Source organism: Hypanus sabinus, unplaced genomic scaffold, assembly GCF_030144855.1.
Source record: "Hypanus sabinus isolate sHypSab1 unplaced genomic scaffold, sHypSab1.hap1 scaffold_259, whole genome shotgun sequence".
NCBI lineage: Eukaryota > Metazoa > Chordata > Chondrichthyes > Myliobatiformes > Dasyatidae > Hypanus > Hypanus sabinus.
In genome coordinates, this window is record NW_026780717.1 from 311,940 (window position 1) to 384,028 (window position 72,089).

At 43.0% G+C, this 72,089-nt stretch overlaps 1 protein-coding gene and 1 non-coding gene across 4 annotated transcripts; both read left to right on the forward strand.

The window, feature by feature from the left end:
* The first annotated feature begins 14,105 nt into the window (after positions 1-14,105).
* trnay-gua (transfer RNA tyrosine (anticodon GUA)) lies at positions 14,106-14,191 on the forward strand. Its single transcript is given in 2 exon segments — positions 14,106-14,142; positions 14,156-14,191. It is a non-coding gene; the product is annotated as a tRNA-Tyr (tRNA).
* Positions 14,192-20,658: 6,467 nt separating this feature from the next.
* LOC132388058 (gastrula zinc finger protein XlCGF7.1-like) lies at positions 20,659-26,720 on the forward strand. 3 transcript variants are annotated; one of them, XM_059960418.1, is made up of 2 exons: positions 20,659-20,707; positions 24,855-26,720. In XM_059960418.1, exon 2 carries the CDS (start codon positions 25,535-25,537, stop codon positions 26,057-26,059), a length of 525 nt encoding a protein of 174 aa, XP_059816401.1. In that variant the 5' UTR covers positions 20,659-20,707; positions 24,855-25,534; the 3' UTR covers positions 26,060-26,720. The 3 variants fall into 3 exon arrangements, with proteins under 3 accessions (XP_059816401.1, XP_059816403.1, XP_059816402.1); XM_059960420.1 differs by having other exon boundaries at positions 20,679-20,707; positions 25,036-26,720; XM_059960419.1 differs by having other exon boundaries at positions 20,692-20,707; positions 20,827-26,720.
* The last annotated feature ends 45,369 nt before the right edge of the window (positions 26,721-72,089 follow it).

The window sequence follows — 72,089 nt, forward strand, 5'->3', positions numbered from 1 at the left end:
TTTTGTTCACACCTCGAAACAATCTTCGCTCTGCTGTTTCTTGCGTCGCATATTATGGGCGGCATCATAATGGACCGCCTTAATGCAGTCAATTGCTGTTTGCATGTGTCCTTTCCAATGTATCATACTCGGTCTGTGATAAATGTAGCCAAGCAGGAAGACTAACCAAACAGAACTCACCAGACTTCCAGCTCCCTTCCGGGGAAGTCTGTAAATGTGCTTTACCTTTTCGTTTAATCCACAAGTGCTTCCACTTCCCTTCTCAAATATTTACTTCAACTTGGGAGCTGATGGTACAGGTTTGCCATTTTTGAGATATAACCTCTAGCTTCCCATAACGGTAAATATTCAGCCAAGGCACATGACTATGCAGTGAATGAAGGGGCATGCGTCATGTGCAGTCATCAGAGTTTAATCTCATTCGGTATCTTGTTCAGCGCAGTAGTAGAGAGTCAAAGGACTCTACTGTTCCCGGAATCCCAACATCTTCAGCTGACGTGTTCACATTGTAATATCAATCTATTAATCGTCCACTGTCCATTCTCCTCCATTCATCTCGTTCTTCTGCACTGGTGAGTGTAATATATGAGACGGTGTATTGCAACACAGCGATAAAGTACGAAAAGGATTAACACGATCAGTTAAACATAGCAGCTTAAATCTAACAGGAGCAAACTGTTCCATCCACCATGTCTCTGACATGCCGAACATTCCCAGCAGAGCTGTGACGTAAACAGTGACGCCAGATTCCAGGAGTTCATCAAAGAACTGAATGCTGCAAATTGGAAATTTGGATTATTCCAAATGTGACACTGGAGCTTCCATCGCAGTCCTATTCACAAACTGTCTCAGTGCTGCACAGAACAACGTAGACAGAATTTTATCAATGGAAAATGCAAGGCGTATTGCAGACAAGTCTGAAGCTATCGTACGTTTTTTTCAAGCAGAGAATGGTGAGTGCGTGGAATAGACTGCTGGCAACGATGGTGGTTATGATAGGGTTTTTAAGCGACTATTGGATAGGTACGTGGAGCTCAGAAAAACAGAGCTATGGGTAACCTTACTAATATTTAATTTCGGGACATGTTCGATACAAACTTGTGGGCCGAAGGCTCTCCATTGTGTTGTAGGTTTTCTGTGTTTATCTTTTCTATAAGAAATTCGAAATGAATATTTAATGATTTATGAGTGGGACATTACTCGAGTAGATCGATGGTCTAGTGCACATTGAGGAATATGTGACAGAATTGGCAAACATAACAGAGCAGATACATGGTGAAGAGGGTATGCTTAGAATTGCTGAGAGGGTATGTATTCATATAAATGATGCTGGCACATGAAACGCTCTGCTTCGGTTGGTCTTATTTCGAACAAACTATTAATATAATGACGCACTTATTTATATAAACTAATGAATTTATTTAATCAGATTTTTTTTCATTCAACATTTAAGAAGTTGTTATGACAACCGCAGAAAATTACAGATCACGTGCTAATCAATTGTCCTGCTCGATGCAACTGTCATAATTCATCAGAGAACTGCCAATCCCATAATTTTAACATAAACCAACTGTGGGAGACTCTTATTCTAGAATAGCTCAGATAATACAGAATCCATGTTAAGAGTATTTACTGGGCTTGAGGAACAGCGGAGAAGAAGAAGAAAATACACTCGCCCACATTGAATGAGAGTCTCACAGGTACTGGACTGAGATGACAAACTTAACGTTGGAACGTCAGATGACAAGTACAGAATGAAAACCACACCCTCACACTGTAACAGAGACTGACAGATACAGAAGGAAACCCACAGTCTCACACTGTAACAAAGACTGACAGATACAAAATGAAACCCACACTCTCACACTATAGCAGAGACTGACAGATAAAAAATGAAACCCGCACTCTCACACTGCAACAGAGACTGACAGATACAGAATGAAACCCACACTCTCACACTGTAGCAGAGACTGACAGATACTGAATGAAACCCACACTTTCCCACTGTAGCAGAGACTCATAGATACAGAATGAAATGCATTTTCTCATACTGAACCAGTTTAGCAATCCGGAACTCGTATCTGCTTCTGGGTGCAATCATTGTTTGATGATTGCTTTCAAATTCAGACATTTGAGTTTGCGTATTTGGACCCTAACGTGAGAATCCGTCTCTGACGGACAAAGACGTATCTCACACGTATATTGCTGTGGCTTCTGGAAGCTGCTGACTCTCCCGCTGCTCCTTTTACATTGCTCCTTCTGTGATCAACCCGTATAATGCGCAGAGCACGATCTGTAATGGTGCTGCGTAATGGCCCAATGGAGCTAAATGTCATTTAGCCATGAATGCTCATTTAATATTAAACTATGTTATCAAAAGAACTGTCGGAGGTAATGCAGACCCTCTCTCAGAGTTTACCAGCGGAAGTAGTGTTTGAAGATAGCGAGTATCAGTGTGATGCCAACAAACGTAAACCCATTACATGACTGTTTACCGCGATTAAAACTGATAGCAAACCTGAAGAATGTATCACAATCATATTGGCACTGGCGATCTGACCTCTAATCCGGTATTGAAGACGAAATCAATTAAACTCAGATTTTCCCGGGTTTTTTGGTCTCCCGCATTTACTTTTCCGGTTCCTTGCACTGCAAAGCCGTTGATCCATATCTCCCGTCACGGGGTGCGGTATCCCTGAGCGGGTCGGCAGCGATCACAGAGCCTAATTACAAATGCACTGAGTAAACAGTTTGTACTTGTCAGTAGGCAGTGAACGTCTTTATGTTTTCTAAGGTCTGGAACAAGCCGGACCGTAGGTTTACACAGCTGAACCTCCCTAGTGACCCAACTGATATATACAGCCACATATGCGTGTGGATCTAACTTTCCCAACTGTGTGTGTGTGTGTTGGAGGGGGGGGGGTATTCTATTGGTTTACTTAGTTTAATTCAAATTGCCGGAAACGCTGTTGAGTTATGAACAGATTCCCCGATACTCAAACATATTAACAACATGACGGAATAAAAACAAATTTCCACCATTATCCGTGAATAAGACGGCCAACATGGATTTATAAATGTTTCTATTCCACAGTGTCAAAGATACAGCAGGAAGTTCTGCAGCTGATCCACTTATTCTACGATTGTAGCTGTTGCCGGTCTGCTGAAGGAAATGAATTGGAAGCGCGAGCATGAGCCCGTCACCCGTGAGCACATTGGACGAGTGGGACAAGCGATACTCCAACTATTCCGGAAGGCGGTAGTCATGAGTCATTCATTGTTATGAGGATGAATGATTTTTGGGGTACTTCATGTTATCTTCAGCGGATCTAACGGAAACCACTCAATTTTGTCTTACTAAGGTATATCACAGTATTAAGTTTTACTACTCATGTTAAACCTTCTTTTCTTGCCAATTAAACAAAATTTTCCAATACAATTGCTAAACTCACTTGACTTTCATTTATATGAGAGGTTTGGAGGGGTAGGGATTAGATTATCCTTGAAAGATGGAAGACGTGAGGGATCTGTCAGTGAATATATAAAAATGAAGCGCAGGAACAATGGACTGTTTCCGATCGCACTGTGAACGGTCAGTCTCGGGTAATACAATTAACGCGTCTCGATTCAGAACAGCATTCGAAACAGAGGAATGAAATGCCGCGAATGGAGTCCATCGGTCGTCACTTCGACAATTTGCATTTCTAAAGTGAAATCCCTTCCAAAAATAAAAACAAAACGGGACAGAATCCTCTAATGATACAGCGGATGAATAAGCAAGTGGGATAGGTCCTGATTTCCAAAAGGTATATAACAGGATGCAAGTTAATTGGGTGTCAGAAAGATTAAATATCTTGGAATAATAGAAACTGTTTCTGTACAGAAACAAAACAGAACACTATTATGTTTCCCTTTTCCTGGACTGGTGGAAGAGTTACAATCGATTTCCTCAGAGATCAGTTGCAGCAGAGCATTGTTGTTCTTAAGATTAATATAGAGCTGAGTAAGTCTGGAGTTGAATAACCAAGTGATGCAGTACGAGTAATAGAGTAACAGGAAATATTGCATCTAAAATTCAACACTGATGATTAAGCAGTGTTTTATAATGAATCCCGATAAGAAACCACGCCTCTTGCACCACATTCTTGCACTGACGAATTATGTTTTCAACTAGACACATAGACCTCGGCATCAGCTAACAATACCGACACCACATCTCCTCCACAAGCCTCTTCCAATCCCCCAACGCCTTGCACCCTACCGGTACCCATTGATCCGGAAATTTCAACAAGCCTCCATCACTGACCCACGCTCGCACACTGAACATACCCATCCTCCACCAACTCCCAATGACCACACGTCACTGCAAGATCTCTTCCCAGTGAGACGCAACCGAATCCATTCCATTACCACGGGTCCTTGCCATTGAACTTCCGGACTCCAAAAGTTTTAAACAAGCCCAATTATCACACCGCCTCCCTTAAAATACCTTCAAAACCCACTTCTTCATGATCGACGTATGACAATGGCTCTACTCCTCCCCATCAGATTTTCCCTCTGACCCCAATATTCCAACAGTTACGCCGCCACATTAACCCCTGATTGGGCAATTAAACATCGGCCACTCCATTGATCGATATTCTACCAGCTCCTCTGCGAACCGCACACCTCCAAATATACTTCCTACTGACCCAATCTTCGACAAAATGTTACGTTCTGAATCCTCCTCTCCAACAGCTTCCTCCAACACAGCACATTCGCCATAGTTCCGTTGAAACCATACCTCCACACTGGACCGCAGCCCCAACAGATCCCACTGACCCCACTCATACCGACTTTTCCCAATGACTCTACACCTCGCCACCAAACTGAACTGGTTGCCCACTTCCCCGCAGGTTATCCACGATACGGTAAACCTTCCACCTTCCAATGAACACGATATTTCTTCCAGCAGCTGCCACTGACTTCACACATTCCCATGTACTCAGCAGCTCTCCGGTCCGTCATCTGATTTACACCCGTTCAAATGCTTCTTGTTCTGTTTGTATGATCTGTCCTGGACTGACTCTGCACTAAGTGAACTCCGTTTCTCAGGAATCCCTGGAAGTTACAGTCCGATAACTTCCTTGTATTTCCTGAGGTACTATGCCTGCTATCGGACGCAATACCTCGGTCAAGGTCAAGATTTCCATGGCAGCATACAACCTCAAGGAGGACTCAGATTGAGCATGATCTGTAGGTTAAAGTAATTGTCGACGTTTCAAATCGAAACCGTGTATCAGCGCCAATGTTCTATCTAATATTCTGTATTTCACGGGGATGTATCTTCCTCTTTGAGGACCTTTCAAAATCTGTTGCTTTCTGGGCCTGATGAATGCGGGAGGGGCGTTGGCGGTGAGTTGAACGTCCCGATGTGTTTTACAAAATATAACTGCTTGTGAATTGGAGGGCGCTAGCCCGATACTGTAATGGAGTCAGGTTCACCAGGAGGCTTTAAAGGCAATGCAGAGACAGGGAGCCGAGTTTTCGAGATGAATCCTATAATTGTCGGCGAAAAGAATATGGAGCGGATGACATCCTTGTGTACAGTTCACGGGGTAAATTCCATAGCGGACAGCCATTCTCACCCCCCCCCCAAATCTGACCCTTTTCCTTGCTCACCTTTGTTCTCACACTGATTTAAATGATCATCACTCTTATCCCCTTGGCAACACCGGCTATCGCTCATCCAGTCAAAGTCGGTTGATATTGCTGGTCGCAGGAATGTCGTGCGGAGCAGCCCCCATTCCTCTACCCTGTCCTTCACTCTCCGGTCTAACCTTTCTGAAGAGTTTATTACCAGTCTCACTCCGTCACCTCCCTGTCCACTATTTCACTTGTGCCCCATAGGTTTTCCAAGGCTTGCTGATTCATTGCTCTAAACAATCTCCCATCAGCCGGACAAACCGCAGAACATCTCATGCGCCAGGGTTTCCGTCTACACGGTTTCCCACTGATAGTGTATTTGACAGAGGTGCTCGATTCACCTCCCAGCTCTGCTCAGTGGAACTGGCTTTGAGATAATTATCTTCCACTCAAAGTAGTATCACGTAGACTAACAACTCGGCTTTATCAGTCTCCTCAAATACATTAGGAAAATTAACCCGTTAGCATACGGATTACAGCTTCCCGGTTCTATGAGATTTCATCCCACCTTTCTTGCATCCAAATTGAAGCGATTAATTTGACCCGGAATCCCAAGCCACACACTCCACCTAGGAGCTCAGACGGTGAGACAGTTCACACAATCCATAGACTGTTTAACTCACGAAATTAAAGGGACACCTAAAATACTTTCTAGTTTGTGACGGATAGGGTCCGGAGGAACCAGGAATATTTCGGATCTTGGGTTCACTTCAGAATTCCGTTGTACATTCTGGATCGCGGTGGGCCGTCAGGTGCCGGTCACATGGGGGCGGGTACTGTCACAAACCCGGGCCGCCGATGGAGTATTCTGGAGTTCTCAGCCTTCCTTACTGTTTTTGGTGTGTGTGCGTGTTCCCTGAGATTTAGTAATTGTAGTTACAATGTATTGTTGCGTTTCTGGTGTTGATGTGTTACAGTTGAGTCTTCTCCCATTCCCATGTGAGCAGCCATTGCCCCTGGATAGTTCCAATTAACTTTCCTTGAGACTTTGCCGGTGTCCAATTAAGTACCCTTGGACTTTTGCCTCTTATCACAATGGTTACCAGTAAGCTGCTCACGAATCGGGGGTTTGATTAGCTGGACAAGTATTCCTCCGTACCCTAGAGTGTATTTTCAAGTTGAAGGGCTAAACCCCCGGGGCTCTGTCGACCTGGACCTTGCGTAATGAAATTACGGCCGTGTTATTTAAAATTGTACAAGAATGTGCAATTTCTACTGCTTTTGGCGCTTTTTTCAGTTTGATTAATAGAGTTTCAAGTTTTGTTGAATCTTCCTGTGTGCAGCGTGACGATACAATTCACAAATTCCAAAACTCGAGCAGTTCGCAGTTAAGCCTCCTCTGTTAGGATATGAAACAGCTTCATACGTTTAAACCGCCAGAAATCCCACAGACAGTATTTTTGATTTTTGTTTTATGACCCTGGAACCATATGCAAGGCATGGTTCCCTGGTGTTGATGCCGGACCAATAATTAAGGACCTGTATAGTGATTTATCAAAGACCCAACATTGATCGCTGCGACGCATCACTGGTCCCAGGCCTGTACTCCTAAATAAGCACATCCCCCATCCCTCTAGCACATTGTGCCACCTATCACGATGTCAATATCAATGTTCCGGTAGTGAGTGCCTTGCACTGCACATTTTTCTAACTTTTTGTTGACATGCTCATAAACTCAGTTCAATTCGCGAAACATTATCGCCCAATCCGGCTCTTCAGAATCCCTTCTCTGCATTTCTCACCAATAATATGAGGCTCACTGGCCCTCAGTTCCCCAGCTCCTCCTTTGAGCCCTTCGGATGAAACGGCAATGCTCTCGTCCGCTGGTACCTGATTGATCTCAGTCGAACGTGAAACTAACTTTGCCAGAGGCATTGCTTCTCAGAAGTGCCTGTGAAAGGATGTGAACGCCCAGAGGTTTGTCCATCCATGTGTTCGTCAGGTACGACACACCTCTTGTGCTCAGCCCCTGTTCCTGTGCAGCCATGAGCAGCGCAGCCCTGTCTGCCCGTCAGCCCTGCCGTTTCGCCGTTGATAAGACATTATTGTGACAACCACCTCTGATATCTGGCAATGGTACATCACACGTGCCGTGGCTTGTCCTTCCATGGCCTCTGGTCCTCTGGTCCTGGTTCACCCTCTTCTGTTTCCACATCCACTGCCTGCTCTGTGACGTATTCCCTTAAGTGACGTAGGGGCCATCTTCTTGACATATTCATTGGTGTTTCTCATTTCATCCAGCACTGTGGCCTTGAGACTTCCTAGTCCCCGTCGTCCTTTATTCCAGCCAGTGAGTGTATTGTCGCTGGACGATGGACTTTGGATAGAATCCTCCGTGTCTTGCTAGAAGTCTCCGGGTATTGATATTGTTTTTAGAGGATAAATTAATATATTTCGACCAAGATTACACACCCCGCGGTCCTCCAGAAGCGCAAAGAATACTCGGAAGTAAAACGAACATTAAAGAAAAATAAGATTAGATTTCAAACTCGTACGCTGTTAAACTTCGAGTGTTTTATGACAATGGGATGCAGTTGTACCAGACAGTGGAAGAGGCGACTGCAGACATGAGGGCCAGAGGGTTGCCCGTCAGCATGACCAAAACGAAAGAAAGCCTGGCTGAGGAATTGTCCCGCTTGGCTTGGGAAATAGTGCGAGAAACGAGAAGGCAGGAAACGGGAGGAAGCCGAGGGAAACATATCAGGAAGAGACCGGGAGTTTCCCAAAGACAGTCCTCACCTCCTCACCCCCTTCAGAAGAACCATAAGATTTGGCTAACTTTAAAAATATTGAGAAGCTAAACAGAAGCAAAATTACCCAGTGATATACCTATCTCGAGAAATACATTATAATGTGGATTTTATATTACTTAGCAAACTCGCGGAAATCGGCAGAAGCTGGAAATTCAAACAGCAACACACACAAAATGCTGGTGGAACACAGCAGGCCAGAAACGTCGACAGCGCATCTCCCGACAGATGCTGCCTGGCCTGTTGTGTTCCACCAGCATTTCGTGTGTGTTGTTCTTTATATTACTTAGTTGTTATTCTCTATTCCTCACTAACTCCTTTTTTCCCAGCAAAATGAGAATATATATATATATGTATGTATGTATGTGTGTGTGTGTGTGTGTGCGTGTGTGTGTGTGTGTGGGTGTGTGTGTGTGTGCGCGCGCGTGTGTATTTGCGTGCGTATATATATATACAGAGGAGTACACAGGGAAATCTTTTCAGTGTAATGGATTTGTTCACTGAACATTTATGAATACTGCAATGGGAGCCCTCAACGCACAAATTGGAGGGGTTATCCCCAACAGCTGGACATTTCCTCTAGCTCAACGCAGGGTCATCTCCTCGAGACCTCAGCCTTGGACCCACACGTTTGTTGCCATTTTTGTTATTATTTGAGTTTCCTGGTTCTTATTTGTTCAGGGAGCAGATCTATTAAGTTTTATTGTAATTTCAATGATACATTGACAGATAAATACAGATGGTTAAGGACAAGGCTAAATTCATTTATTTTAATGTAAACGGGCTATTAAATCCAATCAGACTTAAGAGAATTTTATCCAAAATGAAAAAAAGAACAAGCCCATGTGGTATATTTAGAGGAAAATCATTTAAGTGATAATGTTGATTTTGACCTACAAACAAAGAATACTATTTGGAAACTAAATTCAAGTCTACTAAATGATCCGTACTTTTAGGAACAAATTAAAAAAGAAATTGGTCTCTACTTAGAATTTAATGATACTGGAGAGGTTTCACCTCCCATTTTATGGGATGCTCTGAAGCGGTCTTAAGAGTGAAAATTATAACGATATCTTCAAATAAGAAAAAAAGGAATAAAACATTAGGGGATTTAGAAAATAAGCTGAAGGTACTAGAGAAAAAATACAAATTGAATTTGGCACAGGATACATTAGGGGAAATTAAGAGAATGAGGAGTGAAATAAATAATTTGGCTACGAAAGAAATCAGGGAAAACTAAATGTTTCTGAAACAGAGACATTATGGAAGTGGATCGAAATCTATGAAAATAATGACGTGGAAGCTGAGGGAAAAAAAGATAGCAGAAAATACAATTCATATAATTAGGGACCCAAGAACGAAAATGATAAAAAAACTAAGCTAAATGAAGTTCAAGAAGCTTTTGAAGTGTTTTACAAAACGCTATATTCCAAAGTTCCAGGGAGAAGCATAACCCAAATTGACACCTTCTTGAATTCTCCAGAGTTACCCACTTTAAGCGAAGAACAAAATAAAAGGATGACTGATGACATAACTGAAGTTGATTAAAATGCTTCATTTAGTCGGCTTAAATTAAGCAAGTCACCAGGATCAGATGGGTATACGGCAGAGTGGTACAAATAATTTAAAAATGAGTTAATTCCTGTTTTACTTCCCACACTGATCTGGGCTCTAAAAAAGGTAGAATTGCCACCCAGTTGGAAGGAAGCGATAATCTCAGCTATACCGAGAGAAGGCAAGGCTAAAATGGAATGCGGGTCATTTAGAACAATATCCGTTCTTAATGTAGTTTATAGGTTATTTACCTCCATCGTGGCCAGACGATTAGAGGAGTTTCTACCCATACTGATAGGTAATGATCAGATTGGTTTTATACGACAACGCCAGACACAAGACAGTATACGAAGGACACTTCACATTATGGATCATATACAAAAATAAAATCGAAGCAATAGTGGTAAGCGTGGACGCTGAAAAAGCATTTGATTCGGTTAATTGGAATTTTCTCTGCAGAGCTTTACATACATTTGGTTTCCAAGACGCAATTATTAAAACTATAGAGACACTATATGACAATCCTGCTGCTGGGATTAAAGTTAATGGATGTTTATCAAATAGTCTTACCCTAGAAAGGGGCAAGAGACAGGGTTGTGCATGACCACCACTACTCTTCGCACTATATCTGGAACCATTAGCTCAATACATCAGACAAAATGAAATATCAGGGGAATTCCTATTAAAGGGACAGAGCGTAAATTGGCTTGTTATGCGGATGACATTTTGATCTATCTCGGGCAACCAACATACCCTTTACCTAAATTGATGCAATCCTTTGAACAATATGGTCAATTATCAAGATACAAGATCAACAAAGATAAAACCCAATTACTTTCATATTACTATAGGCCATCAAGAGAAATTGAAAGTCGATACCCCTGGGCATGACACACAGAGTCTTTCAAATATTTGGGCATCTATGCCAAAAGATCTGGCAAAATTATCACAATGTAGTTATCAGCCTTTAAATAAAAAAAATTAAGCAATATGTGGCATGATGGAGCCTGATTCCTGTTTTCAGTCTCAGTTCAAGGATTGAGTCTACTAAAATGCATATACTGCCCAGACTGTTATATCTCCTTCAGACCTTACCAATAGAGGTTAATCAAAATCAATTCAATCAATGGAACAAGATGCTATCAAAGTATATTCAGCAAGTTAAAGGCCTAGAGTTCGTCTCAAAACTTTGCAATTAGTAAAGGAAAAGGGGGGATGGGGCTTGCCTTCTCTTGGAGATTATTTTGTAGCACAGTTGAGAGCTGTGGTACGTTGGTGCAACCCATCATATGATGCGCAATGGAAAAACAGTGAGGAGCGAGTACTTCTCATCCCCATACAAGCAATTTTGGCTGATAACAACCGCAAAGCTACATAAATACTATTGATTACCCATGGGTGAAATTGAATCTTAAAATATGGAAAACTACTATAAAAGAATATAATCTAGAGGGAGATATTGCAATTATTAAATGGTGTGCATATGACTCTGATTTTACACCAAATAAATTGGATGCTAGATTTAAGGACTGGACAGCTAAAGGAATAACAGTTCTTTGCAACATAATGAAAGAAGGAACACTGTTCGGTTTTGAAATGCTTAAAGAGAAGCACTTATTAGAAAAACAAGATTTTTATCGGTATTTAAAGATGCGACAATATGATAATAAGACGCTTAAAAATGTAACCAAGGCAAATACATGCTTGACAGAGCTCTTTAGAAAAGCATATAATTCAGATAATGGTAGTAGAATCATTTCAAGCATGTATAAGGGATTGACAAATCTAAAACACATTCGACTTCATACATTAAAACAAAATGGGAGAAGGAAGGAGGGATAATTATATCTGAGGAAGAATGGACATCAATATGGAGATATCAATGGCAGTGCACCAATTCACAGAAATGGAGGGAGTTCGGATGGAAAAACTTAATAAGATATTTTATTACACCTTCTCAGAAATCCCATTATGATGGAAACCTCCCTGTTTCTGGAGAGATTGTGGAAATCAAAATGCAAATCATTATCATATTTTTTGGGACTGCCCTGTTATCAAAAACTATTGGGGTGGGATACGTAATGCCCTAACAAGACATTTTTAAATGTGAAATACCCTTGGAGAGTAAAACCATATATGTTGGATATATACCTCAAGAATGGGTGAAAAGAGATAAATATTTGATGAATATACTGTTGGCGGCTGGTAAAAAGACTCTTACCAGGAAATAGTTATCACAGGAGAGCCCAACTTTAAATACATGGATGGAAATTACAATGGATATTTGCAAAATGGAGAAGATAACAGCATCTGTTAATCATAAGCTGGAACAATTTGATTCATACTGGGAAAAATGGTTTAACTACATAATGCCTCATAGGCCTGATTTTAATCTCACAAATCAATGAATCTGTTGTAAAAAAATCACTCCCTACTTGTAAATAGTTCTTTCCTTTTGCTTGTTTTTATCTTTCCACTGTTTTCTATAAGTGTATATCCCAGATAAATACTTTGTGATTCTGTGATATATATGATTATATGATATATATGTACAATGTCTGAAATACATCTTATGGAACTGTTTGTTTGATGAACTTGTTTCATATCCCGTAGCTGGGTGTCTGATCAGCAGAGAAACAAGAATCCGTTGGAGACTGGTAGTACCAACCTAAAGGCGTTTGTTAGGAAACAATACAATATCAAAATGCAAATATACATATAAAACAGGTTAGCAGTAATAAACCTAAAAGTGTAGGAATAAGAATAAGCAATGATAAGCAATCCCTATCGATGTCTAGGGGTAAATGAATTGTCATAAGAAAGTATAGAGTTCAGTTCATAAATGCTGAGGTTGTTATAGTTGTTGTGTTGAAAACGTTGGAGAGAGAGCGAGAGCGACAAAGAGCGAGCGAGCGAGATGTAACAGCAACAGCTGTGTCAGGAAAACCTTTTGTGGCTTTCTTAATCCGTCGTGTCACTGTGTTCATTCAGTTATGACCCCTCTGCTCTTCAGCTAGACCGTTCTCTTGTGGTGGATTCATCACTCTGGCATGAGTGGACACACACACAATTCCCCACCGTCCCTGCTGTAACACTGTGAGCTTTACTGACCGATCTCCTGGTTCGGTCTCCGAAGCCCCCACCTTTCTGTGGGTTCCCAACACTCAGTCAGTGTCCACTGGTGTGTCTGAATGGTGTCTCTCCAGACCTGTCTTTTATCCCTACTCACGGGGTCTCAGCTATCCATAGAGGGAAATTTAGAAATTGACAACATTCCAAACAGAACATCCTTGGATTAACAATGTTTCCAGACAGGGATATTTGTTACACAGTCATTATAATTGTCGGTATCCCGGGTAAGTACCTTTCGATTACTTATACGGAAGCAGAGACCACACGCCGCTCTCAGCTACTGATGAGTGAGTGAGTGTGTGTGCCTGTCTGTCAGCTGCTGATTATGCATCGGTGAACAGTGGCAGACATGCAATGATGTTTGTCCAACGGAGCAAATTATAGGTGGTTAGGCGATGTGCTGGGGAATTAGCTCAAATGGTAGAGCGCTCGCTTTGCATGCGAGAGGTAGCGAGATCGATGCTCGCATTCTCTATCGACATTTTGTATTCAGAGGATTCGTTCAATCAAATCCCTGAACTTGGAATGCACAAAAGATGTGGTTGGCGCAGAGCGAGCGGAAAGTGTCTCAGTCAAATTGCCGGGAGAAGATGTCGTAGGTTTGCTGATTGAAAGCAGATAGTAGGAAAAGCCGGCAGGCAGCTGGTGTTTGAGTTATGCATGAGCTGAATGGCGACGATTCCGGCATAAATCAGGTGAGTGGTTAGAAGGACATTGCCCTGGTTACTGGGTGAAAAGTGAAAGCTGAGTAACCTTTGATTTGAACGGGCGAGGACGATCAAAGAGCTGTGTTGGAATCGTAGTGTCCCTAGAATTGTCAGAAGCGCGGTGATAGGCGTCATCCCGTGGCCTGTGGCCCCCAGTGCTGGAAGGACGAGATCGTTGCCAAAGGCAGGCTTTTGCCATCGGTCGACAGATGCCAGGCTGAAATCTGCATAATGATTGTCGGTAGGAGCCAAGGTGGAGAAACTTGGTGTCGCTTTTCCTTCGATAGCTCAGTTGGTAGAGCGGAGGACTGTAGAGGAAATGGAGTCATCCTTAGGTCGCTGGTTCGATTCCGGCTCGAAGGATCAGGAATTCTTTTACTGTGCCCATCATCAATTCCATACCACAGCCTCGCCATGATTGAAACTCCCCCGCGAACGTGGCATTTGTGGACAAGCAGTTGGAATTCCTTTTATACCATGTTAACATCATTTTGAAATGATGCTAAAATCTTTCGACATCTTTGGTAATATAATGATGAATTTAACGGTATTAATGAATATAATTCATAAATGGCTAAACGCTAAACGTACCACATTTACATTGAATTTTTTTTAGCTTCAGCGTACGTGCATTGTCATGGTTTCAAGTTACAACAGTGTCACAGATGGTCACAATGAAGACAGAATGGAAGTCGGTCGTTCACTGTTCAGAAGCCACCATCGCTGTCCCGTCAGAACATTTTACTTTTGCATACTCCCTGTCAATTGTGACTGTCTGACAGTGTTTACGTGTTGTGTGTTATGTTTTGTCATCGTTTGACTTGCATATTATAGATTAAAAAAACATTACAAGTGCCGAGCACTTTTTGAAAACTTTTTTTATTGCATTTTAAGTAGTTACAAAATGAAGTATGAAAAAAATGTATATAACCCTTCCCCCTCCCCTTAACCACTCCCCCCTAACTGCCCTATAGAAAAAAAAGAGAAAGAGAAAAAAAAGAAAGAAAGAAAGAATGCCTGGTTGTGGGAAGATCTCCACATGCTCCATGGAATTCGTAATAACTTTAATATGTATATTTATTTCTTTCCCCAAATCACCAATTGTTTCATCTTCAGAGCATCTATAGATTTAATCCTGTCTTTTGTAAATAAGGGCTCCAAATTTTCAGAAATGTTTCGTATTTATCTCTTAAATTATAAGTAATTTTTTCTAATGGAATACAGCCATAGATTTCTTTCTTCCAAGAGTCTATACTTAAATGTGTATCCGATTTCCAAGTAACTGCAATAGCTTTTTTGGCTACTGCCAGTGCAATTTTTATAAATTCTTTCTGGTGTTTATTTAGTTTGAGTTTCGGTTTTATCCCTCAAAGCATATTTGAGAGGCCAGATAATGTTATACTTCTAAAATTAAGAAGGAATATATGATAGAAATAGATCAATTGGAAAAAGAGATTATAAAATTAGAAAAAGAATCTCAAGGAAATATGACAGAAGAAAAACGATGACAACTTAGTAATAAGAAGTTAAAATATAATACACTCCAGACATACCGAACAAAAAAAAGGAATTATGAGAAATAAACAGAGATATTATGAACTAGGTGAAAGATCACATAAAGTTTTTGCACGACAGTTAAAAACAGATCAGATTTCCAAAACAATAAATGCAATTCGAACAAAAGTGAATGAAATTACTTATACGCCTCTAAAAATTAATGAGGCTTTTAAGAATTTTTATTCTGAGTTGTATAAATCAGAATCAAAGAATGATGACGTTAAGATAGAAGAATTTTTATCACAAATAACTCTTCCAAAATTAAATATAGAAGAACAGAAGGGATTAGATACGCCTTTTATATTGAAGGAAGTTGAAGAAGCTTTGGGATCACTTTCGAGCACTTTTAAGACCGGGTAACAATGTTCTGCTCAGAGCAATGGCTTGTCCCCGAAGCAGTAAAATAAAACAGAGAGAAGGTTGCTGCGGTGCAAGATCTTGTTTTCAGAATCTGACCTTGCAATCGAATTGTAAATCTGACTTTCGGAAAGAAGAGTAGATGCGCACTTCAATTACACTAACCCTCTCCTTGGAGATACCGCGCTTGTAGTTCTGTGAACAGTCTTGGTCGCCCTGTTATGGGAAAGGCAGAAGCCCGCTGAAAAGAGTGCAGGCAGTATTCACAAAGATGCTACAGGGAATCTCTGGATTGAGTTACAGGGAGAGGTTCGGCCGAGTGGCATTTTATTGAGGGCAGAAATGTAGCTGGATTACGAGCGACGTTTCCTCACATAGAAGTTGCTCTGTGTATTGAACAGCCTGACAAAGGAAATGGGCGTACAGAGTCGTTAACAAAATTTAAAGTACACATGGACAGTTTCACAATGTGACCCAATCACGAACAACTGTATCAGGTGGCCATGTCGGTCGGCATGGAGACATTGGGCCGAATTACCCGTTTCTGTATTCCATCATTCTTGTACTCTGCTCATCACAGCTGCATCCGTGAACGTGAAGCGATTAATGTGAGCATGCGCTACTGTAAAGCGCTTTCTGCTGCGGTTACGTGTTGAAACAAAGTATCTTTTTACTTCCACTGATAATGTCCAGCAGAGATGAACGATGAATTTTATTTCAAGAGAACAATTGACGGCTGCATTTCTGCAAAAAAAAGCTTTTGAATGTCTTTATTGTTATTTTTGGTCCTTTTTTGTCTCACTGCAGTTAACTTTGTTGCAATCCTCATTCTCAGCTGAGGAAACTGCGGTCTTTTCAAATGTGTCACGCGGTACCTGGTGGCGATGGCTGCGGCGGATCTAATGGTGGTGATTATCGAAGTCCTGTTCTACCAGATGGGTCGAACATACGGATTTCATTCCGGAATCCTGAACAACGCTCCGTCCTGCCTTGTCCACTACGTCCTGTGTCACGTGGCCGTTGACTGTTCCGTGTGGTTTACTGTCGCTTTCACTTTCGATCACTTTGTGGCCATTTGCTCCGCTAACTTGAAAACGAAATACTGCATCCCCAAAATTGCTGGACTGGTGATTGGCGCAATATCTGTCGGTTTATGTTTAAAAAAACATCCCATTTTATTTCCTGTATATGAATGGAGCAGCTTGGTTGGTGAGTGGTAACTGGGTCTGTACCAATAGGCCCGCACTTCCTTTCTCGGGATCGTTTGAGGGGTTTTATTGGGTGGACCGTCTGTTGAATCCGTTACTTCCTTTCTTCCTCAGTTTGACCCTCAATGCTCTGACCGTCAGACAGATTCTGGCGGCGAGCAGAGTCCGCAGGGGGCTGAAGGGACGGGGAAATTGCGAGATCCGGAGATGGAGAGTCGGAGACAATCCATCATTCTGCTCTTCAGCCTGTCGGCGAGTTTCCTTCTCTGTTGGGCAACAACCACTCTGGTCTTCATTCTCATGCGATGCGTCTACACCGACCTGGAAACGTCCATTCGGCTTTTTCAGGCACAGTTTTGGGGTTCTGTGATTCAGAATTTCAGCAGCTGCACGAATACATTTATCTACGGAGTGACCCAGACCAGATTAAGAGAGGAGTTGAAAGTCCTTCGCTCTCGCCGGCTACTTTAGTTTTGAAATATTTTAGGTCTGTACTGCTCAGATGAAAGGGTCAAATAATTTGTAAATTTCGAAATAATATACCTACTCTGCAAGCACATTAATGAATTGAACTGGCTGAAAAAGTTACTGTTCCCAGCATTTCTGCCTTTCCATTATTTCAGAAGTAAAATCATTTATTTTTCTATTACAGATTAGATTGCTTGTCATTTCCGTTCTGTAAAATGTATTTTACCTTGCACATTATATCACCCTGATATCCGGGATTGAAAACGCACAGATCCATTGTCGAAGTGTCCATTTTCTAAATCTTGCTAGTGACCTGGCCATGTCTGCCAATCCCGACGTCCATTCTCCTTCCCTCTTGTTCCGAATTCTCCCTTTATTTAAACTTCCGGTTTGTCTGCTATACCTGTATGCAGCTGGGAGAATAATTGCCTTTTCTCTGCCCGGATGAAGTTTTCTAGTTTCAGCAAGAGACGAATCCTACAGCCCGGAGGAGATGTAATTCTTCATCGGCCCAGCTTCGCTCTAATTTGACAACATATCGGGACACATTTCCTATTGGCCTGAGAGTATTTTCATACAGTAAATACAGGTTACCCTTGTTATATCAGGTTTGCAGCACAAGCCCTTTATAGCAATGATGTCGAACATGAGGAAAACGAGAAACAAGTTAAAAGAATTTACGTTTTATACTTTCAATAATGTTTAGATGTATAAATTCAGAATTAATATTTTCGGTAGGACTAATGTGTGCCCGGCAATTTTGCTTCAGAAAGATCAATCACAGTATTGATTTTTATTATTGATGTTGTCCTCTTATCGTGACATTCAAACGGTAAAATTGCAGCATAATTGCTAAAAGCTTTCACTATCAGTGATACGGGTGATTTGGAGAGAGGGGTTAGATCATCCTTGGAAGATGGGAGGCTGTGATGGAATCTGCCAGGATGATATAGCAGTTTGTAGGACAGTCAAATGCTAAGAACTTCGGCTTTCAGTTATATGGAAAATGTGGAGAAGGTACTTAAATTATGCCTAGAAGAGAGAAGATGTGGGGAGTCTGCCGGGATGATATGAGAATTTGGAAGGCAGAGTCAGAGTGGGTGTAAGGACTGTGGACGGTCGGTACCGGAAGAATACAGTAAATGTGCCTCGAAAAATCTAACCGGGAATCAAAACACATTCCACACAGAGGATGGAGATGCGGGGAAGGGGCTCAATTTGCATTCACTCGGACAATTGCGATATATTAGAACAAGGTTGTTTAAAAAAATCGCTTCTTAGTAACACGGGGGAATCATTCAGTGAAGCAGAAGATGCGTAAGCTCATGCAATGGGGCAGTTACTGACTTCCAAAATCTGCTGGGTAATCGGGTTGCCATGGAGCTTTGATATCGTGCAATAACGGGGAGCGCGACTCTGCAGAATCAAGCCCTGAAATGTTGCTGCTTCTCCGGACGGTGAAGGATTCACACTGGACTTCCTCAGATGACAGTAGCATTTCCAAATTTTTATAATCATTAAAGGAGAGCGGGGAAACTGGGAGAACATAACCGTGATATAGAGGAAGGTTAACGGGAAATATAGCAGATGAAATAAAATACTGAAGGTCGTGACTCCCGATAATAAAACACGCCCCTTGCACGACCCTCTCGCACTGACTACGCGTGTCTCCAAGCAGTTACAGATACTGACCTTCGGAATCTCTCAGCCCCCACAGACACCACAACTCCTCCTCTAACCTCTTCCAATCACCCAGCGCCTTCCGGACGGGACGTACCCACATCTCTCCACCAGAGACCGTTCCCCCTCAGCTCGCCTGCTCATTAAACACACCTCCCAATAAACACACGTCTCCCCCAATAACCTGTCCGAATGAGCCCAGTCCTCCTACAGGGAAACCCCCCGAGTCCATTCCATCAGCACAGGCCCTTCGCATTGAAATCACCGACACCCACCCCACACGTTTTACACACATCCAGAGACCACACACCACCTCACTGAATCCTCCTTCTGAATCTTCCTCTTCGCCATCGACACCCGGCAATGTCTCTGATCCTCCCCATCAGCTTGTGCCAGTGGGTGTTCCCCCTTCATTCTAATGGGCAGGCTAAGAGGACGGACCCGGACCTGGTGCGACCGCTTCTCTGCCCTGTGTCCGGGAATTTGTCCTCTTGGAATGACCATTTAATCCGGGCCGAGTTCGCCCACAATACCCTTCAGCAGTCACCACTGGGTATGACCCCATTCGAATGTCAAACTGAGTTTCTGCCCGCTCAGTCTCCTGATCAGGAATTAGATGTCGGGGTCCCCTCCGCCGAGTAATTTGCTCAAAGGGTTCTCAAGGACAGAAACTCGGAAAGGAAATTCAGTCGGGCTGCAGGCCAGGGCCAAAAGACACAGGCGACTTGGCCCCTCTTTCAATATTGACAAGCGGGTCTCTGTTCAAGTAAAGATCGTCCACTCAAACTGCAATGGAGGAAACTAGCCCCTCGCTTTATCCGTCTCTCTAAAGTCATGAGGGAAACTGCCCCGGCAACATACACATCACGTCTTCCCCGTTCTCTAAAAATTCATCCCGCCTTATACGTATCGGGATTTAAACTTGTACGTTGTCCCTACTTGGCCCCGAATCGGAAGCCACACATGGCTCTCCCTCCGCCCCGCACCAGTGGGGATCATTTCACTAGTATAGGAGGGATATGGTCCGGAGGAACCAGGGATATTTTGGATCCTGTCCTTTACTCAGAATTCCAAAGGACATTCCGGACACAACTGGGCCGTCAGATGCCGTCCATGGTGAGACGGGATTTGTCGCATCCTCGGGTCGGCGGTAGAGTATTCTCAGATCTTTGTTTTTCCCTTTGCTGTTTTTGTAATCCTCTGCTTAGTTGCTGCCTCAACTGCAGAGTTCCTCCAGCATTTTATGTGTGTGCGTCTCTGTATTTCCATCAACTGCAGAATCTTTTGTGTTTTATATCTGCCTTTGTAAGAGGATTGAACGTTGGCATTAGATACACTTTGATATTGAGTATGGGAGCCGCTTTCTGCGTTAAAGCAGCTGCTGAGTTTTCCATTTGCCAAAAAAAACACTAAGGTTTGGACAAGGAAGTGGCGCTTGCAGAAACTTTTAATGGTACGGTGCTTACCCATAATGCTCAGAATTGAAAATTTCGCCTGCGCTGAAACATCGATCATATGCGCAGGCGTGAAGGTTGTGACGGTGTCGAATTTTACGCATGCGCGCAGTTCTCAAAAGGCCTCGGGAGCACGGCTGCTGGATCGGACGCAGGTAAGCGGTTATCTGCGGGCGACTGTCCTAAACACCGACTGAGGGGCAACTGCTGTGAGCTCCCCACACCGTACCCCGCAATCCCGGGACAACCCTGCTCACCTCCCTCTCTCTCTCAGCCCCGCGATCCGTACACGGGCCCCGGGGAGCTTCTGGCTGATGAGGGAATGGGAACCGATGGATCTCTCAGACAGAGCTGAGCTCCAGCTATCTAAATGCAAGGATTAGGAACTCGGAGAAAGGGAACAAAATCTTTTACATCAGCAGTTGAGAAAATCACCTTTGTTTCACTTCCAATCACAAACTCTGCAGATGCTGGAAATCCAAGCAACACACACCGAATGGTGGAGGAATTCATTAGTACTCTTTTCCATAGATGCCTGCTGAGTTCCTCCAGGATTTTGTTTGTGCTGCTTGAGCTATCTCCTTTTGTTCTGGACTTTTCTACCCGTGACGACATGTTTTGACCTATTCTCTCTGGGAAGATAATGACATCAAAAACCTTTTGTCCTGGGCAACAAGTAGCTTTCACATAACAAACGTGCCAGAGCCTGTTGGTCTTTTCAGTCTGGTACCGTGTCCTGGATGGTAGCAGCAGGAACAGTTTGTGGTTGTGGTGAACTGTGTCCTCAATATCCTTTGGGCGTTTTTACACACCTGTCTCTGTAAATGGATTGAATAGTGGGAAGTTCACATCTGCAGATGTGCTGGGCTCTCCGCACCACTCTACAGGTTCCTGCAATTAAGGGAAGTACAGTTCCCGTACCAGGCAGTGATGCAGCCAGTCATGATGCTCGCAATTGTGTTGCTGTAGAAAGTTCTTGGTATTTTGGGCCCCATCCCAAACTTCTTCAGTCGTCTGAGGTGACAGAGGTGTTGTTGTGCTTTTTTCACAACACAGCTGGTACGTACACACGAGGAAATCTGCAGATGCTGGAAATTCAAGCAACACACGTAAAATGCTGGTGGAACACAGCAGGCCAGGTAGCATCTATAGGAAGAAGCACTGTCGACGTTTCTGGCTGAGACCCATCGTCAGGGCATCATGTGATATCCTCGGAGGTGTTTATGCCAAGGAACTTCAAGCTCTTCACCTTCTTAACCACAGATTGATTAATGTCAATAGGCGTTAGCCTGACTCCATTCCTTCTGTCGTCCACGATCAGCTCCTCTGTTTTTGTGAAATTGAGGGAGAGTTTGTTTTCTTGACACCAGTCAGATGTTGTTCAGACCTCAGACAAAGTCAGCAATCACATGGAGCATGGTGCGATGAATGTGCTGACCTGTGTATATCACAATGCAAGAAGCATCGTAGGAAAGCCAGATGAGCTCAGGGCAGGGAATTATGATATTGTAGACATTATTGGGACTTGTTTACACCAAACTGTCTGAGGGATTCAGAGGAACAAATCTGTAGAGAGGTTGCAGACCATGTAAATAAACATAGGTTGATTCAGTAAGTGATTTTAACTTTACACATATTGACTGGGACTCCCACACTGTAGAAGGACTAGATGGGGTAATGTTTGTCAAATGTGCCGTTAATCAGTATGTAAAATTCCCTACGTAGAAGTGTGCATCAAGCTGGTAGGAAATGATCCAAGGCTGGTGACAAAATTTAGTGATCATAATGCCATGAGATTCAAAATAAAGATGGTATGAGAAAGGTCTGGACAATGGGTTGAGATTCTAAATTGGAGAACGGTCAATGTTGATGGTATCAGAAAGGATTTGACAAGTGTGGTTTGGGACAGGCTGTTTCCTGACAATGGAGTATTTGTAAGTGGGAGGCCTTCAAAAGTGAAATTTTGAGGGTGTAGAGTCTGTATGTGCTTGCCAAGATAAAAGTTGAGAGAAAACTGGTGCAGGGAATCTTGGTTTTCAAGAGATATCGAGGCCCCAGATATTTTGTTCCTCTAAATCCTTCAGACTGTTGGGAGCTACCAAAACCCATTAATGACTACAATACCAGGATTCCTTGCACTGAGCTCATCTGAGTTTTTTTAGTTGTATGCTGTTGGTTTCTAAAAGTTTTTGCTCTATTATGTGCCCTCTCTCTGGCTTTATGTTGGCTTTGGCTTCTCATTTTAGCCACGGTTGTGTCCTCCTGTCTTTCTAATATTTCCACTTCTGTGGAATCACGCAGCTCCCGAATTGCTCCCAGAAACTCCAGCCATTGGTGCTCTGTTGTCACTCCTATCTTTCCCTTCCAAACAAATTTGGCCAGCTTCTCTGTCACAGAAACATGGAGAAGTTGAGTATGGAAATGGGCTATTTGGCCCATCTAGTAAATGCTGAATAAACATTTAAGCTGTCTAATGCAACTACCTGCACTGGGACCATTGCCCTTCATACCCCTACCATCCAGTCTCCCATCCAAACTTCCTTTAAGTGGTGAAACCGAGCTCATATTCACCACTTGTGCTGGCATTTCATTCCAGACTCTCAGAACCATTTCAGTAAAGAGCTTTTCCACAGGTTCCCATTAAATACTCACCTTCTCCACTTACCAATGACCTCTGGTTGTGGTCCCACCCAATCTCAGTGGAAAAAGCTGCTTGCATTTCCCCTATCTATACCCTCATAATTTTCTATACTTCTAAAACATCCTCAATCCAATGTATAATTTCCTTGTTTATTTTTAGAGTTATTTTTAGGTGTATAACATGATGAGGGGCATTGAGCGTGTGGATAGCCGGAGGTATTTTCTCAGGGTTGAAATGGCTAACACGAGGTGGCATAGTTTTAAGGTGCTTGGAAATAGATACTGAGGGATGTCAGGGGTAAGATTTTTACACAGAGAGTGGTGCGTGTGTGAAATGCACTGCCAGCAGTGGTGGTCCAGGCAGATAAAATGGGGTTTTTTAACAGCCTCTTCGATAGGAACATGGAGCTTAGAAAAACAGAGGGCTGTGTGCTAGGGAAATTCTAGGCAGTTACGAGAGTAGGTTACATGATTGGCACAACATTTTAGGCTGAATGGCTTGGAGTATGCTGTAGGTTTCTATCTTCTATTTTGAACAGTGAAGTAACTACTCTTCTTTAATCTCTATAGGATCCATGATTTGAATGCCACTTTTCCACACTCCCATGGACTCTTTGATCATCTGCTGAGTAAACACAGATGGAAAAATCTTGAAGATTTAAGATCTCCACCATCTGCTTTGTTTCCACACGTGGATTTCCATTCTGGCCTTCCAGAGGACCAACATTGTGCCTTGCAATCCTTTTGCTCTTAACCTCTCTCTAGAATCTCAGAGAATTCTCCTTCATCTTTTCTGTGAGGGCAACCTTATACCTTCTTTTAGCCATACTGGTTTATTTCTTATGTGTTGCATTTCTTATACTCCATAAGATTCTGCCTGCTTCTCCCTTTGCCATAAAGCAGACTGTCACAATCCACAGTTGCCAGATCCTGGTATACTAATTCCAGGTGTTGATCCATGTCCTGAACACATCCGCCCTTCCTACGCTGCTCCTTGTATTGAAATATACAGGGCTCAGCATATTCACTGTATCATGCTCAACATTTTCATTCCTGACTTTGAGGACTGAACAACAACTATCTCCACAATCAATCCACTCTCTGTTCAGTTATTCAGGCTCTCATTCCCCCTGCAACTTTCATTTAACCCCCCCCCCCCCACTTCCCCCACCTCCCAGCATGCAGCTCTACCCTTTGGCTTTCCAGGTCAATAAAAATGAGGTGCATACCAGGTACAGGCAGATAGGAACAAAAGGGGTCCTTTTGAAATACAGGAAATTCAAGTGAACACTTATGAAATAAATAAAAGGCATCAGGTTGCCCCAGCAGACAAGGTGAACAAGAATCCTTAGGGAATCTGCAGATATGTTAAGAGCAAAAAGATTACATGGGAAAAAATAATCCTCTGCAAGATCAGAATGGTAATCCATATGAGGAAGCAAAACAGATGGGGAGGACAAGGCAGTGGATGTTCTCTGCATGGACATTTGCAAGGCACTTGACAAAGTCTCATATGGGATATGGGAGGTTGGTCAAGAAGGTTCAGTCACTCAGCATTCAAGATGAGATAGTAAATTGGATGATCAAACCTTGTGAACTCAAGTAATCTCTCATGAAATGTTGTCCTACACCCATTGATGTATCTTGTAAATCTTTTTACAGGTTAAAAATGAGAAGGAATTTGTCTCCTGGGATCTCAAACACGGCATTCCAGTTTTGCTGTCTCTGTCTAGATGTTTAAAAAGTGGAGCAAGGGATTCAATCGACCATCCTTCCTGCTCAGACTGTGGGGAGGGATTCACTCGTGCATTTGACCAACTGACATCTCTATCATTTTACACAGGAAAAAGGCCATTTACCTGCTCAGACAGTGGGAGTCGATTCACTCGTTCATCTCAACTGAAGGTAGGTTCACACTGGGCAAGGCCATTCACCTGTTCTGTGTGTGAAAAAGGATTTAGTCAGTCTTCCCACCTGTGGACACACCAGTCAGTTCACAACGAGCAAAGACTGGTCATCTGCTGAATTTCTGGGAAAGAATGCACTCAGTCATCTGACCTAATGGCACACCAGTGAGTTTGCACTAGGGAAAAGCCATTCACATGCTCAGTCTGCAGGAAGTTATTCACTCAGTCATCCCACCTACAGAGTCATCAGCGAGTTCACACTGGGGAGAAGCCGTTCACATGCTCAGTCTGTGGGAAGGGATTCACACAGTCATCCACACTACAGAGTCATCAGTGAGTTCACACTGGAGAGAGGCCTTCACCTGCTCAGAGTGTGGGAAGGGATTCACTTGGTCATCCCAATTAATGGCACACCAGTGAGTTCACACGGGGGAAATGCAGTTCACCTGCTCAGAATGTGGGACGAGAGTCACTCATTCATCCACCCTACAGAGTCACCAGCAAGTTTACACTGGGGAGAGGCCATTCACCTGCTCAGAATGTGGGAAGGGATTGTCACTGGCATCCCACCTACAGAGACATCACTCAGTTCACACTGGGGAGGGGCCATTCCTCTGCTCAGTCAGTGGGAAAGGATTCACTAAATCATCGCATCTGAAGGTACATCAGCAAGTTCATGCTGGAGACAGGCCATTCACCTGGTCAGACTGTGGGAAGACATTCACTCAGTCATTCGACCTACTGCTACACAAGTTGGTTCACACTGAGGAGAAGCCGTTCACCCGCTCAGAATGTGGGAAGGGATTCTCTCATTCATCCAACCTTCTGCGTCACCAGCGAGTTCACACTGGGGAGGCCGTTTACCTGCTGAGAATGTGGGAAGGGATTCACTCAGTCACCCGAATTACTGGCACATCATTCAGTTCACATTGGGGAGTGGCTGTTGTTATGGTTCCCTAGGTTTTGTTTGGCGTGGACTGACATTTTAAGAGAGAGAGAGATTAAGAAGGCCAATCAGTCTGACTTGCAGCTTGTTTACATCGCGCACAGCTTGTTTAGTTTTAATCGAAGACACAGGCACTCTGAGTCAGATGGAGACGGAGGAGGAAAAATGGAAGAATCAAAACCAGGGAACTAGTGGCCAAGGGTCACTGATTGCGACTTTCCTATGCCCACAAGGGTGAGTTGATTATCTATTCATTGTACATCGAATGTGAGGTTGTCACCTCGTTTGATCCATAGGAGTGGATCTGATTTGAGCTATCCTGTGAAGACCACTGATGTGTTAACCCGTGCCTGGGTGTGGTGTGGTAATTCACTTGAAGACGATACCCTTTGTGACAAGTCACTTCGGGTGATAATTCGTATGTGGATTTGGAATGAAGACTGATAAATTCTACAGCAACTGTTGTCTCGTTTTACCACCATGAATCCTGTGCAATTCGACATAATTGCCTTTTCTCAACATTTACGCTGGATTACAAATATCTCTCTCATCAGCTATTCCATGGTTGAACTGAACTTTCATACTTTGCCAACTCAAGACTCCAAGCCTTGTTTCTCCCGAGCTCAATAGTTTTGGAGTTATATTTACACATATATAGTCATATAACAATGTTACCATTTGTTTATCTTGCTTGTTACTACATTATAAGTAGATTCTAACAAAGATATTTTTAACTTCAAAAACAGACTCCAGTTGTAGTTTTTTGCTGCTGGTTCATTTCTAAAGCGTTATGATTCAGAACAAAATTGGGCCTGCGTCCGAGATATTAACAGTTTTGGGGCCATTGTCATTAATTATCAATTTCATTGAGGAAGTCCATTTGATTTATTTGTGTGTGGAAAATCAGCAGCAATGGATGTTGATAGATGTCAGGAAGAGCCAACCGCTGAGGTATTGGAGGACGCCAGAAGGATTGAGTTGTTGACTCTTAATAGAAGGTTAAAACTTGCTAAGATGAAATCGATAATAAGGAGGGTAAAGATGCAGAGGATAATGGCTGAACGTTATGTATCTCAGGCAGTGTTTAAATTGGAGGAGTTAGAGGTGTTTCTTGAAAGTAAACCTCGTGAGCTTGTGCTCCCGTACAAGTGAGAAAAATTAAAGATAAGGCTGCGGAAGGCAGAGGCAGTTTGAGGCTAGAGAGGCAGAAGAACAATGGGACGAAGCAGAAAAAACAGAGGCTGTTTGAGATGGAAAAGATCGAGAGATTGCGGCAAAGGGGTCTAGCATTAGACTCTAGTGATAAGTTTAAAGCAGTCAGGAAGTTAAATTGGTACCTGCATTTGACAAGGCAGAGGTTGATATTTACTTTCTGCATTTTGAGAAGGTTGCTGAAAGTTCAAAGTGGCCAAAAGAGGGTAGGGCTTTTTTCTTATGAAGTGTAATTAAGGGGAAGGCTCAGCAAGCCTATTCTGCTTTGACAGTTGATGAAGCAGCTGATTATGACATAGTGAAACAGTCTGTGCTCAAAGCTTACGAATTGGTCCCAGAATCATACAGGCAAAAGATTGGAAATTTGAGGAAATCTGTGAAACAGACATATAGAACTTGCTTATGAGAAGTTTGTGTGTTTTGACCGCCAGTGCTCATGTAAAATTATAAATGATGATTGTAACAGCTTTAAAGTGTTGCTTTTAATTGAAGAATTCAAAAGGTGCGTCCCTGATGACATGAAGACCTATTTAGATGAAAAGGATGCTGCCACTTTGCAGGATTCTGATAGAGTTGCAGATGAGTTTGTTTTTACTCATAAGGTTAAGATTATCCTGAATAAGAGCTTCCAAAAGAGTAGCACGGATCAGCAGGGTAAACCAGAAATTAAAGCTGGGACTAGTGACATGAGTAAGGATGAAGGGAAGCAGTTGAAGGAGAAGTATTCTGGTCTCACTTGTTACTATTGTAAGAAAGCTGGTTACATGATGGCTAATTGTTCCATCCTGAAGAAGAAAAAGGAAAAGGAGTCAGTCCCAAATGCCTCTGTTCAGCATGTTAAAGCAGCTATCAACCCACAGGGTTCTGAACATTCTGTTTGAAGCTCAGTTAAGGTCTGAGAGGTCTGACCGAGTTAAGAAAGGATTCGATCATTTTATGTCAGATGGGTTTGTATCAGTAAAGGAAGGGTCAACCCCGGTAACAGTGAAAATTCTTTGAGTTACTGGGGCTTCTCAGTCACTTATATCAGACAGCGTTCTAAAGATTGGTGATGAGACTAACACTGGTGAGGTAACTCTTATTAAAGTTATAGGGGGCGACATGGTTTCCGTGCCGTTGCACAAGGTAACTTTACTGTCAGGGTTGGTTTCGGGACCTGTTAAGATCGGATTATGCTCCAGTTTACCGGTGGAAGATGTTACTTTGACCTGGCAGATGGTAAAGTTGTTCCTGCAGTGCAGTTAACAATTAACCCAACCGCTGATGACCCACAGATGGATTTTAACATTTATCCTTCCTGCGCAGTAACTCGGAGTATGGCTAAAAAGTCTGCCCACGCAGAGGAATTTATAGCAGAACAGAACCGAGTTCCTGACATTGCAGCTTTAAAAGAAACAGCTCTCTCAGATGATGAAATTAAGAAAGTTCCAGTAGGGTATTATCACAAGCATGGAGTGATAATGAGGACATTGAGGCCACCTGCTATACCAGCGAGTGAGGAATGGGCAATTGTTCACCAAGGTGTAGTTCCTAAAGTTTATAGGACTGAAATTTTAACTTAGGCCCACAGTCTGCCCTCAGGTGGCTATTTTGGAGTGAATAAAACTGTAAACAGGATTAAGAAATAATTCTACTGGCCAAATTTGAGGAAAGATGTGACCTTTTGCAAACCTGCCACACTCGTCCAGTTGTGGGTAAACTCAACCAGGTCACCCCAGTGGCCCCACTGTGGTCTATACCTGAATTCGGTGAACCCTTAGATAATGTTATAGTGGATTGTGTTGGCCCATTGCCAAAGACTAAAGCTGGATATCAGTATCTGCTAACTATTATGTGTACTGCATCCAGATTCCCAGAGGCAATGCCTCTCAGAAATATTAAAGATAAAACTCTGGCGAAGGTTCTTACCAAGTTTTTTTTATACTTTATCTGGTTTGCCTAAAGAAATTCAGTCTGATCAATGAAGCAATGTTACATCTGGATTATTCCAGCAAGTAGTTTAACTACTGGGCGCTAAACAAATTGCCTCGTCTGCTTACCATCCAGAATCAGGATGGGCTCTAGGAAGATTTCATTCTACCCTCAAAACAAGACGCACGCACGCAAATGCAAAAAAAAAGACGTACTGTGTTGAAAATGGCAAAGAAGGAGATGAAGGAATATATTTGCTTTTGTTTGCAGTAAGAGAGTTGGTACAGGAATCACAGGACTTTCCAATTGAATTTGTATTCGGTCATAGAGTGAGGGGACCTTTGACCTTGTTAAAGGAACAGTAGATTGATGGGGATGTGCATGTTAACTTGTTAGACTAAGTTTTGAAGTTCAACAATGAACTACTCCAGGCCTGTAGTCTAGCGAGACAAAACTTAAAAATTTCTCAAAACAAAATGAAATGTTGGTTTGATAAGTGGGCTTGTGAAAGAAATTACCAGGTGGGGGATAAGGTGCTTACCTTATCTCCAATGTTGACAAATCCACTTCAGGCAAACCTCAATGGACCGTATGAAATAATCTCTCAAATTAATAATGTGAATTATGTTATCAAAACATCCGACCGATTTAATCTAACACAGGTGGTACAGATAAATATATTAAAGCATTGTTTTGACAAGCAGGCGCCATCTGTGAGTGTTGTTGTCAAAACATATGAATCTGACAACCCTGAGAATGAAGCAATTGACTTGTTTGAGACTTTTCACAAGCCAAACATTGTCCCAGTTAGGCGAATGAACTCGGTTGTTCCAGAAAACATTGATAACAGGTTGGCTCACCTGCAGCCAAAGCAACGACAACAGCTGAAGGAATTAATTCTACAGTTTAAAGATTTATTTCCCGATGTTCCCAAGCAAACCACAGTCGCAATACATGATGTAGATATTGGTTAAACAGATTAAACAACACCCATATCGCATGAACGTAGAAAAGTGTAAATAGGCTGAGCAGAAAATTGAAAATATGCTGGAAAATGGTATTATTATTCCTTCAGCATCAGATTCGAGCTCACCCTGCATTATTGTGCCTAAACCTGATGGTAGTGTTAGATTTTACACTATTTATAGGAAAGCAAATGCAATAACAAAAACACATGCCTATTCCGTCCCTAGGATGGATGTTTGCATCAATAATGTTGGAAAAGCTGAATTTCTTACAAACATTGATCTGTTGACAGTTTGGTGTGTTCCATTGACGGACAGAGGTCAAAAGAATTCTGCATTTGTGATACCATCTGGGTTCAATGAATATAATGTCTTGCTGGTTGGAATGAAAACTGGTCCAGTAATATTCCAGAGAATGAATGATCCTGTAATTAGAGGGTTGGATGCCTATATTGATGACTTAGTCACAGGGAGTGACACTTGGGAAGAGCATATCTCTGCAGTAGAGAAGCTGTTTGACAGGTTTTCCAAGGCCAGCCTTACAGTTAACTTAGCTAAGAGTGAATTTGACAATGCCATTCTGACCTGTCTTGGCTATGTTGTTGGTCAATGCAATTTGTCCCCTGCTCAGGCAAAAGTCCAGGCAATTTCTCAAGTTCCTATTCTGACTGCTAAGAAGACTCTTTGAAGGTTTCTGGGAATGGATGGATATTATTGTAAGTTCTGTAAGAACTTTGCTGCTATCGCTCTTCCTCTGACTAACCTGAAGAAGGGTGAAAGGTTTGTTTGGACCGAGCCTTGTCTGGAGGAATTTGATCGATTTTAAGTTATTATGTGAGATTAGGCCAATCAATGTAGTGCTGTCAGCAAATTTCATTAGCCGATTGGAGCTGTGGGTGGCAACACGTCATGGGTGCACCGAGAGTAAAGGAGGGGGCCAAAGAGACACCCCTGCGGGGTATGTGTCCTGAGGGTCAGAGAGACAGAGGAGATGGAGCCCACTCTTACCACCCGCCGGCGATCTGACAGGAAGTCCAGGATCCAGCTACCCAAGGCAGGGTGAACGCCGAGGTCTCTGAGCTCCTTGTGGATACTTCATGCCTTTGTGTGGCTACTGCTCTGCCCATGACTGCAAGGAACTGCAGAGAACTTTGGAGAGCAGAGAACATCAGAGAAACAAGACCCCTCTCCATGGACTCTTCCTACACTTCCCCTGCCTCGGAAAAGCAGGCCATGTACTCAAATAACCTTATAACCTGCTGCAAACCCGCTCCCACATTGGCGGAGAGATACAAAAGACAAAGTGCGAAACACCAGACTGAAGGACGGATTCCTGTCTGCAGTTATAAGCCAAATGAATGATAAAATGGACTCGACCTCACAATGTAACTCGACGTGACCCTGCACCATATGTCTATTTGTACTGCAATTTCTCTGCAGCCATAATGCTTTGTTACAGTTATTGTTTTGTTGTATATCAGCTCAATGTACAGTTGAAATGTATCCATCTGTGTGGATGGTACATCAGGCAAGATTCCCACTGTGTCTCAGTACATGATGATAATAAACCAATTCCCCATTTTAATTGTGCGGAAATATTAGACAGACTGAGCTTCTGCTCTGGAACCTCAGTAGGAAACTGAACTGTTGTCATTTCTGTGGAAAGTAAATATATGGAAAGTGCTTCAATCTCACATTACGATCTGCGGTAACTGGGATCAGGAGACCGGTGGTGGGTCTCCCATATCAATATCAGAATCAGGTTTAATAGCACCGGCATATGTCATGAAATTCGTTGTCCCTGCGGCAGCAGTAGAACGTAATTCATAACAATAGATTTTAACAATTGTGAATAAAATATGTGTATATAGTACAAAAATAGAAAAAAAATAAAAATGTAATAAACTATTTTAATTGTGTTGAGCAATTTGACTGATTGGGTTGTTGCTTCGGAAATTCTGAAGTGAAGCTGAATTAAACTTTACACATTTATGAGAAGCTCAGGTAAGCAGCAAAGGCTAAATTCTCACATAAATGGGTCATACACCTAGAAACATTGGCAGCACTTCAGCACGTCGAAAGAGTGAATGAAACATGCAGAAACTATTGCACGAAAGAAAATCATTGTCCGCCCACAATGGACGTGACAGAACCGGATCTCACTGCCTTGTCTGAACGGGTGAAAGATGAAGCTACACGTACACGTCGAGCAGTGACCCGCAGATGCTGCAGATCTGCAGAAGAACATGAACTGGAAACGGGATCAGGTGACGGGTGGAGGGTCTCCCTCCTGAACCGGTGACTCTGCTCCTCGCCCCTCACAGGCTGCCCGACCAATCCACTGCATTCCCCACATTATTCCATATTTACCCCAGATACATGTTTATTTTTCCACACCATATCTTCCCCGATCTCTTTCCCTCCACCCCCGGGTCACAGAGTCAGGGGCTCGATTCCCATCCTGATCCGAAACGTAATTCAAACCCCAACTGGTAGAGTTCACGTTTCATTTAAATCAATGTTGTGTTTATTAACACTAATTTCTGCTCACATTCCTCCGGCTTCAGTGGACAAGAACACTGAAACGTCAAATGAGAAACAGCAGGAGGTGGCCATTCTGCCCCTCTAACCATCAACAAGATGGCGGCTGCTCCCCAATCTCAGCCACGTTTCTGTTCGATCCTCATATCCTCGATCCCTTCGGTCTCCACACACCTGCCGGCCTCTGTTTTATGTGAGGACGAGCACTGAGTCTTCTCCGCCCTCTGTGGAGGGGATTTACAGATATTCACCACCCTCGGAATGGAGCCTTTTCCCCTCATCACAGTCCCGGACAGTACACCCCCTTTTTCAGAGATTGGGATCCTGGTTCAACCGGTAATGATGTTGTGCATTTCAAAGTGTTCTTCTCTCACTCCTCGACTCTCTAAATGACATTTAGAGTTATCACATTTGATCTTTCTTCAGGTTATGACCCCACCACTCCAGGGATCAGTCAGGTGAATCTTCATTGCACTCTCTATAACAAATACTCTCTAACCACTTTGTTCATCTATGGAATCAATTTCCATCTTCTGCAGCCCCATGTTGCCCCAACTACTCACCTCCCACCCTTGTCACTAATTTCACCTTCCACCTCCCCCCTCACCTGGATCCACCTCGCACTCCCCAGCTCTTGCCCCATCACCACGACTCACCTCTTTTCTATGACTATTTCCCATCCCCTCTCAGTCCAGAGGGAGGGTCTCGGCCCGAAATTTTGACTGTCCATTTCCCTCCACAGATGCTGCCCGACCCACTGAGTTCCTCCGGCAGTTTGTTCTTTGGTCTGTGTAACCCGTGATAGTATGGGGAGAGGGATTTTCCACCGTATTGCAGGGTTACCGTTAGGGTTAATGGACTTTTCGGTGAGACAACAACATTAATCACGGGTTTCATCGCTGAATCCAGTGTTGTGGGATGTAAAGTCCCCTGTTATGTGTCCGGCTGTGCCGTGTTGTTGGTGGAGTGGGCAGCGTGGTGTTTGTCTCGATTCGGGTCACAACACCAGAATTGCCAGAGGGGTCCACACACAGTGTATTAGTCAACAGAAAACCTCTCGTCCCTGCAGTCTTTGTCTCCTGGTAAACTCGACACGCTGACAGTGTGGACCATAGATACCCCTTCCTCTCAGAGTCAGGGGATCATACATACAGCTGATCGCTGAGAAGAATTATATTTATTGGTCATTAAAGTTGGCCCAGATACGTCAGGACGGATTTGATATGGTGTGGAGGGAGTCACATTGAAAGGGCCGGACGGCCGAACTCTTTCTGTTGTCCAATCATCCTTCCAGGTGAGGCGACACTTCACCAGTCAAACTTCTGGGGTCGCCTGTTGTGTCCGCTGCTCCCGATACGGCCGCCTCTACACTGGTGACACCGGCTTCTCCACATTTGTGCCGTGTAGGAATGTTTTTTTCACGGGTGTCGATATTTTTCTTCTCTTTTGTGCGGGAGGGGTGGGTTTTGGGGGTTGATCATCAGGATGCCATCCTTTTTGATGCGGGGAGTGGGGAGGGGGTATCATTTTTTTTTCTCTCTGAACAACTTTCATGTTTTCTTTGCTTCGTGGTTCTCTGGAGAAGATAAAAGAAACTCAGTGTTATTTATGAATACCTGCTTTGATAATAAATTAAATTTTGAACTATCCACTCCGAGCGGGACTTACTTAGTCACTCAGACAGGAACAGTATGTGAATGCTCCCACCCAATTCACCAATTCCCCTTACACCACAGATATATCTGTCGAGATACTCCCCACACAAGACAGGCTGGAGCCAAATATATTTACTACATGACAGACCCTAAAGACAAATTACAAAATAGTCATAATGGCTTATACACACAGAACAGACTGAAGCTGTCCTATCTCTACATGTGAATGCGCAAGGAGATAAGCATCCGGAAACCCTAGCTAGCTACCCTCAAGAAGAAATATGGCTCAGCATGGCTTAGTCCATCTGTTGATCATCAGCAGTTTCTTTCAGAAAAACAGGCTGCTATTGTTTAACGAAGTGTTAACCCTTTTAGATACTTTACCATTCCCTCCTTTAGATCATTACATGATCAACAAAGCAGTAACTTTTTACAGAGAACGCAACCAATACAGCATTGACTTCTCAGCGGGTAAAAACGGCATACATCAGTAATTATAACAATGATATGTACAACCATTTGGACATAAGGCGATATCAAGCCACACATATTACCGACAGGTCTTCAAAGATCACCATTTCGACCCTTTGGTGAACCAGTGTAGATCCTGCCCTACTCTCCCGATGCTGTCAGTCCCCTTGGCAGTGTGCTCGGGGAGGGATGTAACGTTAGTAGACTCATCAGGGATATAGGTGCAGCTTTCTGTGTCAGTAATAGCACAGGTTCCCCCTTTCTCAGCTGGGATAAAATCTGAAGCCGTACGATTCTGTAGGGCTGTTTGCCGGATTGCAATCATTTCAGTGGATGTTTCTGTTACTTGGGCCTGTGTTTCTGTCAGGGCCCCTGCAGTACTGTGGCCAGCTCTTCAAGTGCATGTAGCCAAATTGATTATCTCTCGTGAATTCCTGGCTACTCCATATGAGAGAAAAGCGATCATCCGAAATCGCTCAGTCTCAGTTATTCTTCTCAGCTGTTGGCACCTGCGGTTCTGGCCAGGATTCATGCTTCAGTTTGGAAGTTCAGTTTGGTGGGGGCCTATGATACCATCCCTCAAAACACCGACAGACACAGTCATATCTGACTGGACCACAGTTCCTCACTCTCTTCCCCAGGTGTTATTTGAGGAAGTTAGATATGGCCCTTGTGGCTAAAGGGAAGTTAGATATGGCCCTTGTGGCTAAAAGGATCAGGAGGTATGGAGAGAAAGCAGGTACAGGGTCCTGAGTTGAATGATCAGCTATGATCATACTGAATGGCGGTGCAGTCTCGAAGGGCCGAATGGCCTACTCCTGCACCTATTTTCTAGGTTTCTATGTTTCTATGAAGCCCAGGCTGAGAGTTCCTCACTCTGGTTGAGCAGGATTACAGACATTGGAATCATAGTTTTACCCAGCAGGCCCCTAGATCTACCTGTTTGGCAAGGTGTGACAGAGAGACAGAAAGGTGTTAACATGGGGGCCCCCAGAAAGTCATAAACACGAACACCTCTGTTACATTCCCGTAACGGTTTAAATGAACTAGCAGCAATAGACCACACCTGGAGAGTGTTTTGATGTTAAAAAACACTGTCTTTATTCGTATCTACTTATAATGTAATAAATTAAGCAAAATAATCAAAACCTAAAAGTGATATGAGTACACATATGTGTAAATATAAATCCCAAACCACTGAGCTCAGGGAATACCAAGCTTAAAGTCTTGAGATGGTGAAGTATGAAATTTCAGCTCATCCACGGAATCAATGACGAGAGAGAGAGATTTGTAATCCAAGGTGAATGTCAAGAGAAGGCAACTACACTGAATTCCACAAATTCCACAGCGGTAAAACAAGATAACAGTCGCTGTAGGTCTTATCCGTCGTTGTTCTAAATCCACATACGAATTATCACCAGAAGTAGCTTATCACAGGAGTACTGTCTTCAGAAGGAACTACCACCCAGGCAAGGGTTGACACACAGGTAGATTCGGCAAAGGTACTCCCTGTCCAGATCAAAAACACCACTTCTCACAAGTGTTTACCACATAACACACCCGAATCCGGCTAAGGGTTAACAAATGTGGTAGCCACGAGATACTCCAACAAAATCCCCATATGGATTATACGAATTATCACCAACAGTGATTTCCACAGAATATCCCTTCTCACAAGTGTTTACCACATAACACACCCGAATCCAGCTAAGGGTTAACAAAAGTGGTAGACACGAGATACTCCAACAACATCCCCATATGGATTATACGAATTATCACCAACAGTGATTGGTCACAGGGGTACACTCTTCAAGTGAATTACCACAACCAGGCAAGGGTTAGCACAAGTGGTCCTCACAGGATACTCCCAAACCAACAGATCCACTCCAATGGATCAAACAAAGTGACATTCACACATTCGGTGTAGGCTGGATCAATAGTCAACCCACCTTGTGGGCAAAGGAGAGTCCAAACAGTGGCCTTTGGCCAATAGGCCCTTTGTTTCGAGTTTTCCATCTTCTTTCTTTCTCTCTGGCTGACTGTGTTTGTGACTGTCCTTGCTTAAATAAAACAAACTGTGAGCTATGTAAACACAAGCTGCAAGCAAGTGTAAACAGGCTGCATAGTCAAACAGTTCCGTCCCTCTCTCTCTCTCAGTAAGAATCAAACAGGAGACCGGAATCCAGGCTTGTATACACAGGAATTTAGAAGGAGAATTTAGAATTTAGTATTTTCTCCCTGTGTCGCCTTTTTAGTTATCTTCTGTTGCTCTTTAAAAATTTCCCATTCCTCTGGCTTCCCACTCGTCTTTGCTATGTTACACATCTTCTCCTTTATTTTTATACTGTTCTTGACTTCCCTTGTCAGACATGGTCGCCCCCTACTACCCTTAGCTGGCTTTTACCACTGAAATTGTTTCGGACTACAACCAGAGGCCATGGGTTAAGGGTGAAAGGTGAAATGTTAAGGTGAACATGAGGGGAAACTTCTTCAGACAGACAGTCATTCGGGTGTGGAATGAACAGCCAGCACAAGTGGTGCATGCAAGCATGCTGTTAATATTTAAGAGGTTCGTGTAGGTACCTGGATAGTAGGGATGTTGGAGTGGGCAGTTTAATTAGTTCACCACAAACCAGATGGCCCAAATGGACTGTTTCTGTATTGTAATTTTCCACAAGAACCTGAAATAATACTAATATTCTCTCTAAGTCCTTTTAACAGTTGTGCAGACCAACCATTCACCTCAGCAGGGATTTTTTTATATGGCGTTAAAATTGTGGAACTTTAAGTTAATAATACGTAACAGAAAATCGCAGATACACGTCAAGAAAGACAATTTGCATGAGAGTTTTTCAGTTACTGTGGGGCCAGGCACCCATGCAGCTCAGCAGGAAGAGGGAATAATACCAATGGAAAGAGTCAAACTGAGCAAGGGTACAGATTGGAGATGGCAGAAATGCCCCATTCTGATAGAAATAGGAAGAGCATCGGGGAATAAATGGTCATTCCAGACACCAGCTCTCTGCCCAGTCAGGAGATGATTTCTCTGTCCAACTTGGGTTCAACCTCATTGTAACAGTGAGGAACAGCCAGATCAAAACTTGGCGACTCAAACAATCTCATCTGAAATGTTGTCCTACAGCCATTGATGGACTTTGTAAATCATTTCACAGGTTAAAAAGAGAAGGAATTTGTCTCCAGGAATCTCAAACATAGCACGCCAGTTTTGCTGTCTCCGTCCAGATATTTAAGAAGTGGAGCGAGGGATTCAATCGACCATCCTTCCTACTCAGACTGTGGGGAGGGATTTATTCGGTCATCTGACCAACTGGCACGCCCGTCATTTTACACAGGATAAAGGCCGTTCACCTGCTCAGACAGTGGGAATAGATTCACTCGGTCATCTCAACTGAAGGTACATCAGCAAGTTCACACTGGACAAGGCCATTCACCTCTTCTGTTTGTGAGAAAGGATTCAATTGGTCTTCCCAACTGCGGACACACCGTCAGTTCACACCGGGCAGAGGCTGGTGATCTGCTGAATTTGTGAGAACGGATTCACTCAATAATCTGACGTAATGGCACAACAGCGGGTTCACACTGGGGAGAGGCCATTCACCTGCTCAGAATGTGAGAAACAATTCACTCGGTCATCCGACCTACAGAGACACCATCGAGTTCACACTGGGGAGAAGCCATTCACATGCTCAGAATGTGAGAAACGATTCACTCGGTCATCGGACCTACAGAGACACCATCGAGTTCACACTGGGGAGAAGCCTTTCATTTGTTCAGAATGCGGGAAGCGATTCACTCGATCTTACACCCTACAGATACATCAGCGAGTTCACACCGGGGAGAAGCCTTTCACCTGCTCAGTCTGTGGGAAGGGATTCACTCAGTCATCCAAGCTACGGAATCACTTGCGAGTTCACACTGGGGAGAAGCCGTTCACCTGCTCAGTCTGTGGAAAGGGATTCACTCAGTCATCCACCCTACAGAGACACCAACGAGTTCACACTTGGGAGAAGCCGTTCAACTGCTTAGAATGAGGGAGCGATTCACTCGGTCACCCAACCTACAGAGTCACTTGCGAGTTCACACTGGGGAGAGGCCGTTCACCTCCTCAGAATGTGCGAAAGGATTCACTCAGTCAACCCAACTACTGGCACATCAGTCAGTTCACAATGGGGAGTTGCGATATTATGAATCCCTCGGTTTCGTTTGCTGTAGACTACCATTTTGAGAGAGAGAAATTAAAAAGTTAAATCAGTTTGGCTTGCAGCTTAATTACATCGCGTGCAGCTTGTTTCGTTTTAACCGAGGACACAGACACTCAGAGTCAGACGGAGACGAAGGATGTAAAATGGAAAGATCAAAACCTGGGAACTAGTAGCCAAGGGTCACTGATTGCAACTTTCCTATGCCCATAAGGGTGGATTAATTATCAATTCAGCGTACTCAAATGTGTGGTTGTCACCTCGTTTGATCCGTAGGAGAGGATCTGATTTGGGGTATCCTGTGAAGACCACTAATGTGTTAACCCTTGCCTGGGTGTGGTGGGGTAATTCACTTGAAGACGATACCCCTTGTGACGTTACTCTCCGTGAAAATTCGTATGTGGATTTGGAAAGATGACGGATAAAATCTACAGCAACTGTTGCCCGTTTTACCACCATGAAACCTGTGGAATTCGACATAATTGCCTTCACTCAACATTTACGCTGGATTAAAAATATCTCTCTCATCACCTATTCCATGGTTGAACTGAACTTTCATACTTTGCTATCTCAAGACGGCAAGCCTTGTTTCTCCCGAAATCAGTAGTCTGGGAGTTATATTTGCACAAATATATACGCAAAACACATTTGTTTATCTTGTTTAAGTTACTTTTTTATAAGTAGATTCTAATAAAGATAGTTTTAACATTAAAAACAGACTCCAGGTGTAGCCTCTTGCTGGTGTTCGTTTCTAAAGCGTTACAATTCATAACAAAATTTGGGCCTGCGTCGGGGATATGTACAGATTTGGGGGTGTAGTCATTAATTATCGATTTAATTGGGGAAATACTTTTTGATTTATTTGACTGTGAAAAATCAGTAGCAATGAATGTTGATAGATGCCTCGAAGTGCCACGCATTGGAAGACGCCAGAAGGATTGTGTTGTTATGTATTGCTAGAAGGTTAAAACTTGCTAAGGGGAAATCGACAATGAGAAGGGCACAGATGCAGTGTAATAGCTGAACATTATGTATCTGAGGGTGTGTTTAAAGTAAAAGAGTTGAAGGTGTTTCCTGAACGTAAACCTAGTGAGCTTGAGCTACAGTACAAGTGAAAAAAATAAATGAGGAGGCTGCGGAAAGGCAGAGGCAGAAAAACAGAGGGAGGAAGCAGAAAGGCAGAGTCTGTTCGAGCTGGAAACGATAGAGAGATTGCAGCAAAGGGGTCGAGTGTTAGACTCTGGTGATAATTTTAACGCTAGTCGAGAAGTTAAATTGGTACCTCCATTTGACGAAGCAGAGGTTGATAAATACTTTCAGCATTTTGCGAAGGTTGCTGAGAGATTAAAGTGGCCAAAAGAGGGTTGGCCTATTTTCCTACAAAGTGTAATTAAGGGGAAGGCTCAGCGAGCCAATTCTGATGAAGCAGCTGATTATGACATAGTGAAACAGGCTGTGCTCAAAGCTTACGAGTTTTTCCCAGAATCATACAGGCAAATGTTTAAAAATTTGAGTAAGTCTGTGAACCAAACTTATATGGAACTTGCTTATGATGAGTTTGTGTGTTTTGACCGCTGGTGCACGTATAAAATATAAATGATGATTTTAACAGCTTGAATGAGTTGGTTTTAATTGAAGAATTCAAAGGTTGCGTCCCTGATGACATAAAGACATATTTAGATGAAAAGGATGCTGCCACTTTGCAGGATTCTGCTACATTAGCAGATGAGTTTGCTTTGACACAGCAGGTTAAGTTTATCCCGAATAAGAACTTCCAATGGAGTATCAGGGATCACCAGTGTAATCCAGAAATTAAAGCTGTGACCAGTGACACGAGTAAGGATGAAGGGAAACAGTTGAAGGAGAAATATGCCGGTCTTGCTTGTTACTATTGTAAGAAAGCTGGTCATATGATGGCTAATGGTTTCCTGCTGGGGAGGAAAAAGGAAAAGGAGGCAGTCCAGAATGCCTGTGATCAATCTGTTGAAGCACCAGTAAACTCACAGGGTTCTGAACATTCTGTTCAGCCTCAGGTAGGGACTGAGAGGTCTGACCCAGTTAAGAAGAGAATTGATTATTTTATGTTAGATGGGATTGCATTATTAAAGGAAGGGTCAACCCCGGTACCACTGAAAATTGTTTCAGATACAGGGGCTTCTCAGTCACTTATATTTGACAGCGTTCCAAAGTTTGGTGGTGTGACTGAAACTGGTGAGGTAAATCTTATTAAAGGCACTGGGGGCGGTGTGGTTTCTGTGCATTGTTTAAGGTAACTTTACAGTCAGGGTTGGTTTCGGGACCTGTATGCACTGTATAACTGTATGCAGTCTTATGAAATAATTTTACTGGTCTAATTTGAGGAAATAAGTAATATTTTGCAAACCTGTCACACTTGTCCAGTTGTGGGTAAACCACACCAGGTCACCCCAGTGGCCCTACTGGGGTCCATATCTGCATTCAGTGATCCCTTTTCTATAGTTATAGTGGATTGTGTTGGCCCATTGCCAAAGCCTAAAGCTGGCCATCAGTATCTGCTAACTATTCTGTGTACTGCATCCAGATTCCCAGAGGCAATACCTCTCAGAAATATTAAAGCTAAAACTGTGGCGAAGGCTCTTACTGAGTTGTTTTTTTTTTTACTTTTTCTGGATTGGCTAAGGAGATCCAGTCTGATCAAGAAAGTAATTTTACACCTGGATTATTTCAGTAGGTAGTTATGAACTGGGAACTGAACAAATAACATCATCTGCGTTCCATCTGGAATCACAAGGGCTGTAGGAAGTTTTTATTCTACACTCAAAACAATAATTAAGACATACTGTATTGAAAATGGAAAGACTGGGATGAAGGAATATATTTGCTTTTGCTCTCAGTAAGAGAGTCTGTACAGGATCATTGGGCTTTACTCCACTTGAACTTGTATTTGCTAGTGGACTGAGGGGACCTCTGACCTTGTTAAAGGAACAGTGGATTGATGGGGATGTGCATGTTACCTTGTTAGACTATGTTTTGAAGTTCAAAAATAAACTACACCAGGCGTGTAGTCTAGTCAGACAAAACTTAAAGATTTGTCAAAACAAAATGAAGTGTTGGTTTGATAAGCGGGCTTGCGAAAGAAAATACCAGGTGGGGGATATCTTGTCTTATCTTATCTTACTTTATCTCCATTGTTGACGAATCCACTGCAGGTGAAATTCAATAGACCTTATGAAATAGGCTGTCAAATTAATGATGTGAATTATGTTATTAAAACACCCGACTGAGGTCAACTAACACAGGTTGTACACATAAATATGATAAAGCCTTATTTTGACAAACAGGCACCATCTGTGAGTGTTGTTGTCAAAACATATGAATCTGGCAACCCTGAGAATGAAACCATTGACTCGTCTGAGACTTTTAACAAGCCAAACATGGTCCCAGTTAGGATAATGAACTCGGTTGTTCCAGAAAACATTGATAACAGGTTGGCTCATCTGCAGCCAAAGCAACAACAACAGTTGAAGGAATGAATTCTGAAGTTTAAAGATTTATTTCCTGATGTTCCCAAGCAAACCACGGTCGCTGTACAAGATGTAGATATTGGTCAAGCCATAACTATTAAACAACACCCATATTGCAGGAACGTAGAAAAGTGTAAATTGGCTGAGCAAGGAATTGACTATACGCTGAAAAATGGTATTATTAGTCATTCAGCATCAGATTGGAGCTCACCCTGCGTTACTGAGCCCAAACCTGATGGTTGTGTTAGATTTTGCACTGGTTATAGGAAGGTAAATGCAGTAACAAAAACAGATGCCTATCCTATCGCTAGGGTGGATGATTGCATCGATAAAGTTGGAAAAGCTAAATTTCCAACAAAGATTGATCTGTTGAAAGAGTATTGGTGTGTTCCATTGATGGACAGAGGTAGAGAAATTTCTGCATTTGTGACACCTTCTGGATTGTATGAATACAATGTTTTGCCGTTTGGAATGTAAAAATGGTCCGGGATCATTCCAGAGAACGCTTGATTCTGTAGTTCGAGGGTTAGAACACACAGCTGCCTGTACTGATGAATTAGTCACAGGGGGCGACTCTTGGGAAGAGCATATCTCAGCAGCAGAGAAGCTGTTTGACAGGCTTTCCCAGGCCAGCCTTACATTTAGCTAAGAGTGAATTTGGCCATGCCACAGTGACTTATCTTGGTTATGTTGTAGGTCAAAGCAAGTTGCCTCCTGTTCAGGCAAAAGTCCAGGCAATTTCTGAAGTTCCTATTCGAACTGTTAAAAAGGCTCTTAGAAGATTTCTGGGAATGGTTGGATAAAGTTCAGCAAGAACTTTACTGATATCGCTCTTCCTCTGACTAAACTCCTGAAGAAGGGTGAAAAGTTTGTTTGGACCGAGTCTTGTCAGGAGGCATTTGATCGACTGAAAGCCATTTTTATGTCATTAGCCTGTGCTCAGGGCACCTGACATTACAAATCCGTTTTCTATAGCTGTGGATGCCAGTGATGAAGCTGCCGGGGCAATGTTATTACAGAAAGATGATGGTGATGTTAAACAGCCTGTAGCCTACTTTTCGAGAAAATTCAATGAGCAGCAAATAAATTATTCCGCCTTAGCGGGCTCACTTTTGAAATTTAAGAAAAACTTGGACATATATATGGATGAGAGGGGCTTCAGGTATATGGCCCAGGTGCAAGTGAGTGGGACTAGGCAGAGAAATGGTTCGGCACAGCCAAGAAGTGCCAAAAGGCCTGTTTCTGTGCTGTAATGTTCTATGGTTCTTAGATAAAGAGTTGTTGTCACTCATCTTGGCTGAGCGACATTTTGATGTCGGTGTTTGTCCTCAGAAGAAACCTCTTGTAGTTTATACTGATAATAATCTGTTGTGTTTTTGATTCAGGTAAAGGGCAAAACCAGATGATTGTTAAACTAGAGTCTGATTTTACAAGAATATGGTATTGTGATAATGCATATGAAAAGCACGGACAATATCATTGCCGATTGTCTTTCCAAATGCTGAGCTTACAGTTTTAATAGTGAAGCAGAATCTGGTATTTGTATACGATTCTGCAATGTGTTACATGATAACCATACATGCATTATTTTACATACTGTAGCTTGCAATTAAAGTTTTTCTCTTTTAGAACAAAAGGAAATTATTTGGGGGGAGGGGAAGTGTTATGAATCCCTAAGATTCCTTTGCTGTGGGCTGTCACTTTAAGAGAGTGCCTGAGTGAGGTGGGGACTAACAAAGACGTCAGCCGCTGACTTTCTCAGCTCATTTTTGATTTTTACAGAGAGAGAGAGAGAGAGAGAGAGAGCTCAAGGAGGCGGAACTGTCTGTCTTGCAACTTGTTTATATTACTCGCAGTTTGTTTAGTTTTAAGCGAGGACACAGACACTCACAGTCAGAAGGAGACAAAGAAAGAGAACAAAAGGATTTAGACAAGGAAGGTCGTGGCCAAGGTTTCGAACAGCTTTCGAACTCTCCTGTGCCCACAAGGGTGGTTTGATTATCGATCAAGTGCACACCGAATGTGTGCCTGTCACCACGAATAATCCACAGGAGTGGATTTTGTTTGGGGAATCCTGTGGAGAGCACTTACGTGTTAACCCTTGCCTGGACATGTGGTGTGGCGATTCACTTGAAGATGATATCCCTGTGACAAACACGAGGAACTCTGAAATTCAAACAGCAACACACACAAAATGCTGGTGGAACACAGTAGGCCAGGCAGCATCTATAGGGAGAAGCGCTGTGGACGTTTCGGGCCGAGACCCTTCGTCAGGACTAACCGAAAGGAAAGATACTAAGAGATTTGAAAGTAGTGAGGGGAGGGGGGAATGCTAAATGATAGGAGAAGACCGGAGGTGGTGGGATGAAGCTAACAGATGGAAAGGTGATTGGTGAAAGTGATACAGAGCTGGAGAAGGCAAAAGATCATGGGACGGGCAGCCTCGGGAGAAAGAAAGATGGCGGGGCAGATGGAGAACAGGTAATCAACTAAATATGTCAGCGATTGGGGTAAGAAGGGGAGTAGGTGCATTAACGGAAGTTAGACATTTTAATTACACGTCCCATTCCCATTCTGATATGTCTATCTATGATCTCCTCTATTGTCAAAATGAATCCAAACTCAGGTTGAAGGAACAACAGCTTATATGCCGGCTGGGTAGCCTCCAACCTGATGCCATGAACTTTGACTTCTCTAACTTCCGTTAGTGCCCCTCCACCCCTTCTTACCCCATCCCTGACTTATTTAGTTGTTTGCATGTACTCCAACTCCCTCTGGTACACAAGTCAGGGAGAGGCCGTTCTCCTGCTCAGACTGTGGGAAGGGATTCACTTGGTCATCTCAACTACGGAGACACCCGCGAATTCACGCTGGGTAGACTCTGATCACCTGCTTGGACTTTGGGAAGAGGTTCTCTCAGCCAAATCAACCAGATGTGCATCACTGACTTTACACTGGGTAGAGGATGTTCACCTACTGTGAAGTTGGGAAGCGATTCGCTTATTCATCTAACCTTATGTAACTCTCGCTTCGGCTAGCAGCTTAAAATAAGAGGTGAAAGCTCTCCATCCCTCCTCCCCACCCGGTCAAAATTAAGAAATCTCATTTGGGTGGATGCTGCGTGACGTGTACCCTGTTACAAATCAGTACTGTACCCCGAAATAACAAACGGTACACAATATGTGATTAAACAATTGAGCTTTATCACTCTGACTTTGACTGAGGCAAAGATGTACAGTGTATCGGTAAAGTTTCCTGTAACATTTGACTTCACTGTAAAGTATTATCTTGCACCTTCTATCTCACTGAGTTTTCCAAGAATCAGTTTCTATTCGCTAGAACGACAGGAGGTTTAATTGAAAGCAGCACCTGGTGGGGGAAGAGTTATAAGCTACGATCATAGGCTATGGCAGGATAGATTCTAGCATTTTGTTACGAACAGTAACACTTTAGAAACGAACCAGCAGGAACAGACTGCACCTGGAGTCTGGTTTTAGGTACATAGAAACATAGAAAATAGGTGTAGGAGTAGACCATTCGGCCCTTCGATCCTGCTCCGCCATTCAGTATGATCATAGCCGATTATCCAACTCAGAACTCTGTACCTGCGTTCTCTCCATACCCCGATCCCTTTAGTCACAAGGGCCATATCTAACTTGATCAAATATAGCCAATGAACCGGCCTCAACAGTTTCCTGTCGCAGAGAATTCCACAGATTCACCACTCTCTGTTTGAAGAAGTTTTTCTTCATCTCGGTCCTAAAAGGCTTCCCCTTTATCCTTAAACTGTGACCCCTCATTCTGGATTTCCCCAACATCGGAAACAATCTTCCTGCATTTAGCCTGTCCATTCCATATAACCATATAACAATCACAGCACGGAAACAGGCCATCTCGGCCCTCCTAGTCCATGCCGAACTCTTAATCACACCTCGTCCCACCTACCCGCACTCAGCCCATAACCCTCCACTCCTTTCCTGTCATATACCTAACCAATTTTACATTAAATGACACAACTGAACAGGCCTCTACTACATCTACAGGAAGCTCGTTCCACACAGCTATCACTCTCTGAGTAAAGAAATACCCCCTCGTGTTTCCCTTCACCTTCTGCCCCCTAACTCTCAAATCATGTCCTCTCGTTTGAATCTCCCCTACTCTCAATGGAAACAGGCTATTCACGTCAACTCTATCTATCCCTTTCAAAATTTTAAATACCTCGATCAAATCCCCCATCAACCATCTACGCTCCAATGAATAGAGACCTAACTTGTTCAAACTTTCTCGGTAACTTAAGTGCTGAATCCCAGGTAACATCCTAGTAAATCGTCTCTGCACTCTCTCTAATTTATTGATATCTTTCCTATAATTCCTTTAGAATTTTATATGTTTCAATAAGATTCCCCCTCAATCTTCTAAATTCCAGTGAGTATAAGCCTAGTCGATCCAGTCTTTCTTTATATGGAACTCCTGCCATCCCAGTAATCAATCTGGTGAACCTTCTCTGTACTCCCTCTATGGCAAGAATGTCTTTCCTCAGATTAGGGGACCAAAACTGCACACAATATTCTAGGTGCGGTCTCACTAAGGCCTTGTACAACTGCAGTAGAACCTCCCTTCTCCTGTACTCAAATCCTTTTGCTTTGAATGCCAACATACCATTTGCCTTTTTCACTGCCTGCTGTACCTGCATGCCCACCTTCAATGGCTGGTGTACAATGACACCCAGGTCTCGTTGCACCTCCCCATTTCCTAATCGGCAACCGTTCAGATAATAATCTGTTTTCCTGTTCTTGAAACCAAAGTGGATAACCTCACATTTATCCATATTCAATTGCATCTGCCATGAATATGCCCAGTTATCTAACTTATCCAAGTCACCCTGCATCCTCTTACCATCCACCTCACAGCTAACACCGCCACCCAGCTTCGTGTCATCTGCAAACTTGCTGCATTTAATTTCCTCGTCTAAATCATTAATATATATTGTAAACAACTGGGGTCCCAGCACTGAGCATTGCGGTACCTCACTAGTCCCTGCCTGCCATTCTGAAAAGGTGCCATTTACTCCCACTCTTTGCTTCCTGTCTGCCAACCAATTCCCTATCCCCATCAATACCATACCCCCAATACCGTGTGCTTTAGGTTTGCACACTAAACTCCTTGTGGGACCTTGTCAAAAGCCTTTTTGAAAATCTAAATATACCACATCTACTGGCTCTCTCCTATCCACTCTACTAGTTACATCTTTAAAAAATTCTATAAGATTCGTCAGACATGATTTTCTTTTCACAAATCCATGCTGACTTTGTCCAATGATTTCACCTCTTTCCAAATGTGCTGTTATCACATCTTTGAAAACCGACTCTAGCATTTTCCCCACCACCGACGTCAGACTAACCTGTCTATAATTCCCAGGTTTTTTTCTCCCTCCTTTTTTTTAAAAAAGTGGGGTTACATTAGCCGCCCTCCAAACCTCAGGAACTAATCCAGAATCTAAGGAGTTTTTAAAAATTATCACTACTGCATCCACTATTCCTTGGGCTATTTCCTTAAGCACTCTGGGAAGCAGACCATCTGGCCCTGGGGATTTATCTGCCTTTAATCGCTTCAATTTACCTAACACCACTGCCCTACTAACATGTATTTCCCTCAGTTCTTCCATCTCACTAGAACCTCGGTCCCCTATTATTTCCGGAAGATTATTTATGTCCTCCTTAGTGAAGACAGAACCAAAGTAATTATTCAATTTGTCTGCCATGTCTTTGTTTCCTATGATCAATTCACCTGTTTCTGACTGTAAAGGAGCTACATTTGTCTTGACCAATCTTTTTCTTTTCACATATCTATAAAAGCTTTTACAGTCAGTTTTTATGTTCCCTGCCAGCTTTCTCTCATAATCTTTTGTCCCTTTCCTAATTAAGCCCTTTGTCCTCCTCTGCTAGTCTCTGAATTTCTCCCATCCTCAGGTGCGCCGCTTTTTTTTTTACTTATTTATATGTTTCTGCTTTGGACATGATACTATCCCTAATTTCCCTTGTCAGCCACGGGTGCACTACCTTCCCTGGTTTATTCTTTTGGCAAACTGGGGTGAACAATTATTGTAGTACATCCATGCGATCTTTAAATGCTTGCCATTGCATATCTACTGTCAGCTCTTTAAGTATCATTTGCCAGTCTATCTTAACTAATTCACGTCTCATACATTCAAAGTTACCCTTCTTTAAGTTGAGAACTTTTGCTTCTGAATTAACTATGTCAATCTCCATCTTAATGAAGAATTCCACCATATTATGGTCACTCTTACGCAAGGGGCCTCGCACGACTAAGTTGCTAACTAACCCTTCCTCATTGCTCAATACCCATACTAGAATGGCCTGCTCTCTGGTTGTTTCCTCGACATGTTAGTTCAGAAATCCATCCCGCATACATTCCAAGAAATGCTCTTCCTCAGCACCCTTACCAATTTGGTTCACCCAATCTATATGTACATTGAAGTCACCCATTATAACTACTGTTCCTTTATTGTACGCATTTCTAATTTCCTGTTTAATGCCATCCCCAACCTCACTACTACTGTTAGGTGGTCTGTACATAACTCTCACCAGCGTTTTCTGTCCCTTATTGTTATGCAGCTCTACCCATATCGATTCCACATCCTTCAGGCTAATGTCCTTCCTTTCTATTGCGTTAATCTCCTCTCTAACCAGCAATACTACCCCACCTCCTTTTCTTTCCTGTCTATCCCTCCTGAATATTGAATATCCGTGGATGTTGACCTCCCATCCTTGGTCACCCTGGAGCCATGTCTCTGTGATCCCAACTATATCGTATTCATTAATAACTATCTGCACATTCAATTCATCCACCTTGTTACTAATGCTCCTCTCATTGAGATACAAAGCCTTCAGGCTTGTTTTCACAACACTCTTAGCCCTTATACAATTATGTTGTAAAGTGGCTCTTTTTGCTTTTTGCCCTGGATTTGCCTGCCTGCTATTTTTACTTTTCACCTTACTACTTTTTGCTTCTACCCTCATTTTATACACCCCTGTCTCTCTGCACTTGTTCCCATCCCCCTGCCACGTTAGTCTAAATCCTCCTGAACAGCAGTAGCAAACGTTCCCCCTAGGACATTGGTTCCAGACCAGCCCAGGTGCAGACCATCCTGTTTATACCGGTCCCACCTCTCCCAGAAATTGTTCCAATGCCCCGGAAATTAGAATCCCTCCCCCTTGCACCATTTTTCAAGACACCTATTCATCTGAAATATCCTCATATTTATGCTCTGAATAGCACGTTTCTGATGTTAAAACCAGTATCTTCATTAGTATCTACTGACAATATAGTAACTTAAGCAAGATATGGTGTATACGTATGTATAAATATAACTCCCAAACTATTGAGCTCGGCGGTGGTGAGGGGGGGGGGGAGGGGAACAAGGCTTAGAGTCTTGAGATGGTAAAGTATGAAAGTGTAGTTCTTTCACGGAATAAGGGATGGGAGAGAGATATTTGTAATCTAGGGCAAATGCAGAGAGAAGGCAATTACGTTGAATTCCATAGGTTCCACGGTGGTAAAATGAGATAAAAGTCGCCGTAGATTTTATCCGTCGCCGTTCCAAATGCATATACGAATTATCACCGAAAGTAGCTTGTCACAGGGATCAACAACACACACACAAAATGCTCGTGGAACACAGCAGGCCAGGCAACATCTATAGGGAGAAGCGCTGTCGACGTTTCGGGCCGAGACCCTTCGTCAGGACGTCCACCAGCATTTTGTGTGTGTTGTTCTCCAGCTTTTTTCCCTCTTTCCCCAATCAGATCTTCCCTTCTCCAGACAACACACACACACAACACTGGTGGAACACAGCAGGCCAGGCAGCATCTACAGGGAGAAGCGCTGTCGACGTTTCGGGCCGAGACCCTTCGTCAGGACTAACCGAAAGGAAAGATAGAAAGAGATTTGAAAGTAGTGGGGGGAGGAAATGCGAAAATTATACCAGAAGACCGGAGGGGGTGGGATGAAGCTCAGAGCTGGAAAGGTGATTGGCGAAAGTGATACAGAGCTGGAGAAGGGAAAGGATCACGGAACGGGAGGCCTCGGGAGTCAGAAAGGAAGGGGGGAACACCAGAGGGAGATGGAGAACAGGCAAACAACTAAATATGTCAGGGATGGGGTAAGAAGGGGAGAAGAGGCATTAACGGAAGGTAGAGAAGTCACGGTTCATGCCATCAGGTTGGAGGCTACCCAACTGGTTTATAAGTTGTTTTTCCTCCAACCTGAGTATGGATCCATTTTGACAATAGAGGAGGCCATGGATAGACATATCAGAATGGGAATGGGACGTGTAATTAAAATGTCGAACTTCCGTTAATACTCCTCCTCCCGTTCTTACCTCATCCCTGACATATTTAGTTGTTTGCCGGTTCTCCATCTCCACCCCTCCTTTCTTTCTCCCGAGGCTTCCCGTCCTATGATCCTTTCCCTTCTCCAGGGCTGTAACCCTTTCGCCAATCACCTTTCCTGCTCTTAGCTTCATCCCACCCCCTCCGGTCCTCCCCTATCATTTCGCATTTCCCCCTTCCCCACTACTTACAAATCTCTTACTATCTTTCCTTTCGGTTAGTCCTGACGAAGGGTCTCGGCCCGAAACGTCGACAGTGCTTCTCCCTATAGATGCTGCCTGACCTGCTGTGTTCCACCAGCATTTTGTTTGTGTTGTTGTTTGAATTTCAGATTTCCTAGGGGATATCGTCTTCAAGTGAATCGCCACACCACATACCCAGGCAAGGGTTAACACATAAGTTCCTCCACAGGATTCCACAAACAAAACCCACTCCTGTGGATTATTCGTGGTGACAGGCACACATTCGATGTGCACTGAATCGATAATCAAAGTACTCCTGTGGGAACAGGAGAGTTCCAAACAGTGACCCTTGGCCACCAGTTTCCTTGTCTAAATCCTTTTGTTCTCTTGCTTCTGAACGTGTCTGTGTCCTTGTTTAAAACCAAACAAACTGCGAGTAATGTGAACAAGCTGCAATGCAGACAGTTCCGTTTCCTTGAGCTCTCTCACTCTCTCTCTAAGTAAAAATCAAAAATGGGCTATTAATTTCAGCTGCTCACGTCATTGTTAATTCCCACCACCTCAGGCACTCTCTTAAAGTGACAGTCCACAGCAAACGAAACTTAAGGATTCATAACCCTTCCCCTCCCCCCAAATCATTTATTTTTGCACTAAAAGAGAAAAAAATTAACTGCAAGCTACAGTATGTAAAATAATGCATGTATGGTTATCATGTAACACATTGCAGAATCGTATACAAATATTAGATTGTGCTTCACTATTAAAACTGTAAGCTCAGCATCTGGAAGGACAATCGGCATTGGTATTGTCCGTGCTTTTCATATGCATTATCACATACCATATTCTTGCAAAATCAGTCTCTAGTTTAACAATCATCTTTATTTGCCCTTTACCTGAATCAAAAACACAACAGATTATGATCAGTATAAACTACCAGAGGTTTCTTCTCAGGACAAACATCGACATCAAAATGCCGCAAAGCCCAGCTGAGTGACAACAAATCTTTCTCTAAGACCATAGAACATTACAGCACAGAAACAGGCCTTTTGGCCCTTCTTGGCTGCGCCGAACCATTTTTCTGCCAACTCCCACTGGGCCATATCCCTCCAAGCCCCTCCCATCCATATATCTGTCCAAGTTTTTCTTAAATGTTAAAAGTGAGCCCGCTAAGGTGAAATAATTTCTTTGCTGCTCATTGAATTTTCTCTAAAAGTAAGCTACAGGCTGTTCAACATCATCATCATTATCTTTCTGTAATAACACTGCCCCGGCAGCTTCATCACTGGCACCCACAGCTACAGAAAATGGCTTTGTAAAGTCAGGTGCCCTGAGCACAGGCTAATGACACAAAAATCGCTTTCAATCCATCAAATGCATCCTGACAAGGCTCGGTCCAAACAAACTTTTCACCTTTCTTCAGGAGATTAGTCAGAGGAAGAGCATTATCAATAAAGTTCTGGCTGAACTTTATCCAACCATTCCCAGAAACCTTCTAAGAGCCTTCTTACCAGTCAGAATAGGAACTTCAGAAAATGCCTGGACTTTTGCCTGAACAGGAGCCAACTTGCTTTGACCTACAACATAGCCAAGATAAGTCACAGTGGCATGGCAAAATTCACTCTTAGCTAAATGTAAGGCTGGCCTGGGAAAGCCTGTCAAACAGCTTCTCCACTGCAGAGATATGCTCTTCCCAAGTGTCACTCCCTGTGACTAAGTCATCAATACAGTCATCTCTGTGTTCTGATCCTCGAAATACAGAATCAAACGTTCTCTGGAATGATCCTGGACTATATTTTTCTTTCCAAACGGCAAACCATTGTATTCATACAACCCAGAAGGTGTCACAGACGTGGAAATTTCTCTACCTCTCTCCATCAATGGAACACACCAATACTCTTTGAACAGATCAATCTTTGTTGGAAATTTACCTTTTCCAACTTTATCGATGCAATCATCCACCCAACGGATAGGATAGGCGTCTGTTTTTGCTACTGCATTTACCTTCCTATAATCAGCGCAAAATCTAATTCTGCCATCAGGTCTGGGCACAATAACGGGGGGGGGGGTTGGGGGGTGACTCCAATCTGATGCTGAAGGACTAATAATAACTTTTGCCAGCATATCTTTAATTTCTTGCTCTGCCAATTTACACTTTTCTACGTCCATGCAGTATGGGTATTGTTTAATCGGTTTGGCTTGACCAATATCTACATCATGTACTGCGACCGTGGTTTGCTTGGGAACATCAGGTAATAAATCTTTAAACTTCAGAATTAACTCCTTCACCTATCGTTGTTGCACTGGCTGCAGATGAGCCAACCTGTTATCAATGTTTCCTAGAACAACCGATTTCATTAGCCTAACTGGGATCATGTTTGGCTTGTGAAAAGTCTCAGACGAGTCAATTGTATCATTCTCAGGGTTACCAGATTCACAACAACACTCACAGATGGCGCCTGTTTGTCAAAATAAGGCTTTATCATATTTACGAGTACAAGTTGTGTTAGTTTACGTCACTCGGGCGTTTTAATAACATAATTCAAATCATTAATTTGAGAGCCTATTTCATATGGAATTTCACGTGGAGTGCATTCGTCATTGGAGATAAGATAAGATAAAATAACATACCCCCCACCTGGTATTTTCTTTCGCAAGCCCGTTTATCAAACCAACATTTCATTTTGTTTTGAGAAATCTTTAAGTTTTGACTCACTGGACCACACGCTTGGTGTAGATTATTTTTGAACTTCAAAACATAGTCTAACAAGTTAACATGTACATCCTCATCAATCCAGTTGTCCTTTAACAAGGTCAAAAGTCTCCTCAGTCTGCAACCAAATACAACTTCAAATGGACTAAAGCCCAGTGATTCTGTACTGACTCTCTTACTGAGAACAAAAGCAAACATATTCCTTCTTTCCAGTCTTTCCATTTTCAACACAGTATGTCTTAATCATTGTTTTGGGTGTAGAATGAAAACTTTCCACAGCCCTTGTGATTCCAGATGGTACGCAGTTAACGTTATTTGTTCAGCTCCTAGTTCATAAACGACCTACTGAAATAATCCATGTGTAAAATTACTTTCTTGATCAGACTGGATTTCTTTAGGCAATCCAGAAAAAGTAGAAAAACAACTTGGTAAGAACTTTCGCTACAGTTTAAGCTTTAATATTTCTGAGAGATATTGCCTCTGGGAATCTGGATGCAGTATACATGATACTTTGTAGTTACTGATGGCCAGCTTTAGGCTTTGGCAATGGGGCAACACAATGCTCTATACTTTAGAAAAGGGTTCACCAAATGCAGGTAGAGTCCACAGTGGGGCCACTGGGGTGACCTGTTGGGGTTTATCCACAACTGGACAAGTGTGACCGGTTTGCAAATGGTCACATCTTTCCTCAATTTAGGCCGGTAAATTTATTTCATACTGATCACAGTTATATTCACTGCAAAATTGCCACCTAAGGGCATACTGTGGGCCAAAGTTTAAATATGAGCCCTATAAACTTTAAGAACTACAAGTTGGTGAACAATTTCCCATTCCTCACTCGCTGGTATAGCAAGTGGCCTCCACTTCCTCATTATCACTCCATCCATGAGATAATATCCTACTGGCACTTTCTTATTCACATCATCTGAGACAGCTGTTTCTTTCAAAGCTTCAAACTCAGGGTGTCGGTTCTGTTCTGCTATAAACACCTTCCTAGACAGGGATAAATCTTACTCATCAGACTTACTACCTGAATCCTGTTGAAACAATGAAGGCAGAAAAGTTCCTGACAAGTCATCATAACCTGAATCCCGATTTTGGCTATCATGGGTATCAGAATCATGCTGCACAGAACTGTCTGCGTCGGCAGACATTTTAGCCATACTTCGAGTTACTGCGCAGGAAGGATAAATGTTAAAACCCATCTGTATGTCGTCAGTGGTTGGCTTAGTTGTCAACAGCACTGCAGGAATAACTTTATCATCTGCCAGGTCAATTCCTACAGCAAAGTTACATCTTCCACCGGTAAACTGGAGCATAATCCGATCTCAACAGGTCCCGAAACAGCCCTGTCTGTAAAGCTACCTTGAGCAAGGAACAGAAACCACACCGCTTCCAATGCCTTTAATAAGATTTACCTCACAGGTTTTAGTCTCATCACCAAACTTTGAAATGCTGTCAAATATAAGTGACTGAGAAGCCCCTGTATCTCAAACAATTTTCAGTGATCCCGGGGTTGAGCCATCCTTTAATAATACAATCCCATCTGACGTAAAATGATACAGGGTCAGTCCTCTCAAATCCTTATCTGAACGTCAACAGAATGTTCAGCACCCTGTGGATTTACTGGTGTTTCAACAGACTGATCACAGGCATTCGGGACTGCCTCCTTTTCCTTTTTTCTTCTCCAGGAGGCAACAATTAGCCATCATATGACCAGCTTTCTTACAATAGTAACAAGTAAGTGAAGAATATTTCTCCTTCAACTGCTTTCCTTCAACCTTACTCTTGTCACTAGTCCCAAATTTAATTTCTGGTTTACCCTGGTGATCCCTACTACTCTTTTGGAAACTCCTATTCTGGATAAACTTAAGCTTGTGGGTTAAAGCAAACTCATCTGCTAATCTAGCAGACTCCTGCAAAATGGCAGCATCCTTTTCATCTGAATATCTCTTTATGTCATCAGGCGGGCATCCTCTGAATTCTTCAATTAAAACCAAATCTTACAAGCTGTTAAAATCATCATTTATATTTTTATATGTGCACCAACGGTCAAAACAGACAAACTTCTTATAAGCAAGTTCCATATAAGTTTGATTCACAGACTTCCTCAAATTTCTAAACTTTTGCTGTATGATTCTGGGAAAAACTCGTAAGCTTTGAGCACAGCCTGTTTCACTATGTCATAATCAGCTGCTTCATCAACTGTCAAAGCAGAGTCAGCTTGTTGAGCCTTCCCCTTAATTAAACTTTGTACAGAATAGGCCAAACCTCCTTTAGCCACTTTACACTCTGAGCAACCTTCTCAAAATGCTGGAAATATTTATCAACCTCTGTTTCGTCAAATAGAGGTACCAATTTAACTTCCCGACTGTCCTTAAACTTATCAACAGATTCTGACACTCGACCCCTTTGCTGCAATCTCTCTATCTTTTCCAGCTCGAACAACCTCTGTCTTTCTGCTTCCTCCCTCTGTTTTTCTGCCTCCTCTCTGTTTTTCTGACTCTCTAGCCTCAAACTGTCTTTCCGCAGCCTCCGCATTTAATTTTTCTCACTTATACTGGAGATCAAGCTCACGAGGTTTACTTTCAGGAAACACCTCCAACTCCTCCACTTTAAACACTCCCTCAGATACATAATGTTCAGCTATTACACTCTGCATCTGTGCCCTCCTCATTGTCGATTTACCCTGAGCAAGTTTTACCCTTTTAGCAATACATAACAACTCAATGCTTCTGGCGTCCTTCGATGCCTGGCAGTCCGGGACATCCATCAACATCCACTGCCACTGATTTTCCACACACAAATAAATCAAAAGGTATATCCCTAATGAAATCTATAATTAATGACTACGCCCCCAAATGTGTTCATATCCCAGACGCAGGCCCAAATATTGTTATGAATTGTAACGCTTTAGAAACGAACACCAGCAATAGACGACACCTGGAGTCTGTTTGTAAAGTTAAAACCATTTTTATTAGAATCTACTTATAATATAGTAACTTAAACAAGATAAACAAATGTGTTACGTGTATATATAATATGTAAATATAACTCCCAGACTATTGATTTCGGGAGAAACAAGGCTTGGAGACTTGAGATGGCAAAGTATGAAAGTTCAATTCAACCATGGAATAGGTGATGAGAGAGATATTTGTAACCCAGCGTAAAGGTTGAGAGAAGGCAATTATGTCGAATTGCACAGGTTTCATGGTGGTAAAACGAGACAACAGTTGCTGTAGATTTTATCCGTATTCATTCCAAATCCACATACGAATCATCACGGAAAGTAACTTGTCACAAGGGGTATCGTCTTCAAGTGAATTACCACACTACACCCAGGCAAGGGTTAACACATCAGTGGTTTTCACAGGCTACCCCAAATCAGATCCACCCCTATGGATCAAAAGAGGTGACATCCTCACATTCGATGTACGATTAACCCACCCTGGTGGGCCTAGGAAAGTTGCAATCAGTGACCCTTGGCTTCTAGTTCCCTGGTTTCGATCCTTCCATTTTTCCTCCTTCGTCTCTGTCTGACTCTGAGTGTCTGTGTCCTCGGTTAATACTAAACAAGCTGCGAGCGATGCAAACAAGCTTCAAGTCAAACTGATTTAACTTTTTAATTTCTCTCTCTGAAAATGGCAGTCGACAGCAAACGAAATCTAGCGATTCATAACAACGGCAACTCCCGATTGTGAACTGACTGGCGTGCCGTTACTTGGGATGACTGAGTGAATCCTTTCCCATATTCTGAGCAGGTGAATGGCTTCTCCCCGGTGTGAACTCGCTGGTGTACCTGTAGGGTGGATGACTGAGTGAATCCCTTTCCACAGACTGAGCAGATGAACGGCTTTTCCCCGGTGTGAACTCGCTGGTGTCTCTGTACGGTGGATGACGGAGTGAATCACTTTCCACAGACTGAGCAGATGAACGGCTTCTCCCCAGTGTGAAATCGCTGATGACTCCGTAGGTGGGAAGACTGAGTGAATCCCTTCCCACTGACAGAGCAAGTGAATGGCTTCTCCCCGGTGTGAAATCGCTGATGACTCCGTAGGTGGGAAGACTGAGCGAATCCCTTCCCGCAGACCGAGCAAGTGAATGGCTTCTCCCCAGTGTGAACTCGCTGATGCCTCCGTAGGTGGGAAGACTGAGTGAATCCCTTCCCACTGACAGAGCAAGTGAATGGCTTCTCCCCGGTGTGAAATCGCTGATGACTCCGTAGTTCGGAAGACTGAGCGAATCCCTTCCCACAGACAGAGCAGGTGAATGGCTTCTCCCCGGTGTGAAATCGCTGATGCCTCCGTAGGTGGGAAGACTGAGTGATGCCCTTCCCGCAGACAGAGCAAGTGAATGGCTTCTCCCCGGTGTGAAATCGCTGATGACTCCGTAGGTGGGAAGACTGAGCGAATCCCTTCCCACAGACTGAGCAGTTGAACGGCTTCTCCCCAGTGTGAACTCGCTGATGTCTCTGTACGTTAGATGACTGTCTGAATCCCTTCCCACAGACTGAGCAGGTGACAGCCTCTCTCCAGTGTGAACTCGCTGGTGTCTCTGTAGGTTGTCTGACCGAGAGAATCCCTTCCCACAGACTGAGCAGGTGAATGGCTTCTCTCCAGTGTGAACTCGCAAGTGACTCCGTAGGTTGGATAAGTGAGCGAATCCCTTCCCACATTCTGAGCAGGTGAATGGCTTCTCCCCGGTGTGAACTCGCTGATGTCTCTGTAGGTTGTTTGACTGAGTGAATCCCTTCCCACAGACTGAGCAGGTGAACGGCTTCTCCCCAGTGTGAACTCGGAAGTGACTCCGTAGGTTGGTTAAGTGAGCGAATCCCTTCCCACATTCTGAACAGGTGAATGGCTTCTCCCCGGTGTGAACTCGCTGATGACTCTGTAGATGGGATGACTGAATGAATCCCTTCCCACATTCTGAACAGGTGAATGGCTTCTCCCCAGTGTGAACTCGCTGGTGTCTCTGTAGGTCGGATGACCGAGTGAATCGTATCTCACATTCTGAGCAGGTGAATGGCTTCTCCACAGTGTGAACTTGCTGTTGAGCCATAACGTCAGATGATTGAGTGAAAACTTTCCCACAAATTCAGCAGATCACCAGCCTCTACCCGGAGTGAACTGACGGTGTATCCGCAGGTGGGAAGACCAATTGAATCCTTTCTCGCACACAAAACAGGTGAATGGCCTTGCCCAGTGTGAACTTGCTGATGTACCTTCAGTTGAGATGACCGAGTTTATCTATTCCCACTGTCTGAGCAGTGAACGGCCTTTCTCCTTTGTAAAATGACGGGTTGCTAGTTGGGCAGCTGACCGAATAAATCCCTCCCCACAGTCTGAGCAGGAAGGATGGTCGATTGAATCCCTCGCTCCACTTCTTAAACCTCTAGGCAGAGACAACAAAACTGGCGTGTCATGTTTGAGATTCCTGGAGACAAATTTCTTCCCGTTTTTAACCTGTAAAAGATTTACAAAATCCATCAATGGGTGTAGGACAACATTTCAGATGAGATTACTTGAATTGCCAAGGTTTGATTTGGTATCACACTGTTACAGTGAGGTTCAACCCAAGTTGGACAGAGAAATCGTCTCCTGACTGGGCAGAGAGCTGGTATCTGGAATGACCATCAATTCCCCGATGTTCTTCCTGTTTCTATAACAATAGGGCATTTCTGCCATCTGCAATTTGCACCCTGGCTCAGTTTAACTCTCTTTATTGGTATTATTCCCTCTTCCTGCTGAGCTGCATGGGCGCTTGGCCCCACAGTAACTGAAACACACTGATGCAAATTGTCTTTCATGACGTACATCTGGGATTTTCTTTTACGTATTATTAACTTAAAGTTCCACAATTTTAACACCATGTAAAAAATCCCTTCTGAGGTGAATGGTTGGTCTGCACATCTGTTAAAAAGACTTGGAGTGAATATTAGTATTTTCAGGTTCCTGTGGAAAATTATAATAAAGAAACAGGCCATTTGGGCCATCTGGTTTGTGCTGAGCTAATTAAACTGCCCACTCCCACACCGCTACCATCCAGATACCTCCACGAATCTCTTAAATGTTGAAAACATGCTCACATGCACCACCTGTGCTGGCTGCTCATTCCACACCCGGATGACCGTCTGTGTGAAGAAGTTTCCCTTCATGTTCCCCTTAACGTTTCACCTTTCACCCTTAACCCATGGCCTCTGGTTGTAGTCCCACTGAATCTCAGTGCTGAAAGCCAGCTAAGGGGACTGTGGATGACAAGGAAAGTCAAGGACTGTATAAAAATGAAAGAGAAGATGTATAACATAGCAAAGATGAGAGGGAAGCGAGAGGATTGGGATACTTTTAAAGAGCAACAGATGATAACTAGAAAGACAATACGGGCAGAAAACACTAAATTCTAAATTCTCCTTCTAAATTCCTGTGTATAAAAGGCTGGCTTTCCCGGCTCCTGTTTGATTCTTACTGAGAGAGAGAGAGAGAGAGAGAGAGAGAGAGAGAGAGAGAGAGAGAGAGAGAGAGAGAGAGAGAGAGAGAGAGAGAGAGAGAGAGAGAGAGAGGGGCGGAACTATTTGACGATGCAGCGTGTTTACACTTGCTTGCAGCTTGGGTCTACATAGCTCGCAGTTTGTTTTATTTAAGCAAAGACAGTCACAAACACAGTCAGCCAGAGAGAAAGATAGAAGATGGAAAACTCGAAACAAAGGGCCTAGTGGCCAAAGGCCACTATTTGGACTCTCCTATGCCCACAAGGTGGGTTGATTATTGATCCAGCGTATACCGAATGTGGGATTGTCACTTTGTTTGATCCATTGGAGTGGATCTGTTGGTTTGGGAGTGTCCTGTGAGGACCACTTGTGCTAACCCTTGCCTGGTTGTGGTAATTCACTTGAAGAGGGTATCCCTGTGACCAATCACTGTTGGTGATAATTCGTATAATCCAAATGGGGATTTGTTGCAGTATCTCGTGGCTACCAGTTTTGTTAACCCTTAGCAGGATTCGGGTGTGCTATGTGGTAAATACTTGTGAGAAGGGATATTCTGTGGTAATCACTGTCGGTAATACTTTGTGTGTTGGATCTGGATTGGGAGTACCTTGCGGAATCTACCTGTGTGTCAACCCTTGCCTGGGTGGTAGTTCCTTCTGAAGACAGTACTCCTGTGATAAGCTGCTTCTGGTGATAATTCGTATGTGGATTTAGAACAAGGACGGATAAGACCTACAGCGACTGTTATCTTGTTTTACAACTGTGGATTTTTTGGAATTCAAACTAATTGCCTTCTCTCGACATTCACCTTGGATTACAAATATCTCTCTCTCGTCATTGATTCTATGGATGAACTGAACTTTCATACTTTACCATTTCAAGACTTTAAGCTTGGTATTCCCTGAGTTCAGTGGGTTAGGAGTTATATTTACACATATGTGTGCTCACAACACTTTTAGCTTTTGATTATTTTGCTTAATGTGTTATATTATAAGTAGATACGAATAAAGACAGTGGTTTTAACATCAAAACCACACTCCAGGTGTGGTCTTTTGGTGCTGGTTCATTTAAACCGTTACAGGAATATAACAGAGGTGTTCGTGTTTATGTATTTCTGGGAGCACCCATGTTAACACCTTTCTGTCTCTCTGTCACACATATGCCAAACAGGTAGAACTAGGGGCCTGCTGGGTTTGTAAGACTGAGCGATTTTGGATGATCGCTTTTCTCTCCTATGGAGTAGCCGGGCATTCACGAGAGATATTCAATTTGGGTACAAGTACCTGAGGTGCTGGCCACAATACTGCAGGGGTCCTGACAGAAACACAGGCCCAAGTAACAGAAATATACACTGAAATGATTGCAGTCCGGCAAACAGTTGTACAGAATCGTACGGCTTTACATTTTATCCCAGCTGAGAAAGAGGGAACCTGTGCTATTATTGACACAGAATGCTGCACCTATATCCCTGATGAGTCTACATCCCTCTCTAAGCACACTGCTAAGGAGACTGACAGCATCAAGAGAGTAGGGCAGGATTTACACGGGTTCACCGAAGGGTCGAAATGGTGATCTTCGAAGGCCTGTCGGTAATATGTGGGGCATGATATTGCATTATGTCCAAATGGTAGTACATATCATTGTTATAATTACTGATGTATGCCGTTTTTACCCACTGAGAAGTCAATGCTGTACTTCGTTGCTTTCTCTGTAAAAATTACTACTTTGTTGAACATGTAATAATCTAAAGGAGGGAATGATAAAGTATGTAAAAGGGTTAACACTACATTAAAAAATAGCAGCCTGTTTTTCTGAAAGAAACTTCTGATGATGAACCAATGTGCTAAGCCAAGCTGAGGCCATATTACTTCTTGAGGGTAGCGAGCTTGGGTTTCAGGATGCTTATCTCCTTGTGCACTCATGTGTAGAGATAGGACAGCTCTTGTCTGTTCTGTGTGTGTAAGCCATTATGACTATTTTGTAACTTGTCTTTAGGGGCTGTCATGTAGTAAATATTTTTGGCTACAGCCTGTCTTGTGTGGGGAGTATCTGGACAGATATATCTGTGGTGTAAGGGGAATTGCTGAATTGGGTGGGAGCATTCACATACTGTTCCTGTCTGAGTGACTAACTAAGTAATTCCCGCTCGGAGTGGATAGTTCAAAGGTTAATTTATTATCAAAGCAGGTATTCATCAATAAAGCTGAGTTTTTTTTATCTGCTCCAGAGAACCATGAAACAAAGAAAACATGAAAGATGTTCAGAGAGAAAAAAAATGAAACTCCCTCCCCACTCCCCGCATCAAAAAGGACGGCATCCTGATTATCAACCCCCAAAACCCACCCCTCCCGCACAAAAGGGAACAAAAATATCGACACCCGTTAAAAAAAAACACCCCTACCCCGCACAACTGCGGAGGAGCCGGTGTCATCACTGTCGAATCGGCCACATCGGGAGCAGCAGACACAACGGGCGACCCCGGAAGACTCACAGGTGAAGTGTCGCCTCACCTGGAAGGATGTTTGGACAACGGAGAGAGTTCGGCCGTCCGGCCCTTTCTCTGTGACACCCCGAACTCCACATCAAATCCGTCCAAACGAATCTGGGTGATCTTTAATGACCAATAAATATAATTCCTCTCAGCGATCAGCTGTATGAATGATCCCCTGACTCTGAGAGGAAGGGGTATCTATGGTCCACATTGTCAGGGTGTTGAGTTTACCAGGAGACAAAGACTGCAGGGACGAGAGGTTTTCTGTTGTCTAATACACTGTGCGTGGACCCCGCTGGCAATTCTGGTGTTGTGACCCGAATCGAGACAAACACCACGCTGCCCACTCCAACAACAACACGGCACAGCCGGGCACTTAACAGGGGACTACATCCCACAACACTGGATTCAGTGATGAAACCCCTGATTAATGTTGTTGTCCCACCGAAAAGTCCATTATCCCTGACCCTAACCCTGCAATATGGTGTAAAATCCCTCTTTCCATACTATCACGGGTTACAGAGACGAAAGAACAAACTGGCAGAGGAACTCAGTGGGTCGGGCAGCATCTGTGGAGGGAAATGGACCGTCAACATTTCGGGACGAGACCCTCCCTCTGGACTGAGTGTGGACGGGAAATAATCAGAGAAAAGAGGTGAGGGGTGGGGATGGGGCAAGAGCTGGGGAGAGAGAGGTGGATCCAGGTGAGGGGGGATGTGGAAGGTGAAAATAGTTACAAGGGTGGGAGGTGAGTAGTTGGGGCAACACGGGGCTGCAGAAGATGGAAATTAATTCCATAAAGGAAGAACAAAGAGGTTAGAGAGTATTTGTTATAGAGAGTGCAATGAAGATTCACCAGACTGACCCCTGGAGTGGTGGGGTCATAACTTCAAGCAAGATCAAATGTGATAACTCTAAATGTAATTTAGAGAATCGAGGAGTGAGAGGTGAACACATTGAAATGCACAACATCATTACCGGTTGAACCAGGGATCCCAGTCTCTGAAAAAGGAGGTGGACTGTCCGGGACTGTGATGAGGGGAAAAGTCTCCATTCCGACGGTGGTGACTATCTGTAAATCCCCTCCACAGAGGGCGGTGAAGACTCAGTGATCATCCGCACGTACAAAAGAGGCCGGCAGATGTGTGGAGACCGAAGGTGTCGAGGAAATGAGGATCGGACAGAAACGTGGTTGAGATTGGAGAGCAGCCGCCATCCTATTGATGGTTAGAGGGGCCGAATGGCCACCTCCTGCTGTTTCTCACTTGATGTTTCAGTGGTCCTGTCCAGTGAGGCAGGAGGAAAGTGAATAGAAATTATTGTTTATAAACACAGAACTGATTTAAATGAAACGTGAACACTTCCTGTTTGGGCTTGAATTATGTTTCGGATCGGGATGGGAATCGACCCCGTGACTCTGACCTGGGGGTGGAGGGAAAATGATCGGTGTAGATATGGTGTGGAAAAGTAGACATGTATCTGGTGCAAACATGGAATAATTTGGGGAATGCGGCGGATGGGTCGGGCAGCGTGTGAGGGCCGAGGAGCAGAGTCACAGGTTCACGAGGGAAACCCTTCACCCGTCACCTGATCCCGTTTCCTGTTCACGTTGTTCCGAAGATTTGCAGCATTTGCGGGTCACTGTTCTACGTGCACGTGTAGCTTCACTTTTTGCCCCTTCAGACGAGGCAGTGAGTTCCGGATCTGTCACGTCCTCTCATTGTGGGTGGATAATGTTTTTTTTCTGTAATATTTTCTGCATGTTTCTTTCACTGTTTCGACGTGCTGAAGTGCTGCAAATGTTTCTGGGTGTCTGACCCATTTATGTGAGAATTTAGCCATTTGTATTTCTCTGAGCTTCTCATAAATGTGTACAGTTCAGTTAAGCTTCACTTCAGAATTTCCAAAGCAACAACCCAGTGAAATAGTTCCACACAATTAAAATAGTTTATTACATTTTTATTTTTTCTACTTTTGTACTATATATATTCTCATTTTAAATCACAATTGTTAAAATCTTTTGTTAAGAATTAACAGTTAACAACGAATATCATGGCGTATGCCGGTGCTATTAAACCTGATTCTGATATTGATATGGGAGACCCACCACCGATCACCTGATTACAGTTCCCGCAGATCGCAATGTGAGATTCAAGCCTTTTCCAGATATTTGCTTTCCACAGAAATGACAACAGTTCAGTTTCCTTTTGAGGTTCCAGAGCAGAGCTTCAGTCTATCTAATATTTCTACACAGTTAAAATGGGAATTTGTTTATTATCATGACGTACTGAGCTACAGGGAAAATCTTGCCTGATGTACCATCCACACAGATCGATACATTACAACAGTACATCGAGCTGATATACAACAAAACATAACTGTAACAAAGCATTGTGGCTGCAGAGAAAGTGCAAGTGCAGATAGACATATGGTGCAAGGTCACGTCGAGTTACCTTGTGAGGTCCAATCCATTTTATCATTCATTTGGCTTATAACTGCAGACAGGAAGCCGTCCTTCAGCCTGGTGTTACGCACTTAAAGGCTTTTGTATCTCTCCTCCAATGTGGGAGCGGGTTTGCAGCAAGAATGTCCAGGTTATGAGGTTTTTTGTGTAGATGGCCTGCTTTTCCGAGGGAGGGGAATTATAGGAAGAGTCCATGGAGTGGCGGCTTGTTTCTCTGATGTTCTCTGCTCTCCAAAGTTCTCTGCAGTTCCTTGCAGTCATGGGCAGAGCAGTAGCCATACAAAGGTGTGAAGTATCCACAAGGAGCTCAGAGACCTCGGCCTTCACCCTGCCTTGTGTAGCTGAATCCTGGACTTCCGGTCAGATCGCCGGCAGGTGGTAAGAGTGGGCTCCATCTCCTCTGTCTCCTCTGACCCTCAGCACACATAAGCCACAGGGTTGTCTCTTTGGCCCTCTCCTTTACTCTCTGTGCACCCATGACTTGCGTTGGCACCCACAGCTCCAATCTGCTAATTAAATTTGCTGACAGCACTACATTGATTGGCCTAATCTCACATAATTACTTTCAATCGATCAAATTCCTCCTGACACGGCTCGGTCCAAACAAACTTTTCACCATTCTTCAGGTTAGTCAGAGGAAGAGCGATAGAAGCAGAGTTCTTACAGAACTTACAATAATATCCATCCATACCCAAAAAAACCTTCCAAGAGCCTTCTTTGCAGTCAGAATAGGAACTTGAGAAATTGCCTGGACTTTTGCCTGAACAGGGGACAAATTGCATTGACCAACAACATAACCAAGACAGGTCAGAATGGCATGGCCAAATTCACTCTCAGCTAAGTTAACTGTAAGGCTGGCCTGGGAAAACCTGCTAAACAGCTTATTTACTGCAGAGATATGCTCTTCCCAAGTGTCAGTCCCTGTGACTAAGTCATCAATATAGGCATCTGTGTGATCCAACCCTCGAATTACAGAATCATTCATTCTCCAAAATGTTCCTGGACCAGTTTTCATTCCAAACAGCAAAACATTATATTCATACAACCCAGATGGTATCACAAATGCAGAAATTTTTCTACCTCTGTCCGTCAATGGAACACACAAATAGCCTGTCAACAGCTCAATCTTTGTAAGAAATTCAGCTTTTCCAACCTTATTGATGCAACCATCCATCCTAGGGATAGAATAGGCATGTGTTTTTGTTACTGCATTTGCCTTCCTATAATCAGTGCAAAATCGAACACTGCCATCAGGTTTGGGCACAATAACGCAGGGTTACCTTCAATCTGATGCTGAAGGACTAATAATACCATTTTCCAGCATGTTTTAAATTCCTTGCTCAGCCTATTTACACTTTTCTACGTTCATGCGATATGGGTGTTGGTTAATCGGTATAACCAATATCTACATCATGTATTGCGACTGTGGTTTGCCTGGGAACATCGGGAAATAAATCTTTAATCTGCAGAATTAATTCCTTCAACTGTTGTTGTTGCTTTGGCTGCAGGTGAGCCAACCTGCTGTCAATGTTTTCTGGAACAACCGAGTTCATTAGCCTAACTGGGACCATGTTTGTCTTGTGAAAAGTCTCAGACAAGTCAATTGCTTCATTCTCAGGGTTGTCTGATTCATATGTTTTGACAACAAATCTCACAGATGGTGCCTGCTTGTTAAAACAATGCTTTATTATATTTATCTGTACCACCTGTGTTAGATTACATCGGTCGGATGTTTTGATAACATAATTCAGATTATTAATTTGAGAGACTATTTCATACGGTCCATTGAGTTTTGCTTGAACTGGATTTGTCAACATTGGAGATAAGGTAAGCACCTTATCCCCCACCTGGTAATTTCTTTCGCAAGCCCACTTATCAAACCAACATTTCATTTTGTTTGGAGAAATCTTTAAGTTTTGTCTCGCTAGACTACAGGCCTGGAGTAGTTCATTGTTGAACTTCAAAACTTAGTCTAACAAGTTAACATGCACATCCCCATCAATTCACTGTTCCTTTAACAAAGTCAAAGGTCCCATCACTCTATGACCAAATACAAATCCAAATGGACTGAAGCCCAGTGATTCCTGTACCAACTCTCTTACTGTGAACAAAGGCAAATGGATTCCTTCATCTCAGTCTTTGCCATTTTCAACACAGTACGTCTTTTTTTGGCATGTGCGTGCATGCGTCCGATAATGTATTTGTCACGCCTTTACAAGGTACGGAGTCAGAGAGAGGGACACTCTGGAACACATTCTGTCTGAATCATGGTTTTGAGGGTAGAATGAAATCTTTCTAGAGCCCCTCGTAATTCTGGATGGTACACAGACGAGGCAATTTGTTTAGCTCCCAGTAGATAAACTACCTGCTGGAATAATCCAGATGTAACATTGCTTCTTTGATCAGACTGGATTTCTTTAGGCAAACCATGTAAAGTAAAAAGCTTGGTAAGAGCCTTCGCCACAGTTTTAGCTTTAATATTTCTGAGAGGTATTGCCTCTGGGAATCTGGATGCAGTACACATAATAGTTAGCAGATTCTGATGGCCAGCTTTAGTCTCTGGCAATGGGCCAACACAATCCACTATAACATTATCTAAGGGTTCACCGAATTCAGGTATAGACCACAGTGGGGCCACTGGGGTGACCTGGTTGGGTTTACCCACAACTGGACGAGTGTGGCAGGTTTGCAAAAGGTCACATCTTTCCTCAAATTAGGCCAGTAAAATTATTTCATAAACCTGTTTACAGTTATATTCACTCCAAAATGGCCACCTAAGGGCATACTATGGGCCAAAGTTAATATTTCAGTGCTATAAACTTTAGGAACTATAACTTGGTGAACAATTTCCCATTTCTCACTCGCTGGTATAGCAGGAGGCCCTCATTTCCTCATTAACACTCCATCCTTGAGATAATACCCTACAGGCACTTTCTTAATCTCATCACCTGAGAGAAGTGTTTCTTTTAAAGCTTCATTCTCAGGATCTCGATTCTCTTCTGCTATAAACTCCTTCCTAGACAGGGATAAATCTTTTTTTATCAGACTTACCACCTGAATCCTGTTGAAACAATGAAGGCAGAAAAGCCCCTGACAAGTCATCATAACCTGAATCCCGATGTTGGCTATCATGGGTATCAGAATCATGCTGCACAGAACCGTCTGGGTCGGCAGACCTTCGAGTTCCTGCGCAGGAATGATAAATGTTAAAATCCATCTGTGGGTCGTCAGTGGTTGGCTTAGTTGTCAACAGCACTGCAGGAACAACATTACCATCTGCCAGGTCATTCCCTAATAGCAAGGTAACATCTCCCACCAGTAAACTGGAGCTTAATCCGATCTCAACAGGTCCGAACCAACCCTGGCTGTAAAGTTACCTTGTACAACGGCACAGAAACCACGCCGCCCCCAATTGCTTTAAGAAGATTTACCTCACCGGTTTCAGTGTCATAACCAAACTTTAGAACGCTGTCTAATATAAGTGACTGAGAAGCCCCTGTATCTCAAACAATTTTCAGTAGTATCGGGGTTGACCCTTCCTTTAATAATACAATCCCATCTGACGTAAAATAATCAAAGCTCTTCTTAACTGGGTCAGACGTCTCAAATCCTTAACTGAGCCTCAACAGAATTTTCAGAACCCTATGCGTTTACAGGTGCTTCAAGATACAGAACACAGGCATTCGGGACTGCCTTTTTCTTCCACAGGAGGCACCAATTAGCCATCATATGACCAGCTTTCTTACAATAGTAACAAGTAACATGAGAATATTTCTCCTTCAACTGCTTCTCTTCATCCTTACTCTTGTCATTAGTCCCAGCTTTAATTTCTGGATGACACCGAAGATCCCTGCTACTCTTTTGGAAACACATATTCGGGATAAACTTAACGTTATGAGTTAGAGCAAAAACATCTGCTAATCCAGCAGACTCCTGCAAAGTGGCAGCATCCTTTTCATCTAAATATCTCTTTATGTCATCAGGCACACACCCCCTGAATTCTTCAATTAAAACCAGCTCTTGCAAGCTGTTAAAATCATCATTTATATTTTTATATGTGCACCAGCGGTCAAAACACACAAACTTCTCATAAGCAAGTTCCATATAAGTTTGGTTCACAGACTTACTCAAATATTTAAACTTTTGCCTGTATGATTCTGGGAAAATCTCGTTAGCTTTGAGCACAGCTTGTTTCACTATGTCATAATCAGCTGCTTCATCAACTGTCAAAGCAGAATAGACTTGCTGAGCCTTGCCCTTAATTTCACTTTGTAAGAGAATAGGCCAACCTTCTTTTGGCCATTTTGAACTCTGAGCAACCTTCTCAAAATGCTGAAAGTATTTATCAACCTCTGCGTCGTCAAATGGAGATACCAATTTAACTTCCCGACTGGCGTTAAACTTATCACCAGAGTCTAACACTCGACCCCTTTGCTGCAATCTCTCTATCTTTTCCAACTCAAACAAACTCTGCCTTTCTGCTTCCTACCTCTGTTTTTCTGCCTCCTCTCTGTTTTTTCTGCCTCTCTAGCCTTAAACTGCCTCTGATTTTCCGCAGCCTCCGCATTTAATTTTCTCACTTGTACTGGAGCTCAAGCTCACTAGGTTTACTTTCCGGAAATACCTCCAACTCGTCCACTTTAAACACATCCTCAGATACATAATGTTCAGCTATTAACATGAGAATATTTCTCCTTCAAATGTTTCCCTTCATCCTTACTCTTGTCACTAGTCCCAGCGTTAATTTCTGGATTACACTGTTGAGCCCTGCTGCTCTTTTGGAAACTCTTATTCGGGAGAAAATTAACCTTATGAGTCAAAGCAATCTCATCTGTTAATCCAGCAGACTCCTGCAAAGTGACAGCATCTTTTTCATCTAAATATCTCTTTATGACATCAGGCACGCACCCTCTGAATTCTTCAATTAAAACCAACTCTTGCAAGCTGTTAAAATCATCATTCACATTTTACATGTGCACCAGCGGTCAAAACACACAAACTTCTTATAAGCAAGTTCCATATAAGAGTCTAACACTCGACCCCTTTGCTGCAATCTCACTATCTTTTCTAGCTCGAACAGCCTCTGTCCTTTCTGCTTCCTCCCTCTGTTTTTCTGCCTCTTGCCTTTCCGCAGCCTCTGCATTTAATTTTTCTAACTTGTACTGGTGCTCAAGCTGACTATGTTTACGTTCAAGAAACACCTCCAACTCCTCCACTTTAAACACACCCTCAGATACATAATGTTCAGCTATTACACTCTGCATCTGTGCCCTCCTCATTGTCGATTTCCCCATAGCAAGTTTTGACCTATTAGCAATACATAACAACTCAATTCTTCTGGCGCCCTGCAATGCCTGGCACTTCGAGACATCAATCCACATCCACTGCTACTGATTTTCCACACACAAATAAATCAAAAGGAATTTCCCCAATGAAATCGATAATTAATGACTACACCCCCAAAGCTGTTCATATTCCAGACGCAGGCCCGAATTTTGTTATGAATTGTAACGCTTTAGTAACGAACACAAGCAATAGGCTACACCCGGAGTCTGTTTTTAATGTTAAAACCATCTTTATTAGAATCTACTTATAATATAGTAACTTAAACAAGATAAACAAATGTGTTATGTGTATATAAGTGTGTAAATATAACTCCCAGACTATTGATTTCGGGAGAAACAAGGCTCAGCGTCTTGAGATGGCGAAGTATGAAAGTTCAGTTCAACCACAGAATAGGTGACGAGAGAGATATTTGTAATCCAGGGTAAATGTTGAGAGAAGGCAATTATGTCGAATTGCACAGGTTTCATGGTGGTAAAACGAGACAACAGTTGCTGTAGATTTTATTCGTCATCATTCCAAATCCACATACGAATTATCACACAAAGTGACTTGTCACAAAGGGTATCGTCTTCAAGTGAATTACCCCACCACACCCAGGCAAGGGTTAACACATCAGTGGTCTTCACAGGATACCCAGAATCAGATCCACTCGGATGGATCAAACGAGGTGACATCCACACATTTGAGTACGCTGAATCGATAATTAACCCACCATTATGGGCATAGGAAAGTTGTAATCAGTGAGCTTTGGCCGCTAGTTCCCTGGTATCTATCCTTCCATTTTTCCTCCTTCGTCTCCGTCTGACTCTGAGTGTCTGTGTCCTCGGTTAAAACTAAACAAGGTGCGAGCGATGTAAACAAGCTGCAAGTCAAACTGATATAAAAAGTTACTGCTTTGATAATCATGTAATCATCTAAAGGAGGGAATGATAAAGTATGTAAATGGGATAACTCTGCATTAGAAAATAGCAGCCTGTTTTTCTGAAAGAAACTTCTGATGATCAACAGAAGTACTAAGCCATGCTGAGGCATATTTCTTCTTGAGGGTAGCTAGCTAGGGTTTCAGGTTGCTTACCTCCTTGTGCACTCATGTGTAGAGATAGGACAGCTTCTGTCTGTTCTCTGTGTGTAAGGCATTATGATTATTTTGTAATTTTGTCTTTAGGGTCTGTCATGTAGTAAATATTTTTGGCTCCAGCCTGTCTTGTGTGGGGAGTATCTGGACAAATATATCTGTGGTGTAAGTGGAATTGGTGAATTGGGTGGGAGCATTCACAGTCTGTTCCTGTCTGAGTGACTAACTAAGTAAGTCCCGCTCGGAGTGGATAGTTCAAAGGTTAATTTATTATCAAAGCTGGTATCCATAAATAACGCTGTTTTTTTTTTCTTCTCCAGAGAACCAGGAAACAAAGAAAACATAAACGTCGTTCAGAGAGAAAGAACAATGAAACTCCCTCCCCAACCCCTGAATCAAA

Bases quoted from the DNA above. Each gene is read 5' to 3' on its own strand.
- LOC132388058 (XM_059960418.1), top strand. From the start codon at position 25,535: ATGCAGTTCACCTGCTCAGAATGTGGGACGAGAGTCACTCATTCATCC.